Source organism: Lactuca virosa, chromosome 7 (genome assembly GCF_052849685.1).
Source record: "Lactuca virosa cultivar CGN04683 chromosome 7, Lactuca_virosa_CGN04683_v6, whole genome shotgun sequence".
NCBI classification, from domain to species: Eukaryota; Viridiplantae; Streptophyta; class Magnoliopsida; order Asterales; family Asteraceae; genus Lactuca; species Lactuca virosa.
In genome coordinates, this window is record NC_136432.1 from 219,018,466 (window position 1) to 219,090,554 (window position 72,089).

Consider the following 72,089-nt stretch of genomic DNA (forward strand, 5'->3'; position numbering starts at 1 on the left):
ACACACCTAGGACAAAGGTGGCTCTTGAGAGAGAATTCAATGCACCAAAACACCTCCATATTTCTCTAAGAAAAGAAGTGGTGATTTTGGCTATGGAGTAACCTATTTATATGTAGGATTCCAAGGGTCATGGGTATAACCCATAATCCATACCCATGGGTTTTATGATCCATGGTTCATGTGGCCCAACTCTTTATGTATCCATACATAAACTTGGTCCAACATGGATCATAAGCCCAACACATATAAATATAACTAATTATCATAATTAGTTCCCATAGATTTAATTAGTCTCTTTTGATCACTAAATTAATTCCAAATTAATTCTTGATCGATACTAATTAAAACATATGATTTCATATTAATATATTATAACTTATAATATATTAATAAACCATAAATAACATTCTCTCAAAAGTCCATCCTAACAAATTGTCCTTATGATATGCAACCCAAATGGACCATGCTACTCTCGGGTCAAGTACATACCAATAATAGTTATGGGCTTAGACATCTAATCCAACAATATGTTAGCTGTTATGACTTGGTTTATGAATCTAAGAATCGCATGCTAGTTAGAGCTAGGAGAGATGCCTTTATATGTTGTATGAGCTGGTAGCCTTGCATGCTAGTGTTGAGTAGTCAGCGATAGATTGGCCTGATATATGATGCTTGTAGCCTTGGAATATTGGATGCCATGCTAGAATGAGAATGATTATTGGTAATAGTAACTGCTAAGTGTATGCTTTTAAATTGTATACGGTTAGGATCTTATAGCCTTAGAATAATTGATTTGGCCTTATTTCCTGTTCCTTGTCTGTTTGTGGTCCTAGGGTAGAGTCTATTATTCGACAGTCTATTAGATCCTGTTCTGTGTATAATTTGCATGCATAAGGCAACCGACAATCAGGATGGATGGATGTGGATAGCATGAGTTATTGTATGTGGGGTAAATTCTCTATGATAGTCCTTTGGATCGGAGTGCTATTGCACGAATGCTGCTTGCTTTATGCTTGGTGGAACTCTTGAGTGATGGGAGTGAGCTACTAAGTGGATATGATGATATCTAGGAGGTGGATGGCTGGCATCATGTGGAGTTCTTCAGCAGCTGATGGCAGGGTGAGGTTGGGAACCTAGGAGTTGCTTTGGTGGGGTGGTTCGGTGAGGTTGGGAACCTAGGGGGAGCCTAGGAGTTGCTTTGGTGGGTATTGTGTTGTTGTTTAGCGGATATTGATGGTTTATGAGCATAACATCATTCATATGGTGTACATGCAACCGTAATTGCTTTGATCTAGGTTTTCTAATTTTGAACATACAACATTGAATACCAATACAATAAACCCTAATCTAGCATTCTTATTTCGAAATTGACATAATAAACAAGTTAGAATGATTACCTCAACTTGTTATGTAGTAATAACAAGAACTCCTTGACCTTTGAAAGCTTAGTGCTCCAAGTGTTGCACCTCTAATGGAGTCACAAACACCACTAGCAACAAGGAAGAACAAAGGAGAGAGGAGAGGCTTCAAAAACGTCCAAGGGTTCTCTTAGAAGGTTAGGGACGTTTTTTTGGGAGCCTTTAGGGTTCCTTTTATAGTCAGTCTTCTAGAGTTATCAACTTGGAAACCCTAATTTCCTTGCTTAGGCCCTAAGCAACATATGGACTCCTTATTGGACAGTATGGATTTCGTCATAGAGATTTCGTCCACCCTATACCAATAAGGTCTATGAGCCCAAACTATAAATATTACTGATTTACATAATCAGTCCCCGTCAACTTAATCAGTCTCTTTTAATCACCAAATTAATTCCAAATTAATTTCTGATCAATACTAATTAAATAATATGATTTCTCTTTTAATATATTATTCTCATAATATATTAATAAACGATAATAAATCCTCTTTCTCCATAATTCATCCTACAAGTTGTTATGGTGAAGGCAACCCAAAAGGACCATGATCATAATCAGGTCAAGTACATACCAAAATAGTTATGGGCTTAGACACCTAATCCAACAGTCTCCCACTTGGATGAGTCTAATAACTATTTTGCAAGTACGACTTCAGAACCTGATTAGCAATCATAGCTTTCAAAATCCGTTGTCGAACTCTAATCCTATCAGTAACGCGTCCTTTAGATAAGGGATCATATATTCCTCCATTTTCAAGATATTCTATAGACATGAGACATGGATTATAATCATTCTCTCTGTCTATGTGTTGTTTCCCGATTTCCGATTTATGACGACTGACTAATTGAACATATCAAATCAGTCCAGGCTTGGCCAAGCGCTTTGGGGTGTCATCAATAAATCATCGAGGGGCCCATATATATCGCTTTTATCCCACTTTGGGTAAAAGGAATGGATAAACTTCGACTCATATGCTTGCTCTATTTACTCATCAAATCACATACAACAATACGTTTTATAACACCAAGTTACTGGTGCGTTTACGCATTATCAATGTGCAACCGACTTGTAGACTGCAACTCATATCTCTTGGTTTCAAGAATATAAGATATTATCGTCTCACTAATCACTCATGATAAAATCCATGAAGTGATTCAAGTGAGTGTGGGTTTAATCCAATACTCAAATCTTATCTCAGGAGCACTCATGAACACTACAGTAGACTTTTGCTATGTCTAAACATTTTAGACAATCTACAATCGGATTCATGATAGTCTTACCTCATTACCTACTTCCAAAGTATGATTGACTGTGGAGGTTTAAATAACCTAGTTATTCGGGAAGTCAAAACATGCGAAGTGAAACACAAGAATAATCGAATCCAATATGGCCTCAAAACTTTTGAGTATAAATAAAATACCTTTTATTTAATCACCATATCGATTACAAATTATTCATTGTATAATGTTCCGAATAATCAACTTAATACTCGAATTAAAACAATAGTCATCCCATGCTCTAAGCATGCACACTATGTTTACCTATGGTCCTTACTTTGTGAAATAGATCAATCGAACATATTTCCAATGATGCTCATTTCATAATTCCTAATCCTTATCTATAAGTGTAAGAATACCAATTTCTTGCCACTTTTAGAATATGTTAGATTCTAACATTTCATGCAATGACTCTTTTGTAATGTCACAGCACAAAAGTCACAAAGACTTTGCCAATGATATTACAAAGCGCTCTATTGGAGATTGTTACAAAACAACTCCACAGACATGAAGTCTCAAATTCAAAGTACATTCCTTTGAACATCCTTCTTGCATAAAAGTTTCTAATTTACATAGATTCTTAATATCCAACTCCCATTATGGAAACATTTCCTTATTTTCCATATGAAAACTCATTCTAAATAGAATCCTATCTATTCATAATAATTTCGATATGTTCCATCCATTATTATACTTCCAACTGCCCATAAGTGACAAATCCTTGGCGAACCTTAGACCGTCCTTGACAGTTGTTTAACTAATTTTAGTCATATTCGGTTCTGGTCCCTTTTCCCTCTTAACGCCCTAGGCATTTGGAAAATCAGAACGGTCGAATATTACAACATATGCAATCAATCCTATACCTGAAGCGTATGGGATACAATACATAATGTCTTACATAAAGACATGATACTTTACCAGTCTCCTGCTATAATATTGCCATATATAGAATTCCTTTATGTTTGACCTTTTCAACATAACATTCATATATGTCCTTTGACTAAATTTGATTAAAATTTCTCGATCTAAGCTTTTAGATTTGAAATGAAATATAATATTCTCTCCCTTAATGATAGCAAAACAACTTTTCAACCTTTGCAACTTTGCAAATTGAAATTTTTGTTTTGTATAATTAATATTTCTAACTTGCAACACTTAACATAATAATCATGCTCCCACTAACATGATAATTATTTCCTTACCAGCATAACACTTATGCTCCCACTAGCTTCGACATGTACTAGAAAACAGCTGGACTTCTAGAAATCAATACTTATTGACTTTCCTACCAAAGTTCATATTTTTGATACGTGATGCTTCGATAAGACTCTATCTAAGCTCATACACCATTAATTAAAAAGTTCATATGTGTGTCTAAACAATTTCAGAACTTATAGCAATAAGTCTTAATTGTTCAAACTAATTGCCAAATGTCACAATTTGAACTATGAAGAGGGATGTCGTAATCATAATCGAATTTGAGAATGCAATTTACACAATCGCTATCTCCTTAAAATCTTCTTAATGAAAGCGTTTCCTCACAATCATTTTCATGAAATGGAGAGAAACCTTACCACTTAGATTTTATGGTGTATGCGTTCCTATCCATGCGGATTTGTCATTATCATAAGACAAGGTCTAAGACAAATTCAAACTCATATGGACTGAACTTGTTCAATCTTTATTTCTTGCCATCTGGCAGCACAAGGGCCTACCATGTCTTCCAAGTTGTTTAGCAGATCACCCACATAGATCAATGTACTTTCCATTGATCAATGTGATTTGCCTTATGCAATCAAATGAGAACTCATAGAACTCACACACATATTCAACTTAACTGGAATGGCACAGAAACAAGAATATGTCAACACGATAGATTTTAAACCTCAACTCGTGTGCTAGTGATTAACAATAGGTTTACTCTTTATTAGTTCTTGAAACTTTTCAAGATCATTTAGACTCCCACTGACCTCTTGACATATAAGATTCTCTTGTCAAGAAACATTCCTTGACAAACAAATATTCAAGATTTAGTGTAGATTCTTATCAAGACAAACACTTCACACATTTGGTCTTAGTTGGTCTTTGTCTTATCCAAGACATCACAACTTACCAATTTCGAATGTGCGGGAATAAGAAGAAATTTTCTACTCCATATTTGATGAGTGTGTTATGAACCTTCTCAAGATGTGTCACTCAAGTTACAATCTTGGAGTTCAACTCTAAGACTCAATTTTGGAACGAAGTATGATTCACCTTTTGATTTAACCATTTCAACAATTCACGATTCATCTTCTTAGCCATACTAGTGCACTAAGGTGTCCTTAGCGGATCAATTGTGACGCGGTTTCATAATCACTAAGTTAATCATAAAACACAACACTTAAGTACTCTCCCTTCTTTTTAGATTGGAGAAACTATTATCTTTCTGCCTAGTTGATTCTACCTATTCGTTCTGCTTCACATTGAAACCCTTTTCAACGATTCAAAATTACACTTAATCATGTAAGCATAACCATATTTACTAAACTTTTAGCAAATTATGACGAGTATTCTTATCGTTCTTTGTGGTGGACTTGACCTAATGCACAACAATGCGTACTAGATCCTTTAGTCCTTTACTTGACTCACATACTTATGTGAACAAGGAATTAGTCTTAATTTCCCAAATACTAAGGTTCCCATTCATCACACAGTTGCAGTTGCATGATTCCAAGTTTCTGTCTAATTGAAACTTAGATGATGAGAATCATTCCTTATTTGGTAAATTTTCAACACTACAACAAATAACATAATAAAGAATCACATCCATTTCAATATTGCTAACAATAGAAACATACAAACATCAATTTTCACAAAAGTCGTTGCAAGGATATATATATATATATATATATATATATATATATATATATATATATAAATAAGACAAAAACAAAATTTTATTTTATTTATAAAAACGCGGAAAAACATGTCCTTACAACGCAATTACAAATGAAAACTATGTTACTAAATATTTCTAAGCAATCTATTCTAACTCTTAAACAGCAGCTCAAAAATCCGATCTTGGAGTCATGCGATCGAAATCCATTTCTTCGTGATCAGACTCAACTCACTATTCCTTTAAGCTTCCTTTCTTTTCTTCAATCCTACAAAACATCAAAATGCAATCTTATCACATCATGTATTAAGAATCTACAAAAAGGAACTTAATAGAGTTAGATAGTGGATTTTACCTGAAGCAGAGTCATACATCTTGACTCTCCCATCCTCGCGATCCTTCAGGTAGATATGGAAGCTTCGTAACCAATGCCCCTTCTCTTGGGAATAGAAATAAATTGACTCTTTGGGAATAGCACATGGAACAATTTCAGATTCAGCCTTTCTCTTTGTCATCCGGTCAAGCAGTTTGACCATGGCCGATCCCTTTCCATTGGGAAGAGAAGAATTTGCTGGACTTCCAATGTTGTCATTGTCAATGTCCATGGAAGCTTGGGAGGTTGATCTACCAAAAAAATTTGCTTGACTAGTGCGCCAAATCATTGTTGATTCAGTAGCAATAAGCAAATAGGTAAGATCAATGAGGGTCACGTCATGGTCCATCATATAGTAATCTTTTATGAACACACTATATGAGTCGGATAGTGATTGAAGAACCAAGTCAACAACCAACTTCCTTGAGACAAAGACACCCAACATTCCCAACTTGTCAATATGCAACTTCATGTCCAAGATGTGAGTACATACGGACTTTCCATCTTCGTGTTTGCTAGCAAATAGGGCTTTAGTGACCTTGAAGTTTTCAAGTCTTCGAACACGTGGGTCAGGGCGAATTACTGGAGGAGGTGGAGGAAGTGAAGCATGATTTTCATTTCCACAATCCAATCGTGGAACATCACCTTCACTTGGAAAGCTTTTTCCATAAGGTTTGGGAAGACCATAATTGTTAGAATTTGACATCTACAAAACGGGAGAAATTCAAGTTAGTTGATTCAATCCTTAATATAACACCCAAATGAAATATTAAGGCTAGGATCCAACACAATATTCTACAATTCGGAAGAGGGATGTCGTAATCCAATTGCAGAATATTTGAAGGTAGGTAAATGACGATTTACCAATTTACACCATGAAAAACGAAAATGAACATTAGGTTTTAAATGAATTGAAACTCCTAGATCTTTTGATATTCATTGAACTTTTCAATGGCATGTTTAATCTCGATTATGCCCTTCATGTTTGCGACTGGGATGTCGAGGATCACAAACAAGGTGTGGATAACCATGCAAATTAGCCTGGTACTCTCGAAGATGTATATCACCTAATCAATGTGCCGCTTAACCACACACGCTCCATTGATCTATGATAATCTACGAGCTACCTATTGCCATCCTTTATTGGTCCCATATTAGTGTGTCGGTTAACCACACACGCTCCACTAACGACCAACAAGGTGCAATGTGCAATTTCATGGATTAGCACCAACTCCACATTTTTTCCTAAAGTAACTAAGATTTGGGAATTTATAAAAGTGTTTAGTTACTTTGTATTTCATTATACTTATAATGGAAGGCTGTGTCCTATCCTACCCGTTCATCTAACGACCCTCCACTAGTCAAGAGTGCGGTGGGTAAGAGTGGATACCCAATGGCGGTCATTTTGCAGGCCGCTTCCTTAAACACCCCTTATCGACCAGCTTCGTGAATGAGGCCTACTAACGGTAAGACTGACATTTTACTTATATATATATATATATATATATATATATATATATATATATATATATATATATATATATATATATATATTAAACTTTTAATTCTATATAGTATTAAGAGTGTATTTTATACTTTTAAAATACTAGGTGGTTTAATCTATAAATAAATTAGACTTTTAATTTGAATAATCACAAACCATATTATTATGGATTTATTAATTCTCTCTTTTAATTAAACTATTAATTAACTTAATAAAATCCATAAGGGGTAATTTGAACTTTTCAAAATACTAGGGTTTTAGAATTTAATATTTCAAAATTAATATTTTTTAATTAAATTATAAATTCCAAAACTTGAGGACAAATTTTGAAACTTTTCAAAATACTAGGGTTTAACTATTTTAATTTCAAAAACTAAAACTTTTAAGTTCAAATTTAAACTTTAAAACCTAAAGGGTGTAAATTGAAACTTTTGAAACTTACTAGGTCAAATATTTGAATCATAAAAATCCTATATTATCCATATTTAACCAACTCCATTAATTTTGATAAGGATAACCATACCAAACATGAAAAATCGATTTTAGGCAAGAAAAACGAGTTTTGGTAATTATCCTCATCAAAAACTACTCAAAAAATCGAAAATCCCGACAACAGCACCCTGGACTCGTCGAGTCCACTGATGGACTCGCCGAGTTCATGAAACCTAGGCTCTGATACCACTGATGGGTTATGAGCATAACATCATTCCTATGGTGTACATGCAACCCTAATTGCTTTGATCTAAGTTTTCTAATTTTGAACATACAACATTGAATACCAAAACAATAAACCCTAATCTAGCATGCTTATTTCGAAATTGACATAATAAACAAGTTAGAATGATTATCTCAACTTGTTATGTAGTAATAACAAGAACTCCTTGACCTTTGAAAGCTTAGTGCTCCAAGTGTTGCACCTCTAATGGAGTCACAAACACCACTAGCAACAAGGAAGAACAAAGGAGAGATGAGAGGCTTCAAAAACGTCCAAGGGTTCTCTTAGAAGGTTAGGGGCGTTTTTTTGGGAGCCTTTAGGGTTCCTTTTATAGTCAGGCTTCTAGGGTTATCAACTTGGAAACCATAATTTCCTTACTTAGGCCCTAAGCAACATATTGACTCCTTATTGGACAGGCCTTGGACGAAATCCTTATGGACTCTCATTGTGATTTCGTCCACCCTATACCAATAAGGTCTATGAGCCCAAACTATAAATATTATTGATTTACATAATCGGTCCCCGTCAATTTAATCAGTCTCTTTTAATCACCAAATTAATTCCAAATTAATTTCTGATCAATACTAATTAAATAATATGATTTATCTTTTAATATGTTATTCTCATAATATATTAATAAACCATAATAAATCCTCTTTCTCCATAATTCATCCTACAAGTTGCTATGGTAAAGCAACTCAAAAGGACCATGCTGATAATCGGGTCAGGTACATACCAAAATAGTTATGGGCATAGACACCTAATCCAACAGATATTTGGTGCACCAGTGGAGTAGGTGACTTAGAGGATTCGAGAGGATTGCTGAGGAAAGTATGGAGATGCGTGGAAGGTAGTATGGGCCCGTATTACTGAAAGCACAGGATCCATACTCGAATCAGTGAGAGTCTTGGAGAATTTAAGAAGCTTATGGGAAGGAGAATTCTTGGTTATACTCTGATAGTGAGGATAGTTTCTTTTCCAGATGAGGATGGGAACACATGAGGAAGGACCAGGGTTTGGTTCCGGCTCCGGTGGTGAGCCAGTTAGTGGAAGGACTTCCAGGGTTTTGAGTTCACCGTGGAACTCTTGTATTGGACGACATGGATTGATTTTGCATTCTATTACGCTTTCGGGATTGGAGACTATGATGTGGGAGTAGTTGTAGCCCAGGTAGGGCAGAGGTTGCTCCAGCTATTGCAGATCAGCCGTTGACGATTGAGTTGGTGGGTGTGTTAGGGTGCGAGACCCTGAATGATATGATTTCTGGAGCCAAGAGCAAGGGATCAACTTGGAACACCTTGGGAAGAGGGGACCAGATCAGGTGCATATATTAGAGGGTCCCGGATAGAGACCCAAGAGTTCGGGTCAACTTTTGAGAGGCCAGCAGGGCCAGATTCCGTGTAGTACTTGCGGGAGACCGCACGAGAGAGTTTTCGTTTCAAGGGTTTTAGTAAGTGTATCTCAGGGGTTGTTTCCTTGCTTGTGTTTGGGTTATACCTTCAAACATTGTCATGTGTCATTTGCATATCGTGAGTTGCGGGGTGGTTAGTGAAAGGTCGTCTCCTTTTTTGTTGGTTTGAAGCGTTCAATGTTATCTAGGTCTATGGTCGAGATCAGATCAGGGACGTGATGCGGAGGTTATCCGGTCAGGATTGGTGACTCAGCCATTATGCTTGGGTCGGCTTTTGGAAGCGCCAGGGGGAGTCGTCTACTGTAGAGGCTTTGGTCTGGGCATCAGTTATTTGGATTTCGAGATATAAGTGTGGCGTCATTTCAAGGCGTCTGAGATTATTAGTTTCGCTAGGATTCAGGAATTGTTCGTCTGATCTCTAGGAGTTGTGTGGTCTTTGGGGTTTGGGCCAGTAATAGAACACTAGCACGGGTAAGCAGCAGGTTGTCAACAGTATGGGTATTAAAGAGTAAAAAGGATTGGGCATCCTTCAAATCTCATGTATTGCGAAGACTTAGTTGAGTCTAAGTAGGGGAGAATCATGCAAGTATTCAGGACAGGGGCAGGTATGAGACCGGGATGAGTTTCTCATCCCCATCGAGGAAAATGGCGGCCTAGGTGGCTATTTGGTTTGAGGGTTGTGTGAGTTTGGAGTTCGGTAAAACTCCCCAGCGTGTGAATCGCGTCTACTTGGGGATTGATAGCAGAATTTGAGAAAGCAGGTTGGGGTTCCAATCATGAATTGAGTTCAGTTCGGGTGTTCGGTCAAGTGCGTGCTCGACTCTGTATGCGTTTCGAATTTATAGATTTGGGGTAAGGCATTGGGCTACGGTTGTGTTAGGGAAAAAGTGATGTAAGACTACGGGGGAGCCGTATCATTCACTAATGGTCAGTTAGGATGAAAGGGTTGTAAGACTACGGGGGAGCCATAGCATTCACTAATGGTCAGTTAGGATGAAAGTGTTATAAGACTACGGGGGAGCCGTAGCATTCACTCATGGTCAGTAGGGTGAAAGCGTTGTAAGACTATGGGGGATCCGTAGCATTCACTAGTAGTCAGTGGGGTGAAAGTGTTGTAAGACTACGGGGGAGCCGTAGCATTCACTAGTAGTCAGATAGTGTAGAGAGTGTTGTAAGACTGCGGGGGAGCCATAGCATTCACAAGCGGTCAGATAATGCGGAAAGTGCAGAAAGACTGCAGGGTAACTGTGGCATTCACGGATTCATTCAAATGACTTAGGCTAGGGTGGGCCAGTTCGCAAGGTTGTGAGTAGGTCACAACATTATTGGAATCAGGAAACGGTAGGTCGAAGGAGGTCGGGTATGATGTGAGACTATAGTTGTTCTGGTAGCATTCACCTTTTTGCATCAGATTCAGTGGCGATAGGTTGTCAGCCTATCATGATCGGATGGATCAAAGGATTGAAGGAGCCATGAGTGGCGGTATAGATAGGGCAGTTATTGTCAGACGAGGTATCCTTCGGAGGTCATGTGGGAATTTTGTGCATGTGTTCTGGCCTAGCAATCGGTTAGGTGTCCGATGTTTCGAGCAATTGACAGATAAGGTGAGATCAGGGAGGTATTGGCTGCCTCTAGAAAGCAGCAAGTGGTAGCAAGAAGAGTCGAGGTGGGTTCAGTGACTTGGGATTCGTGTGTGGAATTTCTTGTATTTGTGGTATACACTAAGTTGTTTGCCTTTGGATTAAATAATCTCAGAGTGGTTGATATGACCCTGTTGCGCAGCTCTCGTCTGAGCCTAACTATTGCAGGGATGGGTCTCCTACTCGAAGGATTATCTGAGCCTACTGTCAAGTGTAGTGATCTACATGGATAGTTGGCCAGTGAATCTGTTTCTAACAGGAAATCCCTAATATCAGAAGTCGAGTAGTCAGTTGGGAAATTTATGGGATGGATTCAGCTTCGGTTCAGTATGGGCGCCTGTCAGGGAGTCAGGCCATCTCGAGATTTCAGATTTCAAACTGAGTAAATGGGATCATGTTGCAAGGAATTCATTTCATCTTCAGGTTTTAGAACCCTGCGAGGTTGGTTTTGGTTGCCATGGAGAAGCTACGGTATGCCCGGGACTGTGGTCGTGTTGCTCAAGTTATTTAGCGTGTCAGGAGTGGTAAGGAATGATTTCGAGGACGAAATCTAATTTAAGCGGGGGAGAGTTGTAACATCCTATTTGAAATAGAGTAATTCAATAATAAACCCGGAACGCCAATATGTAAATTTATAAATTATATTATTTTATAATGGCCCTAAAATCAATAATATTTACCGGGGTGTTGGTTTCGGGGAGCCCAATAATATAATTTCGACTTCGAGGGTTAAAGTATAATTTCAGGATTTATTTCGTAAAGATTTTTAGAAGTCAGGGTGTGTTTGGTATCATTTGGACTTAAAATGAAAGAATTTATGGAAGCAGGGGCTAGAGGTTAAATTCTGGACTTCAGTTGAAAATAATTGTAGATGGAGGGGCTGATTGGTAAAATTTAGGACTTGATTTGTAAATGATTTCAGAAGGCAGGGTTTAAATGGTAAGTTATGGATTCGTTTTGAAAGAAAAGGGATAAGGAGGGGCTAACTCTGTCGTTATGGATATACTGCTTATGGGGCTCGAGAGTATATAACTGTTGCCACCCGTCTAACCCTAACCCTAGATGCACTATTCCCAGCTGCCAACTTCACCACCTTATACCACCCCCCCCCTTCGTCTCCGACACACTTGCCACCATTCTCCGTTTGTTTCCGATCAAACCAGTCCGCCGAGCAGCTGCTCCACCGGACTTCCGCCATTCATCTCCTTCTCATCCTCTTCAGCCGCCACAGCCTAGTCGAGGTCGGCCGCCACAACCTAGTTGAGGTTGGCCGCCATATCCCTACTGCCGGTGAAGTTGTGAACAGCCGAGGAAGGACCGTCGCACACCGAGGATGGAGCTGTAAACCACCGATGCGAGGTCTTGAACGACCGGAGGCTGTCACCGCTGCCCGTCCCTATGAAGAAGATGAAGACCGAGCGGACGCCCTCCTCTGTCGTTGCTGCTACTGTTGCTTGCTTCATTCTTTCTTCTCGGATCCTCGGTGCTTCACGCAGCCACGTCCGCCGCCGCCCAAGCGGTTCTTCTCCCACTGCTCCGGTCATCATCCGCCACCCCGAGGAGGTTGTTTTGGTGTGTTTCAGCTCGTGTGTTGCAAGTATGTATGAGTATTTGGGTGTTGCATGGCCGGATTTCACGAGGAAGCCACCACCACCACCGTGAGGTGGTGGCTGCCACCATCTACCACAGTCAGCCACCACAAGGGTGGCTGTGTGTGTATTTATCTTAGTGTGTGTGTATTATTTGGGATTTTGGCATTGTAAATTGTAATTAGTGACTAGTGTAATCAAGAAACTCATAACCACCACCGTAGGGTGGTGGCTGCCGCCATCAGTCGCCGTGTTGGGTGACAGTGTGCTTTTCATGTGTTTGGATTGCTATTGGGATGTTTGGGCATATTTGGAGTAGAACCATAACCACCACCGTGAGGTGGTGGCCGTCGCCGTGAGCCGCCATTGACCACCACTACCCGAGGTGGTAGTGGGTGGTGCCTAACTTAGGAAAACCCTAATTGACCTAATGAAACCCTAATGGGCCTAAGGACTTAGCTTTTGGGCCTAATTGGTGTGTTTTGGGTTAGAAACCCTAATTAGGGTTTATAAAACCCTAATCTTGGAGATTTTTACTTTGGACTTATCGGGACCCACATTTTGGACCATTGAGATTGAATTGTGAATTACACCCGATCATACCATATGATTTATCTAGTAGAGTGATGGACTTAATGGATTAAGTCCTTAACGGGTTAAGTAAGAAACACTTAACCCTAATCGTCATTTTATGTGAAAAATCCTAATTGGGTTTGGGTTCTTATTGGGCCATTTATTGGACTAAGCTGATGTGGGCCTTTGTGGGCCAATGGGGAACACATTTATGGACTAAGGAAATTATTGGGCTTTAGGATAAGACCCATTGGAAAGGCTTGGGCCCAACTTGGAAAATTGGGCCATAAGTGGGCCATAATTGGGCCTTGAGGATTATTAGTTATTGGGCCATCAGAATGCCAAGTGTTTGGACTGGACTAAATGGTTGGGCCTTAAGATAAGCCCATGTAGAGGTTTGGGGCCAATTTGGAAAATTGGGCCATATGTTGGGCTTTGGCCCATTACTTGACTATTGGGCCTTTGGAGTGTGAGTTGAACCTTGGGCTTGGAACCCAATTATTAATTGGGTATTGTTTGATGTTGACAGTTTGGGAATCTGTCATCCAGCAGCTGAAATTTTATCCGCGGGACTTCAGCAGTGCGAGGTGAGTCTCATCACCATACCAATGGGTCTAAGGCACCAAGGCCGGCCCATTCAGTTAGTTGTAGTGTTTATTGTAGATTCACTACTAATATGTATGGTATGCATGTATATGTGGTATGCTAGTGATTATGTGGTATGCTATTGACTAGGTGGTATGTGGTATGCTAGTTGTCTTTGTGATACTTGCATGGAAGACCATGGGGGGAGCCCATAGCACCCGAATGTAAGACCATGTGAAGAGCCCATGACTTTCCTATTAAAGACCATGGGGGGAGCTCATGACACTTGGATGTAAGACCATGTGGAGAGCCCATGGCTTTCTTATTGAAGACCATGGGGGAACCCATGACACTTAGGTGTAAGACCATCTGGGGAGCCCATGGCAACCTGGAGTAAGACCCTTGGGGGAGCCCACGACATTCGTATATGTTTATATGCATGACTATGTGATTGATATGGATATTTGATTGATATGGTTTATGTAACTGTTATAGCTAATATGTATTATGTGGTTATGTGGATTATGTGGGGTATGTTCTGGGGAACTCACTAAGCTTTGTGCTTACGGTTTACAGTTTTGGTTTCAGGTATCATCGATTTGGAAAACAAGGACTCGGATTGATCGCAGTGCACACACCTATGATTTTCGCAATGAATGATTTTGGGATGAACTCTGATAAATGTTTTACTTAATGATGATTTGAAATGTTCGAAATAATGGTATCAATGTTTTAGCTATATTAAAAATGAAATTTTTACCCTTGATTTTTGGGTCGTTACACTGCATACCTCAAAACCTCGAAAATTGCCTTATTGTCTTCAAAAAATGGTTCCAACTTCATTTCTTGTTACATTTTTGTAAAATTAAATTATTTTTAACAACTAATCTCTTATTTACAAAAATAAATCAAGAAAACTAACCTATTTAAATTATTACATACCATATGAATAAATAAATTATTAAAACCATTTTTATAATAAAAACCACCAACACAACAAACACAATGGTCATTGGCTAGTTTATGCACATCATACATATCAACATACACACAAAAAAAACTTTTGTTTTTCTAAGACAACTTTATAATGACAAAAAATTCATGAAAACTTTTGTCACATAAAATATCAATTATAAAGTTGTCATAGAAAATATGTATGAACTTGTTTTTATACAAAACCAAGTTATCCATATTCTCCAAAAATTAAGATTTCCAAAAATCAAATAATCTAACCAAACTTGCAAGGTGGCTCTTGATACCAATTGTTGGGTTTTATTCAAAAATTAGTTTCAGAAACATAAAACTTAGCAATAGAAGACTTGATGATTTGAATAACATAAAACAAGTTTATAACCCACAAAGGATCTTATTGCAAAGTTTGGAACAACCTTTGTAGTTTTTTGGATCATTTTGGGAGGCTTGGGAGTTGATAAAGAATGATGAACTTTAGAGACACCAACAAGTTTTCAAATTGATTTAAGATGCTTGTCTTGTAATAAAACTCTTAATCTCTTAAGCTTGAAGTTCATAACCAATATGAACTTCAAGAGAGTATGAATGTAAGTAATATCTTCATGATATGAACCAAAAATGAGAGAGAATGCATATTACCATGCAAATTTCGTTTTTCACTCATAAATGGCAAGAGAAATGCAAGCCTCAAGTCTTAAAGCATAAAGCAAGGTTCTTAACCACAAGGTCTTAAGACTTTTCACCAAACCATGTCCCGATGTCATAAGCATGTCCCAACATGCTTTAGTAGGTTGATTTCTTTCAATTAAAGAATTAAAAAACCCATGCTCTTCCTTTTGACTCTTATTTTCATAAATAATAAAAGGAAGAAGACAAAACTTTTATATATAAACTTTAACTTTTTGGTAAAACACAAAAGAATTTATCTAGTTCAAAATGTTGTACATGATTTATTAATTCATACCATATGAATTATATATCGTTAGTTGTGTAGTGATCCTAATTATGATGAAAAATGCGGAATATGAAATGATTTAGTGAATCATACCAGAATCATGAACACGAAGAACACAAGGATGTAAATAATTTTCTTTTAAGCTCTCATTAGTCTAGAAAGTATTACAAAGTGGGTCATGTAATATTTCTCTCACTAGACTAATCTCTCACAAGTTCTTACATAAATGAGTGTCACCCACTTCCTATTTATAGGAAAGACAACTCATTACACACAAACAAAAAGGTAAGCTACTAGAAGCATCCAAGCATGACTTTGCACCCTAACAACTTGCTAATGAAAACTATTATTTCCTAGAAATAAATAATTTCCAATTAATTATAAGAGTTTATTGAATATTTATTAAAACCAATTTCTAACAAATAATTAATTATATCAAGTTGTTGTTAGTGTGAACCATCAGTATCATATGTTAATTAGCAATATCACTTTAATATGATTATTGAGCATACAAGATCCATCACCTAATTCACGTTTAAGAGAGTAGAGATGTGAAGGAGATGATGCAGTGTTGATGAACACACATAGGCGAGGTTGTGATGAATTAGCATATGTGGAGGTGGGAAGCAGGTCACGTCGCTAGAGTGTGCATCTAGGTCTAAAGCCACTAGTACCAGAGTTTGCGAGGGGTGGCCGGCGATAAACAAACATAGGCAGCAGTAGGAGGTGAGTTTCTCATCGAAGCTAGGGCGTTGATTCGGCGGTGATGTTATTATTAAACATCTACAAAAGGAGAGGGTGGACCAGTAATATAGAGAGAAGGAGATGATGCATCGTTAATGAACAAGCATGGGCGAGGCTGTGATGAATAATTTGGCGATGATAAACAAGCATGGGCGACAATAAGGGGTGGGTTTCTCGTCGAAGCTAGGTGTAACGTGTAACACACGCAGATTCGAACTAGTCAATTAAGATATAACAAGCCTTAAAAATGATTTTTTTTTTACTGAAAATTATCTACGATAAATAATTTTAACCAAAGTAATAGTTAAGGTCAACAATTTTAACCTATTTGACGTAATAAAGAAGAATTATATGAATGTTATGTGTTTCATGATTATTATAATATAAAAAACAGGAAAAATTAGTCGAATTGTCCGAAAATCGTAAAAATAAGTGCGCCAAAACATATATATTATTATATATTTAGAAAGTACACGTCTTCCCGATCCCGAAAATATAAATTTCGTAGAAATCCGACTGCGTATGAATTAGATATGATTTTTATAAGATATAAAAGTCAGTCGCGCACAATGAATGTATGGCGTAAAAAAGCTACGAAGAGAATGATTGACTTTTAGCTAAAGCCACCAAAAAGAAAATTGTAGTACTCTTTAAAATAAAACTTTTGAGAAAAAGAATGCCAAAAACGGAATCTGTACGAGAGAGTTATGATTTTAGCAAAATCATTTAATTTTATAAAAATATGGACAAAAAAATAAAGTCAAAATTAGCCGACCGAGTCTAAACGAAAGTTGTAGATCTCATCGATAACTACACGTGGATATAAACGGAGTTTGTATGAACGAGTTATAATTTATAATAACATATTTACGTATTAAAATAAAGTATAAATCATATATACGTATACATATATATACATATGTATATATCATTAGAAATGTATCGACGATGCGGTCGTTATAAGACTAGTGTTGAGTACTTTCGACATTAGTTTAGTACAAATATCGTTAAATCTATTTAAAATAGTATTATAAAGGGGTGTTTAGTCGTTTAAATAACTATAAAGTCACTAAGTAACTAAAACCCTATTGTAAGTAAGTTATGCTTACCCTACTTTAATTATAAGTATTATACAAAGTGTTGTTATAATACATTTTAACTGCTTACGGTACGGGGGATCTGGTTTTAAGGGTCGCATAGGGTTGTTGGATTTCAGAACAGCTTAAATGCCAAAATGGTCCTGCCCTCCGGTGTTTCATGTCTGGCCCCTATCTGTACATAGTAGTTGAAAAGTATTGTTTAAAACTTATAAAACAATATCGCTCGTAGACCTTGAGTTAATAATTAGTCGCAATAAATATTAGACTAAAATCTAGTAATAATGATACTAGGTTTCGTCGAAGGAAAAGAGGATTGTTAGAAGCGAAGCGCTGCCCGAATTTCGAGTCATCACTTTAACAAGTTAGTGCATAGTCCCTTTAATGAACATGATTTTATTACAAGTATTGATTAAAGTATTAAATATATGTTTGTGTCTGAAATATTTGTTATTGCCTGAAATACGTGTTAAGAGCATATCTGATAATATATGATAATTTAGGGTACAAAATAAACCTAAATTAATTGAGATGAATATCGGGTAGTATCTTCTTATAAGTACAGGTGAGATATACACGGAGGGTCGAACTTTAAAATTGTCATTGATCCGAGAGCATGGATTAGACATAGTCATTCATCCCTAGTCCGAGAGTATGGAGTGGGCATAGTCATTTGTCATTAGTCTGAGAGCATGGATTAGACAAACCTAATATAGGAGTATGGATTTGGCAAAGCTGTTAATTTTAGATCCGGGAGTATGGATCGTGTTGTTGTGAGGATCGACGGGGTGGGGTAAAATTGCTTATATGAGGTGAAATTATATATACTGTAAGTTCTAAAGTATATATATATATATATATATATATATATATATATATATATATGTGTGTGTGTGTGTGTGTGTGTGTGTGGTATAACATTGTGGGATTGAAATCCCTATGTACTCACCAGGTTTCTCAACCCGACCCACTCAGTTTATTTGAATCATAGGTATCGATGCGAAGATACATTACACTGAGAGATTAAATGAGATGTAAATCATTAGTGTAAATGAATGTAATGTCTATTTAAGCTTATGTTTTTGTATTGACGATGACATCCCGATGTTTTAAATAAAAATACATTTCTTCGGAAATGCTTTGATAACATCATTATCATGTTTTCTGGCAACAAATTCCGCAATACTACTTTTCAAAAAGGTTACTCTGATTTTTAAATAAGCATAAATAGACTTTTTAAAATGGCCTTGAATTTGGGGATGTCTCATAACGTCCCAAAAATTATAAGGTACAAATTTCATTTTTAATTCAACCAAAAACACCAATTATCTTTTTTTCAAACATTCAAAATTATATCATAATAAAACAGTTATCTGAGTACAATCCCAAAATCATCAAGTTGCAGAAACATGGGTGGATGCGTTGCGATCAAGCCGTACCCTTCCCTTTCGAACCGGAAGTACTTGAAACCATAACCATAAAAACCGTAAGCACAAAGCTTAGTGAGTTCCCCAAAATACCACATACCATACAAACAATTGGGCATAGCCCTCACATTGGGCCCAACCCACCATAATGGGCCTAACCCTCATACAATTGGCCCAACTCGACATACCATGTAAGAGTCACAGAGACAACTACCATCCACATAACATACATTGGGCCTAGCCCCTCCTGATCCATGGGCCTAGCCTAACATATAAATGGGCCTAACTCGTCATACAATGGGCATAACCCAACATACCATGCAAGAGTCATAAAGACAACTAGCATAACAGATCCTAGTGGGTCGACATTGGTGCCTTCAACCCACGGGTACAGTGAGGAGACTCACCTCACAGTCAGACGAAAAAGTTGCAATCACGCGCTGCTCCAAATACCAACTCTACCGATCACCTTTACAATAAATAATGACCAAAACTCAGACAATAGCTCAACATACCCAAAATACCCTTAGTTCAACTTAGTCAAAATCCTGGTCAAGTCGAAAGTCAAAAAGTCAAAAGGTCAAAAGTCATATGAGTTGACTCAGCTGAGTACACCCAACATACTCAGCTTGTACACTTGGCGTACTCAAGATCCACAATCGGGCCTTTCATCACGTACGCGCAGAGTACACCAATGTACGCCCAACGTACGCTGGCTAACTTCACTTCTTCTTTTTAAGAGCTTATTCCATTAAGTATTTTCGACCAAAGGCAGATCTAGTCCCGAAATAACATCTTAAGTTATAAAGTTTCCAACTTTATGATTTTGCATGGGTAGGAAGTGCTCAATACCAAAAACCCTAACTTCTTAACTCATTAAGACATCCTAGAACATGCATGAAGGAAAAGTAAGGACCAAGATTATATTTTTATGGCTCCTAATAGCTTCATAATGGATAAAGTTTCCAACTTTATCCATTAGAATGGTATAAACAACCAAGATCTAGTATTTAAGTTTCATAGTGACCAAAAGAGCATCTTTTTCAACTTAATCCATTAAGTCCGAGTCTCAAACCTTTAGATTTGAATCAATATGATGTTTAGATGGATAAAGTTTCCAAGTTTATCCATAATAAGGTCACAAACTCTCAAGATCTAAACCTTATGCACTAAAGTGACCAAAAGCTTATAACACTCAAAACTAGCTAGATCTAACAAACGCATCATCAAGATTCAAGCTTTATACCTCTAGAAGAAAGATCAAGGTGAAAAAAGTCTAGATCTAAAAGCTCCAATGCAACCAACACTTCTACAATGAGCTCCTTATTCTCCAAGATGCACCAAGAACACTCCAAACCACTTAAAAACACATTCTTTTTGCTCACAAGGCTGAGAATGGACTGGTTTTAGGGAAGTTAATGAGCTAAGATAGGGCTCAACCCATGAAAATATGCTTTGAGTACTGATCGCGTACGCCCGGCGTACTCAGGGATTCCCTAGTACGCCCAACGTACGCAGCTTAACCCAAAACTGCCATAACTTCAAACGATCATAACTTCTTCGTTTCAACTCCGATTTCGACGATCCTTATATCCACATAAAGGTAATGAAAAAGCTCTACAACTCTATCAACTCTCCTTTTCCTTAAATGTGACATCAGTCAAATTTTGGTCAAAAATAAATTGATCAATAATCGTAATTGGGATGAACCAAGTGGTAGAGTTTGTAACAAGGTTTCCAAAAACATAAAGAACACCGAAATCCGAGTTATAACGAATAAGTTATGACCAATCGAAAATCCGCGATAAAACCGGCAAAACACTGTTCAGTGTAAAAAGTGAATTTTCGATAAAAGACTTTTTAGCCTTAACAATATAAATGAAAGTTGTAGAATATGTTAAACCGAGAACGTTCATAAAAAGAACGTAAAAATCTGACTTCGTATGAGGAAGTTATGATTTTTCGAAGTTTCGGTTTAGCAGTAGACAGCTAAAAATTTGAAATATAAATTGATCGATAATTAAGATTTCTAGACTTAGAGTGAGTAATCCCGCCTCATTTCATGTTCCTTGTTTGGTTGTGGATTTAGGGCAGGGTTGCTCAGTCAAAGGTCTTACCAATCTTAATTATACATGACTTGTATACACCAAGCGATTATAGAGAGACCTAGTAAGGATCGTTTCATGAAAGTTCATAATTTCAAAGTATCAGAACCCTCGTATTGATAGTACCCGCCAATTTTGAATTAAAAAGGGTTTCGTAGTGATAATAACAGAAACGTTGAAAACTTAGGTTCATAAGATATCATTCTAGTAATCATTCATTCCAGAACGACTTAATATCTATTTCATCGAGAAAATTCTGACATCCTCATTCGACATGGTTTGGCCTGGCCCTTACCATGTGAAAATTCTTATGTTGTATAAGAGAACTTTTTCCTTAATCAGCCGTAAGATGAAATTACTTCAATCCATAACACAAAACCCTTAGGTTGTCTCTTGTTTCAAAACTTTAGAAGTACCCATGCGAAGAGTACCACGCCATTCTAGCCTACTCAGTAGACAGGAAACTTCAAACGAAAAGCACCGAAGTAGTCTTAGAAGTCAGTAACTACCGAAGTACCTCAATAGATCTCATAGGAAAATCATTGTACCGCAGGTCAAGTTCAAGAATAGAGACTAAGAACTCATTAAGTTAATCTATCGCTGCTAAGTGTATACACGAGGGTGGTATATAAGTTAGACTTAACAAGATTAAGGATGTGTGCTTCCGCCCTATCTCCTGTTCCTTGTTTGGTTGTAGACCTGGGGCAGAGTCACCCATCCGAACGTTTTGTGAAATCTAAATTATATACGACTTGTATACACGAGGTGATGGTGGATGAGCCAAGTATGAGTCTGATCATGAACTTCGGAGCAAAAGCCTGCATCATGTATTCTACCAGGTGGAATTCAACATGAGACCACGACAGTGGGTCGAGCTACTAAATGACTACGAATTTGAAATTCATTATCATCTCGATAAATCCAAATTAGTAGCTAACACCCTAAGTCGGAAAGAGTACCCAGGTCATAGTTCCAATCATGGACTATGATAACCCATTCAAATCTCTCAACATAGAGTAAGGAGGCTCAACAGGAAGCCTTGAAACCTGAAAATGTGGCAAGTAGAGAAGATAACTAGAACGTATGAGTGCACGGTATGCCAATATCTGTTATCTCCACTAAGATAATAGAATCATCTCCCAGTTCAGGCCGTCACTCAAAAACCTCTAGGAACCAGAGTAGTCATGATTCTATGGGATCGGCTATGGTAAAGAATGGGATATCCATTTACCAATTAGTCGAGTCCTTTAACACGCTAGCATTTAAGTTGCTCCATTCGAAACCTTCTGTGGTCACAAGTACAGATTCTATATGCACTGGACTAAAGTAGGTAATACGCAACTAGCTAGAGATCCAATTTCCACACAGCACCCTCGCTGATCTGGAATTCATCCGAGAAACTACCAAAAACAAAATACGAATCGGGAAAGGCCATAAAGCTTCCAGAGTTAACCAGAGAAGCTACGGCTTCGATAAAAGAAAACCCTTGGAATTCCAGGATTGATGACCTTGTCATATGAAGGTTTCACTCAGGAAGGACAAGATACGCTTGAGAAAGCGTGAAATACAGAACTCAAAGTACATAAGACCATTTAAGGTTATTACCAGAATCGGTCTTGTAATTTTAAACTTAGACGACCACAAAAACTTAATAACATTCATCCCATCTTTCACATATCTAATCTAAAGAGGTGTCTATCCGATAAAACACTTGTTATTTCACTCGATGAAATCAAGTTAAATAAAAGTCTACACTCTGTAGTAGAACCAATGAAAACCATGGATAGGGAAATCTAAGGAACCATGCTAAGTTTCATCCCGTTAGTGAAGATTCGCTGGAATGCAAACCAGGGACCTGAATTCACTTGGGGAAGGAAATATTAGACCTAGTCCATGAGTATCACTTTAAACTTAATTTCGGGACGAAATTCCCTCAAACGGGGGGATAATGTGACACCAGTCAAATTTTGGTCAAAAATAAATTGATCAATAATCGTAATTGGGATGAACCAAGTGGTAGAGTTTGTAACAAGGTTTCCAAAAACATAATGAACACTGAAATCCGAGTTATAACGAATAAGTTATGACCAATCGAAAATCCGCGATAAACCCGGCAAAACACTGTTCAGTGTAAAAAGTGAATTTTCGATAAAAGGCTTTTTAGCCTTAACAATATAAATTAAAGTTGTAGAATATGTTAAACCGAGAACGTTCATAAAAAGAACGTAGAAATCTGACTTCGTATGAGGAAGTTATGATTTTTCGAAGTTTCGGTTTAGCAGTAGACAGCTAAAAATTCGAAATATAAATTGATCGATATTTAGCCAATGCAACTTAAACGATAATCGAAGGTCTCATCAAAAGTAGCACAATGGTAAAAAGACAGACGAAAACGGACGTCGGATGAAGAAGTTATGAATTTTTAACGGATTTCCGTCCCGGTCTGTTTAAAATAATAATATTAAAAATAAAGTCAAAACCAGCCGACGAAGTCTAAACAAAAGTCGTAGTGTATGATTTTACCTACGCGTGCATATAAAGAACGTCAAAAACGGAGCTCGTATGCGAAAGTTATGAATTTTGCAAGTTTTTGGCACGAAAATCGAGAATTTGTGGATAACCGAGAAATTTCGCATGTCACCCTTCGGACACGTCATCCCTCGCATGCGAGGCTTCCACGTGTCACCTTCGGGTTGGACCGCAAATCACCGTGTCACCATCGGATTGGACCGCAGCCGCGGTCCAGTAACAAGCCTACACCTTCACATCGGACACCCCTCAGATGACCCCCTCGCAACGTGACCTTCTCCTATTGGACCGAAGTCCGGTCCACTCAGAAGCTGCCCTGTCCGAAGCCTCGCCTCGTGTACCACCCTCCTGTCCGATGCGTGTGCTGATGACTAAGCTGCTTCGGACCAAGGCCTCGGCCTATAAAAGCCATGCGAGCCTTCTCGGATGGAAGCCATTTTTCACCCCAAAACTTCCCAAAATTCATATTTTAGCCCTGTAAACTTTCTCACGACCCCCGAAGGCCCCGGTATCACGTCTAAAGCCCGAAGCAAGCCCCGGAGCCCCGAAATTCTCCAGAATTCATCCTCTCTCCTGTCGAAACTCTGCCCGGTTTGAGCAGGTTTTTCGACAAACAAACTCTTTTCCGGGAAACGAAACGCTGCCCGAATCACCGCTTATCAAAGTGAGTTCATACCCCTATAATATACCTTTTTAAATGGTTTTATATGATTTTTAGGGGGGAATACAAGTTTAACACAATATTAAATTGTGTTAATAACTGTATGTGATAATAATCACACAAAGAATTTCCGTATGCTTTTAAGAATTACCAAATACTTCCAAAATAACGTGAAGCCATGTTAAATCTTTAAAGTCATGTAAAAACTCCGTTAAATTCTTTGAAAAATGTTTTATAAGCTATTTCAAAGTATAAATGCCAAAATCATGTTTATATATGTATAAATATATAAATAAGATTTGAAGGGCTTAGGACTAATGAATTATCCTATATCCTTTTTCTTGTTTGGATGCGAAATTAGGGTTGTATTATTTGTCCGAAGGCCGTTTCCTTCTTAATTATATATATTATACATATATAAGTACAAAAGGTTACTCCTTTTGGTATCATCACCTTTGTATCAGGCTGAGTAAAGGTGTTCATCCATGAGAAACCATGCTAATCAAATAGAACATATAAATTATAATAGGTATAATTTATGATTCAAAACTAAATATACAAGTATGATTCACAACTGTATCATTTACAAGGAAATTACCAAAATTCATTCAACTATACCAGGATATGTATAATACCTCTAATATACGAACAACATATTAAAGAAGTAAAGATACATCATACCGGGTTTGCATTAACAAAGGTACTATACAGAGTACTTGAGTTAGCAAACATGAGGTAATGTCGGGTTTGCATTAGCAATGGTACTATACAGAGTACCAGAGTTAGCAAACACGAGGTAATAATACATACAACCGGGTTTGCATTAGCAATGGTACTATGCAGAGTACCAGAGTTAGCAAACACGAGGTAATAATACATAAAACCGGATTTGCATTAGCAATGGTACTATACAGAGTACCAGAGTTAGCAAACACGAGGTAATAATACATTCTGTCGGGTTTGCATTAGCAAAGGTACTATACAGAGTACCCGAGTTAGCAAACTCGAGGTAATAATACATCTTACCGGGTTTGCATTAACCAAGGGTACGATTCAAAGTACCAGAGTTAGCATTCATCGGGTAATAATAATAATACATCGGAAATCTCGTTGAAACAATAAATTTGGGAGATCCTTCACGGTGTACTTATCTAAGTTCGACCTTTTAAGTCCTGAACTATTAGCCAAAATCTCTTGTAGGGAGAGCGTGAATTTGTGTATAGATCTATATGGGACTGACAATCCCGCACCTCTACTGTTCACTACAGTTTGGCCGGCAGGCCTAGGGTGTCAAATATCATTCCATTCTGACGCCTGAAGAACGTCGCCGCAGGCATATCAGTCATATTAGTATGGTTAATAGGACTCACATGGATAAAACAACGAGTGAATTACAAAGTAATATACTTCTCTTATAACAGTAAGAGAAGTTAATTACATCCCGACCAGATATACCTTCAGTAGCTTTTACTTACAGTAAGAGCTATGTTTCATGAAATCAAGTATTATACTTCTGGTTTTGAACATTTAAAACCACAAGGCAGTATTATGGATAATAGAATACTCTCCATGATTAATACTAAGGTTTTTACTGTAGAATAGATATAACTAAGAACACTTTTACAAACGAAACGGTTTATGGGATTAAACCACTTTTACAAATGAAACAGTTTATGGGATTAAACCACTTATACAAAGGAAACGGTTTATGGAATTAAACCACTTATCAAAAGAAACTTAGTCATTCAATCTTTGTAAACTAGTATAACATAAAAGACCTTTAGTGGTTAATTCTATAATTCCTTAGTTATTACATCAGAGTTGTACATAAGTAATATCCGATTGACAGTGAAATGTGTGACTTCCGCCTTACTTCTTGTTCCTTGTTTGGTTGTGGGCTTAGGGCAGATGCACCCATTTGACTGTCCATTCGATATTGGGTTATATATAATCAGTATAAACTAAGTAATTACAAAGGGAAACTATTGAGGTTATCAGTTAATCACCTCAGGAGATATAGGATTTCCTGGAGAAACCAGTGAACTTATTCAAAGAACTTAGGGTATACTTAACAGAACTAAATTACTTATGAACTCACCAGCTTAAATGTTGATCTACTCTTTTCAAATAACTTGTATTCTCAGGAATCCAGTAGACATGCACACTCTAGAAGCTTTTGAGAAGACTACCTAGTACCGTACTGCGACTCTCGTCTTCTACTGTACCTACTTTAGTGTTTGAATATGTAATGTTTAAACACTTATGTAAAACTTATACTTATTAGTGTAATGGTTGTTTGTACTTTGATTACTATGTTAGATGTCTTGTGATACTTACCTTAAGTCCTCCGCCCCCGAACGTTTCCGCCGTTCTGGTTTGGGGGTGCGACAGATTGGTATCAGAGCAGTGTTTATAGTGAACTCAGTATATCAGTCATAAAAGATATACAACTATAAACCCATTGGGATAAAAACACTCTGACCAAGAGTTATACTTTAAAAATATAACAATATTTTATAAAAGTATAAGTACATTCAGAGTATATATACTAGAATAAGTATCACAAGAAGAACAAAACAAAAGTATTTGGATGTTGGACATTGCAGTTAAACCTAAACAGTGACGTAATCATATCTGGGATCAATATAGCCTGATCAACTATATTCATCCGAAATATGACCAACATGTGTTTGGGGAGTGATTGTAGTGTTGCAACTGGTCTAAAACTTACCTAAGTACCAGAAGAATTCTAGAACCAAACATAAAGACTAAAATACTATGGGAGTATTTTAGGATGCTATAACAAGAAAACTGAAAACTTGTTAAGTTCTTGTATCTAGAAGTCCAAGAATCAAACTCATAACTAAAATAACATGGAGGTATGTTACATACCTTTGGGGAAATGTTAAAAAGATCTTTTCTGATAAGTCTATAATTACTAAGTGGATACGTTAAGGTTATATATAGCCGAGATTTTATAGACTTAGAATAGGTGATTTTCACTCTACTTCCTTTTCCTTGTTTGGATGTGGTTTTAGAGTAGGATTACTTATTCAAAGTTCTATTTGATCTGGATTATATATAATCAGTACACACCATGTGATTATAGAAGAACCAGAAAGAAGCACCTTCGTAAAAATTTAAATTTTCTCATAGATTCTTTAGACATTCCCATTCTCTTATAAACCCGTTAGATAAACATAGCTACTCCAGCAATCAATAGAAGAGTCAAGGAGGATCCAACAGAATTTCATTAGGAGAATCCCAAGAAAGAAACATAGAACAAAGGAAAACCACGCATGATTCATATGAAGTGTTCGAGCACCTTTTCATCTAAGTAATAACTAGTAAATCGGTTCAACCTAGTGAGTTAGTGATTTCATTACTCACATTAGGTTTGGAGCTTATCCTCTTTTCCTGTCACAGCTAATAACAATAAATCAGATCACGGAATCTTAATTGATAGTGATTACTTCTCAAATTCATAAGTCTATTTTATGTAGACACTGTTATGAATTATTTTCGAATATTTTCGAAAATTGGGAAACGATATCCACCAAACGAAGGTAACTTAGTTTGGATAATACTCGGTTCCTAACCATTCTAGAAACTTATTCATGTTCCTTACCAGGACTGCATCATAGGGATGCAGGTCGAATCATTAAGAATAATATAACAAAACGAAAGATTAATACATATATACAAATGGTTAGAATACATCTAGGGACACGATAGTCGCTCACGAACTCATTTTCTTATCATGTAACAGAATCATGCCTCCAAAGAAGTGTAACCAACCCACCAGCGAAACACCAATCCTTCAGATAGACGCGGCTACATTTCAAGCTGCGGTCACATCAGCTGTAGCAGCTGTCATGGCACACCTTAATGCTAACAATACAAATGTTAGTAGTAATGCTATCGGTAACCCCGATCGTGGTGATGGTCAAGTACAGCAACGAGCACCTACTTGTAAGGACATCTCGAACCTTAAGCCTAATATCCTTAAACGAAAGTTCGAGAACACAAAACGGAGTTGTTCAACTCAAGAACCTAACAGAGGGCAACGAGCTGGGGCAGTCAATACCCCCATCAGCTCTGTTATTCTAGCACCAACCAAGCCATACTTAGGAAACCTCCCACACTGTAGCAAGTGAAACTACCATCATCATGGAGTTTGTCGAGATCTGCATTGCACTAGATGCAACATGAAGGGGCATACCGCCCGCATCTGTAGAACTCCGGTTGAGTTCATCACTTCAACTGCCAATGTTGGAACCATTCCCATATGTCACCTTTGTGGTGAAATAGGACATTACAAGAGGGACTGTCCAACATAGAAGAACGACGGGGGAGCAGGAGGATTTTGATCCCAATACATAGGAAAGCATCAAAGAACCCTGCTATATTTTGGTACGCTTCCAAACCCCGATAATTATCTATAATTATGATTACTTTTCCGTTCAAATTAAATCATAACACTTATATAAAATTTGAAACCCTAACAGGTAAGCTATGATGACTTAGTGTATACATAAGGGTCATTTATAATTAAGATTTCTAGACTTAGAGTGAGTAATCCGGCCTCATTTCATGTTCCTTGTTTGGTTGTGGATTTAGGGCAGGGTTGCTCAGTCAAAGGTCTTACCAATCTTAATTATACACGACTTGTATACACCAAGCGATTATAGAGAGACCTAGTAAGGATCGTTTCATGAAAGTTCATAATTTCAAAGTATCAGAACCCTCGTATTGATAGTACCCGCCAATTTCGAATCAAAAAGGGTTCCGTAGTGATAATAACAGAAACGTTGAAAACTTAGGTTCATAAGATATCATTCTAGTAATCATTCATTCTATAACGACTTAATATCTATTTCATCGAGAAAATTCTGACATCCTCATTCGACATGGTTTGGCCTGGCCCTTACCATGTGAAAATTCTTATGTTGTATAAGAGAACTTTTTCCTTAATCAGCCGTAAGATGAAATTACTTCAATCCATAACACAAAACCCTTAGGTTGTCTCTTGTTTCAAAACTTTAGAAGTACCCATGCGAAGAGTACCACGCCATTCTAGCCTACTCAGTAGACAGGAAACTTCAAACGAAAAGCACCGAAGTAGTCTTAGAAGTCAGTAACTACCGAAGTACCTCAATAGATCTCATAGGAAAATCATTGTACCGCAGGTCAAGTTCAAGAATAGAGACTAAGAACTCGTTAAGTTAATCTATCGTTGCTAAGTGTATACACGAGGGTGGTATATAAGTTAGACTTAACAAGATTAAGGATGTGTGCTTCCGCCCTATCTCCTGTTCCTTGTTTGGTTGTAGACCTGGGGCAGAGTCACCCATCCGAACGTTTTGTGAAATCTAAATTATATACGACTTGAATACACGAGGTGATGGTAGATGAGTCAAGTATGAGTCTGATCATGAACTTCGGAGCAAAAGCCTGCATCATGTATTCTACCAGGTGGAATTTAACATGAGACCACGACAGTGGGTCGAGCTACTAAATGACTACGAATTTGAAATTCATTATCATCTCGATAAAGCCAAATTAGTAGCTAACACCCTAAGTCGGGAAGAGTACCCAGGTCATAGTTCCAATCATGAACTATGATAACCCATTCAAATCTCTCAACATAGAGTAAGGAGGCTCAACAGGAAGCCTTGAAACCTGAAAATGTGGCAAGTAGAGAAGATAACTAGAACGTATGAGTGCACGATATGCCAATATCTGTTATCTCCACTAAGATAATAGAATCATCTCCCAGTTCAGGCCGTCAATCAAAAACCTCTAGGAACCAGAGTAGTCATGATTCTATGGGATCGGCTATGGTAAAGAATGGGATATCCATTTACCAATTAGTCGAGTCCTTTAACACGCTAGCATTTAAGTTGCTCCATTCGAAACCTTCTGTGGTCACAAGTACAGATTCTATCTGCACTGGACTAAAGTAGGTAATACGCAACTAGCTAGAGATCCAATTTCCACACAGCACCCTCGCTGATTTGGAATTCATCCGAGAAACTACCAAAAACAAAATACGAATCGGGAAAGGCCATAAAGCTTCCAGAGTTAACCAGAGAAGCTACGGCTTCGATAAAAGAAAACCCTTGGAATTCCATGATTGATGACCTTGTCATATGAAGGTTTCACTCAGGAAGGACAAGATACGCTTGAGAAAGCGTGAAATACAAAACTCAAAGTACATAAGACCATTTAAGGTTATTACCAGAATCGGTCTTGTACTTTTAAACTTAGACGACCACAAAAACTTAATAACATTCATCCCATCTTTCACATATCTAATATAAAGAGGTGTCTATCCGATAAAACACTTGTTATTTCACTCGATGAAATCAAGTTAAATAAAAGTCTACACTCTGTAGTAGAACCAATGAAAACCATGGATAGGGAAATCTAAGGAACCATGCTAAGTTTCATCCCGTTAGTGAAGATTCGCTGGAATGCAAACCAGGGACCTGAATTCACTTGGGGAAGGAAATATTAGACCTAGTCCATGAGTATCACTTTAGACTTAATTTCGGGACGAAATTCCCTCTAACGGGGGGATAATGTGACACCAGTCAAATTTTGGTCAAAAATAAATTGATCAATAATCGTAATTGGGATGAACCAAGTGGTAGAGTTTGTAACAAGGTTTCCAAAAACATAATGAACACTGAAATCCGAGTTATAACGAATAAGTTATGACCAATCGAAAATCCGCGATAAAACCGGCAAAACACTGTTCAGTGTAAAAAGTGAATTTTCGATAAAAGGCTTTTTAGCCTTAACAATATAAATGAAAGTTGTAGAATATGTTAAACCGAGAACGTTCATAAAAAGAACGTAGAAATCTGACTTCGTATGAGGAAGTTATGATTTTTCGAAGTTTCGGTTTAGCAGTAGACAGCTAAAAATTCGAAATATAAATTGATCGATATTTAGCCAATGCAACTTAAACGGTAATCGAAGGTCTCATCAAAAGTAGCACAATGGTAAAAAGACAGACGAAAACGGACGTCGGATGAAGAAGTTATGAATTTTTAACGGATTTCCGTCCCGGTCTGTTTAAAATAATAATATTAAAAATAAAGTCAAAACCAGCCGACGAAGTCTAAACAAAAGTCGTAGTGTATGATTTTACCTACGCGTGCATATAAAGAACGTCAATAACGGAGCTTGTATGCGAAAGTTATGAATTTCGCAAGTTTTTGGCACGAAAATCGAGAATTTGTGGATAACCGAGAAATTTCGCATGTCACCCTTCGGACACGTCATCCCTCGCATGCGAGGCTTCCACGTGTCACCTTCGGGTTGGACCGCAAATCACCGTGTCACCATCGGATTGGACCGCAGCCACGGTCCAGTAACAAGCCTACACCTTCGCCTCGGACACCCCTCGGATGACCCCCTCGCAACGTGGCCTTCTCCTATTGGACCGAAGTCCGGTCCACTCAGAAGCTGCCCTGTCCGAACCCTCGCCTCGTGTACCACCCTCCTGTAAGACGCGTGTGCTGATGACTAAGCTGCTTCGGACCAAGGCCTCGGCCTATAAAAGCCATGCGAGCCTTCTCGGATGGAAGCCATTTTTCACCCCAAAACTTCCCAAAATTCATATTTTAGCCCTGTAAACTTTCTCACGACCCCCGAAGGCCCCGGTATCACGTCTAAAGCCCGAAGCAAGCCCCGGAGCCCCGAAATTCTCCAGAATTCATCCTCTCTCCTGTCGAAACTCTGCCCGGTTTGAGCCGGTTTTTCGACAAACAAACTCTTTTTCGGGAAACGAAACGCTGCCCGAATCACCGCTTATCAAAGTGAGTTCATACCCCTATAATATACCTTTTTAAATGGTTTTATATGCTTTTTAGGGGGGAATACAAGTTTAACACAATATTAAATTGTGTTAATAACTGTATGTGATAATAATCACACAAAGAATTTCCGTATGCTTTTAAGAATTACCAAATACTTCCAAAATAACGTGAAGCCATGTTAAATCTTTAAAGTCATGTAAAAACTCCGTTAAATTCTTTGAAAAATGTTTTATAAGCTATTTCAAAGTATAAATGCCAAAATCATGTTTATATATGTATAAATATATAAATAAGATTTGAAGGGCTTAGGACTAATGAATTATCCTATATCCTTTTCCTTGTTTGGATGCGGAATTAGGGTTGTATTATTTGTCCGAATGTCGTTTCCTTCTTAATTATATATATTATACATATATAAGTACAAAAGGTTACTCCTTTTGGTATCATCACCTTTGTATCAGGCTGAGTAAAGGTGTTCATCCATGAGAAACCATGCTAATCAAATAGAACATATAAATTATAATAGGTATAATTTATGATTCAAAACTAAATATACAAATATGATTCACAACTGTATACTTTCCAAGGAAATTACCAAAATTCATTCAACTATACCAAGATATGTATAATACCTCTAATATACGAACAACATATTAAAGAAGTAAAGATACATCATACCGGATTTGCATTAACAAAGGTACTATACAGAGTACTTGAGTTAGCAAACATGAGGTAATGCCGGGTTTGCATTAGCAATGGTACTATACAGAGTACCAGAGTTAGCAAACACGAGGTAATAATACATACAACCGGGTTTGCATTAGCAATGGTACTATACAGAGTACCAGAGTTAGCAAACACGAGGTAATAATACATAAAATCGGGTTTGCATTAGCAATGGTACTATACAGAGTACCAGAGTTAGCAAACACGAGGTAATAATACATTCTGCCGGGTTTGCATTAGCAAAGGTACTATACAGAGTACCCGAGTTAGCAAACTCGAGGTAATAATACATCTTACCGGGTTTGCATTAACCAAGGGTACGATTCAAAGTACCAGAGTTAGCATTCATCGGGTAATAATAATAATACATCGGAAATCTCGTTGAAACAATAAATTTGTGAGATCCTTCACGGTGTACTTATCTAAGTACGACCTTTTAAGTCCTGAACTATTAGCCAGAATCTCTTGTAGGGAGATCGTGAATTTGTGTATAGATCTATATAGGACTGACAATCCCGCACCTCTACTGTTCGCTACAGTTTGGTCGGCAGGCCTAGGGTGTCAAATATCATTCCATTCCGACGCCTGAAGAACGTCGCCGCAGGCATATCAGTCATATTAGTATGGTTAATAGGACTCACATGGATAAAACAACGAGTGAATTACAAAGTAATATACTTCTCTTATAACAGTAAGAGAAGTTAATTACATCCCGACCAGATATACCTTCAGTAGCTTTTACTTACAGTAAGAGCTATGTATCATGAAATCAAGTATTATACTTCTGGTTTTGAACATTTAAAACCACAAGGCAGTATTATGGATAATAGAATACTCTCCATGATTAATACTAAGGTTTTTACTGTAGAATATATATAACTAAGAACACTTTTACAAATGAAACGGTTTATGGGATTAAACCACTTTTACAAATGAAACAGTTTATGGGATTAAACCACTTATACAAAGGAAACGGTTTATGGAATTAAACCACTTATCAAATGAAACTTAGTCATTCAATCTTTGTAAACTAGTATAACATAAAAGACCTTTAGTGGTTAATTCTATAATTCCTTAGTTATTACATCAGAGTTGTACATAAGTAATATCCGATTGACAGTGAAATGTGTGACTTCCGCCTTACTTCCTGTTCCTTGTTTGGTTGTGGGATTAAGGCAGATGCACCCATTTGACTGTCCATTCGATATTGGGTTATATATAATCAGTATAAACTAAGTAATTACAGAGGGAAACTATTGAGGTTATCAGTTAATCACCTCAGGAGATATAGAATTTCCTGGAGAAACCAGTGAACTTATTCAAAGAACTTAGGGTATACTTAACAGAACTAAAATACTTATGAACTCACGAGCTTAACTGCTGATCTACTCTTTTCAAATAACTTGTATTCTCAGGAATCCAGTAGACAGGCACACTCCAGAAGCTTTTGAGAAGACTACCTAGTACCGTACTGCGACTCTTGTCTTCTACTGTACCTACTTTAGTGTTTGAATATGTAATGTTTAAACACTTATGTAAAACTTATACTTATTAATGCAATGGTTGTTTGTACTTTGATTACTATGTTACATGTGTTGTGATACTTACCTTAAGTCCTCCGCCCCCGAACGTTTCTGCCGTTCTTGTTTGGGGGTGCGACATTAAAACGTACCAAACTTAATTCCAAAATTCATAAAAGGCTTGAACTATCACTTTATGGTTATAGCCTTGGGTTCCAAAGCACCAATCGAACTCTCGGATCACCTAATCTACATTACCCACATCCAAAAGGGGTCTAAATCTCTCTTTCCCCCAAGGCTGGAAGCCTTATGATAACTGATCTTCGGGTCACGACCCCAAATTATGAAAGATTCGGAACAGGGTGTTACACTAGGGCGTTGATTCAGTGGTGATGTTCTTATCAAACATTTACATAGGGAGCGGGTGGACCGATGATGGAGAGAGATAGATAGAGAGAGATAGAGAGAGAGAGAGAGAGAGAAAAGATGATGATGCATCGTTGATGAACAAGCGTGGGCGAGGCTGTGATGAATAAGTAGAGGCGTAGCTGAGAGGTGGGTCATGTCGCTAGAGTGTGCATTTGGGTCTAAAGGCAGTGGTACCAGAGTTTGCTTGGGGTGAGCAGTGATAAACAAGCACGTGTGGTAGTGGGATGTGGGTTCCTCGTTGAGGATAGAGCGTTGATTTGGTGGTGATGTTCTTATTAAACATTTATAGAGTTAGAGGGTGAAGTGGTGGAGAGAGAGAGAGAGAGAGAGAGAGAGAGAGAGAGGGAGGGAGGGAGGGAGGGGAGAGAGAGAGAGATTTTTTTTTTCTTTTTTTAATTAAATTAATAACAAATTAAATAAAAGAAATTAAAAGTGATTTTTTAAGGCTATATTCGTCATTTAAGGCTGAATGTGGGTCAAAACTATACAAAAATGTTAACCATATAGACCAAAACCACACAAGATATTCAAAATTAGACTAGTGATGTACCACAAACTTTTTAAATCAAAACCATATAATTTTGACAAAGTATTTTTACAATTTTATCTTTTAAGAGTATTTTTACAGTTTTATAATTTAAGCATTTCGTTTTCACCTTCTTATTCCTATTGTGTAGTCGACAGTGCAAATTTGATGGTTATAGATATAATTTTCTTAATTTTAGGTTAATTTTTGGAAAAATAACTTACCAATTTTGTTTATTTTTATATTTCTTGAAAAAGAATCGGTAGCAATTCCATTGACGGGCTAACGGATCATAGCACAACTGAGTCAATTGACATGGTGGCAAAGTAAAGCAGCCAAATTATTAAAAAACGTCAGATTTGTGGCCAAATTATGAATTCAGTAAAACTAAACTGACCGAAACAGTGGCTCCTGAAGGTGGACCGTGGACGCCCACTATGACTAAAAGCAGTTGTAGATATAAACACGCCAAAAAAGAACGGAAGTCAAGGAGATTGATATTATTTTTGTAATAACCCCTTTACTCTCGTACATAGTCACTTTTAGTCCTCTAATTGTCATGTGTCTCGTGTCCCCCGTTGTAGTCCTTATTTTGGTCATAATATTCATGTACTTGAAACAATAATCACGTGCATGGCATTTGTTTATTTAGTTATGACATACCAAATATCTTTCATTTAATTCATAACTTCATCCTCATGGCACATATGTGATTACTTTATTTTTACATAGATGTAGTTCCAAGAAGAATCTATAATGATATCTATATTTCATATAAATATAAGAGTTCGTTAATTTTAAATAACAAATACTAACAAACATCAAGAAAATCTCAGGGGCTGTTTGTTTCTCCTCTTAATGATCTCATTAAGAGACTAGCTCTGGATCGTTCAGATTCAGAGTGTTTGGTTGAAGTTTTTTTACCCTCTTAACCGGGCAGATATGACAAAAAATGATCTGGATCGTGAAGAGGTGAGAATGAATCTGAATGAAAAAAAATACTTCTAATACCCTTGCCCTAACATAACACACGCATGTGTGTTTTCTTTCTCCCCCACTACACATCGAACCCTCCTCCATCATTCTCCCTTTTTCTCAGCGTCGACCACTTTTCCCCTGCCAGCCGCGCCGCTCCGTCTTCACCTTCTTCACCTCCACTCTCGATTCCTCCCCCTTTGCCGCTAAGTTTATGCTCCTTTCTTTTTGGTCGATTTTTTTCAGGCCAATCTTTATGGTCGTTTTTTTCAGGCCCTAAAACATGTTTTGCTTGATTATATGAAATTGGTGCTTGATTTATGTTCTTCTGCTGGAAATTGGTGCTTGATTTATCTCCAACAATGTTTCAGAAGTAGGATCGCAAGAAACCCAATGATCCAAAACCATAAACAAAACGGGGTGCATGTAATGTGTAAAATCAACGTGGAATAGGAAAATGAACCCATAAAATCGGGAAGCAATGATTATGAGGTCCAATTTTTTCTTGACCTTCCAAATCCCCTTTTCTTTTCGCTATTTCCCATTCCCATCATCTCCCCAATTTCTTGTAAAAATCTATAATTTCTTTAATGAAGGTACATGTTTCTGATATGTTTGATATGTTTTTCTTTTATATCTTGCCTGTACAACCTTGACCTTAATTCTTCAACACATTTGAGTTATATCATCATTTTATGATCCGGTTGATAATTGAACGAATTTATTGTGAGATATTGTTATAAAATTTGTTATATTGTGATCTAAGGATCCGTATATGTCAAATTTGGATGTTGTATGATGTCTAATTGAATGCTGTATGGTGTAAAATTTGTATGCACAAAAATAGTTTAAAGGGTTAAAATGGTCATTTTCACCATTAAGAGGTACACATTGAGATGCCTAACAAACATTAATTTATCATTCATATACAAATTCATACAGAGTATCTATATCATCCAGGCCTCTACACCATTCATATATGAATCATCCAGACGCAACCAAACAGCCCCTGAGTGTCATAAGGATGGAATAAGGGAGAGATAAGATATAAACAATCTGGTCTTTTCATAGACAACCTTCAAAATAAGAAAAAAAAATGTGCGTCAAACGAAGCACATGAAATGTTAAATGGTACCTAAAAACAAAATTAAATGTCATTGACATCTATTTGATTAGAAAACTTTTTTATTAACATTCTTATTCAAACGATCGAGGAAAAAGGAAATTCACAATTGTTAGTAGGGGTGTTCGTTTGGATGGATCGGTTTGATCCGATCCAATCAAGTAAATCCAAATTGATTTCGGTTTTTAAAACATGGATCCGAATAGTCCAAACTAAATTCAAATCTGATCCGATCCGATCCAATTACAATTCGGTTGAATCGGTTTTTATAATTCGGTTTTCAAAAACCTAAACATTTTAAACGACATATAATTATAATATTACCCAATTTTACACAAGAAGTGAAAACAAATTATTTAGTTGTGATTTGAAATTTATAAACAACTACTAAAAATGTATATTATAGTTAAATATTTTATAGATAGAAAACTTTTGAAAGAAAATGTATATTAATGTTTTTTTATCGAGTGAAATGTTTTGAACCTATTTGAAAGAATAAATTACAAAATTAATAAATAATTATAGATATATATTAAAAATAAATAAATAATAAATGTTTATTCGGTTTTTTTGGACTATTCGGTTCTTATTTTATAAACCAAAACCAATCCGAAATCCAAAATAATAATTCGGTTTTGTTGAAAACCAATCCAAAAATCCGAATATCCGAACCAAATAGTCCAATCCAAATTGTCCAATTGGATAATTCGGTTTTATCCAAATAGTGAACAATCATAATTGTTAGTACGATTCATACAAACACCAAATCAATATTATAAGATTTTTTATAATCTTGTGTTTTGTCTTTTTTGAAAATGGTTAACCTATTTGGCTTACTTTATAATTAACAAATCATTAGTGGTATAGTGCGTTATATTAGCGAACACCATTTGATAAGAATCCATTACAACCTAATGTTCATTATTGTCCTAGTTTAAATAATTAATTAAACTTTTATAGGTTTATAAAATTAATAAAGTATCAAATATCAATACTAGAACAAAAAAAACATGTAACTATGGTAATTTAAAAAAAAAAAAAAAAAAAAAAAACTTTGAGGTACCATTTATGTCATTTTCTCAATCTTAGTGCGTTATAAAACTCTCAACAATAATCATGAGTCATTACAAGTTCACAACCAAAACGTGAGACTTTTCCATGTCCTTTCCCTTCCTTTCCCTCGAGTTTACTTTGACCATATACACCTCTTCCCTACCCATCTTCTTCATAACCCCACTCCAAAAATCCTTTAATTCTCATAAAAATGGCGTCTTTTAGCTTCTCATTGTTCCTTCTATCAGTCTCCCTCTCTCTCATTCCCATACTATGCACCAATTCCGAAGGTAAACTCACTGGTTCTGATTCTGTTTCTCTCTCTCTTTTAGGGTTTAAAATTTTCCATTTAAATGCGTTAAATCTATGTTGTTTTGGGAAATCGTTCATAGGTTTTGAGCCCTAAATCGAATTCTTCAAAACCCATCTCATATCCAGGTTTAATTTATGATTCTCGATGTTGATATTTCAGGAAATGCTTTGCATGCTCTTAGAAGCAAGCTTTCTGACCCTAAAAACGTCTTACAGAGCTGGGATCCTACCCTTGTAAATCCTTGTACCTGGTTCCATGTTACCTGCGATGCTAACAGCCATGTTATTCGTTTGTAAGATCGAAAAATTCTTTGATAAAACTTCCAATTTCTAAAGTTTCTTTTTTCAATTTCAATTTGGATAAAGTATTTTCTTCGATTTCAGGGATTTGGGGAATTCTAACATTTCTGGATCATTGGGTTCTGAGCTTGGTGAACTCAAGCATCTTCAATACTTGTATTATTCTCTCTCACAACTCTTTAATCTCTTTATTTTATATGTTTCGAGGATTAAAAATTTAAATTATTAACAAATTACAGGGAGCTTTACTGGAACAATATCGGAGGCAAAATCCCTAAAGAATTAGGGAATTTGAAAAACCTTGTTAGCATGGATTTATATGGCAACAATTTCGAAGGGGAAATCCCAAAATCATTGTCTAAATTGAAGTCTCTTAGATTTCTGTAAGCATATAATTTTGATTTTTTTTTTCAGAAAAAGTTGATCTTTTTAGAAAAGAACATGAGATTATAAATCGTTTTTTGCAGGCGATTAAACAATAACAAGCTGTCAGGCCCCATTCCAAGGGAGCTCACAACTCTTTCTAACCTTAAAATTTTGTAAGTTTAAGGATTTATAAAAAAACATATTTGTAAGTTCATTTTTGATGATTATGATTGTTAATGATCTTGCAGTGATGTTTCTAATAATAATCTTTGTGGAACAATACCTGTTGATGGTCCTTTCACAAGTTTCCCCATGGAAAGGTGATTCTTTTGCAATACTCTTATTAAAATTTGTACCTTTTTAATCTTTACTTTCATGGGTTTCGATCATATTTAATGAAAATTGCTAAATGAAAGAAGTAGCAATATACAATTTTCATTCTTTATTTTCGTATTATATGGAATTAATAGTTTTTTTTTTTATTTGTCAGTTTTGAAAACAACAAATTAAATGGACCAGAGCTGCAAGGACTCGTTTCTTATGATTTTGGATGCTAAATTACGGAAATGGTTGATGCTTGGATTTATTGATGATGTTCATTGTAGTCGCAACAAGTCATTACCAAGATATAATCTTTTCATCAGCCCGAGATCTGTTTTCTATATTTATCTTTTGTATTTATAATTAATCTTAAAAGACAGAAAAGGTTGCTATAAATTATAACTTTAGGGTATTTTCTTGTGTCATATTAATGGAATTATAGTTGATTTGATGCTGGTATATTTTTTTATTTAGACTTGGCTTCGAGACTTGATGTGTCTTGGAAGTTTGATTTGTAATTTAGGCTAGAAACAAAGCATGTATGTTAGATTGGGTTGTGAATTTGTGATAGTAGTTATTGTGTTTGGTTTTAGGTTACATTGTTAAAATCAAGACCACAAGTGCAACATAGTGGTTAAATCGTTAGTAGTTTAGTGCAGAATGATTCCAACCTCTTGGTTAAGAGAATGTAGGGTTTCTTAACCATTCAGAGGTTCCTAGGCTTTTGAACGTTTGTTTAGAGACAGCATCAAACGTGCTTCCATTTAGAGATTATCAAAAAGTCCCTGAGCGATTTTGGTTTGCAAAAGCAGGTATATTGTGTTTGGTTTCTATGTTAGATCATTGGAATCGACACTAAAAGTAGTTGCTTGTGTTTGTTTGGAAACCCTATACAACTCGAACACTTTGCTACGGCTTTCATTTTTTTTTTCCCAAATGAGCAACAAATTTGAGAGCAATGTAGATAGGCCTGGCAATGAAACGGGTTTTAACCCTGATTCGATCCAAACCCTTAACAATTATATGAGTTTGGAGCATAGTTTTTGATCCGTTTACCTGTTAACGACTCGTACCCGCTAACCCTTTTATTAAAAGGGTCGGGTATGGATCATCATCGATCTGATCCGTTTATAACCTGCCCCATATAAATTTTAGAATTAAACATTTATATTTTATATTTCCTAAAGTTTACATTAAATTCCAATCGGAAGTCCAAAGAAAAAAGGCCAAAGACTAAACTGTTTTTACATATGATTCGAGGACTCAACTTTTAGACTTCCAGTCTTCTCCTAAGAGTCATGATTTCATTTCATTTATATTTCATCATGTAATCACCAATTTCATTTATAAATAAATAAGGTCATTTATCAACCGGAAGAAAGTTTGTAATTGCTATTCTCTATCAATGCATTCGACGGTCAAAAACCAATCGGAAGTAACTAAAATAATGATTTTAATTCCAATAGAAAGTCCTTGAGTACATAATGTGTTTTCTAAATCAACACTTAGTTTTATTTAATAAATGTGATTTTATGATTTAAGTAAACGGTGTTTGATTATTCAAAAAACCTACGGGTTACGGGGGGGGGGGGGGGGGGGGGGTTTGGATATCTGCTGATTCGGTGGATAAGGGTATGAGTTTGATTATTCAAAACCTTACGGGTTACGGAGCGGATTTGGATCGGATTTTGAAATTTGTTAAAATGGTTTGGATCAAGGTCGATTCATTCCAAACTCGCCCCATTGCCAGGTCTAAATGTAGATTTTCGGTACGATTTTTATCCGAATGTATTATTTCCTTAAAACAATACTTTTGCTTTTTTATTAATTAGGGGGTTCGAGAAATACAATGTAATCATCTTGGGCTCTTATTTGGGTATTTGGATGAAATATAGAAGCACGTGTGAACGATAGTTTAGTGACTGATTTTAGTGGTCTTACATCATGGAAACACATTGCTATTTAGTTTGATATTTTATAATTACTTAGTTTGGATTCTTGTTGGAATAAAAATAGACCAAGTATCGTATCTGTAGTGAAACCGTGAAAATCTCTATTTTTGCATGGATTGTATTTTATTTGGTTGATTTTTTACATTATTATTTGGTGGTATCTTGGGTGGCCATTATTTTTTTCAAATGAGTATGTTTTTGTAATCGGTTGTTCATTTGGTTCACGTTCTTCGTTTAGGGATTGTGAACTGTTTTGATATAACATCTCAACAAGTCGTATCACAACCTGGATTTTCAGCGTTCTTTATATATATAAAATTCTTACTACATATAACTTTGGTTAAGATTATTTATCCTAAATAATCTTCTATCAAAATGTCATTTTTAACGTTTATTATATTTTAATTGAATAGCCTGAATCTACAGATGTTACAATTATCTTCCATTTAGGATGATTACGTCCCAGAATCATCAACAAAACATGGCTTGTATAATGACTCCGCATATTACCCTTCCATCCTAGGTAATAACTAATAACCGCAACTCTTATGTATTTTCTATTGAGTTTCTAACTCTTAGATTTCGTGACTGTTGAGGGTGTTCAATCATGCACCTGCTCTTCCTTCTAAATTTGGTAGCCATTGGAGGCTCCTACTCCTTCTAGAATTGACTTAACCTAAAATAAGGTCTTTACCTTGACTATCGTAACATATAGATGGATCATGCTCTAATAACCTTTCATCGTATGATGCAACGGCTAGACTCATGTATCTTTGAGTTAGAATCTGGCATGGAAGATACCTCCCTTCATGTTCTAATGTGATATAATCACACTCTAGCATGTAGCACTTCTATCTACAAGCTTCCTAGTCTCAACGACGACTGCAATACTTCTATTCATCATTTTGATTCTCTTTTCCTTCGATCTTTTTAACTAAAGTCGAACGCTACGTCGAACTTACTTTGTAGATTAGTTAGACTTGATTTGATATGACTACTAAGTTCGAAATAATATTTATCTTTTTAGTCATTACCAAAACAAATGTAATGATGGAAATGAACAATATAGCTCAACTACTTAGAGACGTAGTTACCTTGTGACCTTCTTTGATCCAAGTGCAAGTAATGTGTTTCCGGTAGTATAGGCCTTTAGTACATTTCACATCTACTCATATTTGTCCTAAGTATTTTCTTGCAGTTACCATTAAAGAAAGCCACACAAAAACTTAACATATTGAATAACGTAATTTAGGAAGTTTTATTGCTTCTTAGATGATTACATTGTTATTCCAATTTATCATATATTCGGCTACATAAGATATTACTAGCATGACTCATTTATTCAAGTACTCCCAACAAGCAGCTTTGAATTCCCACCCTCTTTCTTCTTCATCAAGTGTTGTGTGGTATGCTTTGGCCTTTGGCTTTATCGGCATATTTGGTTTTCCTGGCAGGATCCTTGGGGTTGGCTTTTCAGCATTTGGGCACTCTACCTTCATGTGACCTTCCTCCCCACAAGCGAAGCAAACTTTTCCTTTTACTAGGCAGTTTGTAGAGATATTCCCTGACTTTTTGCACTTGTAACAGACGAAACAGTCATCGAAATACGTCTTCTTGCACTGGTCGCACCACTCCCCTTCTTGGTTGCTCCCAGATTTGTTGCTTGACTTCGAGAACTTCTTCTTCTTGTTGATGTAGTTGTTATTTCCTGAAACACCTTCAACTTTTATCTTTTCACCGGCCTCAACTTTGTCGACAACTCTCCCTTTGATCATCTTCTCCACAGACTTTGCAGCCCAGATGGCAGCTTCAAGAGTGGGTGCCTGATGTACTGGCACTGAATACTCCCATGACAGACCCTTATCATACCTATTAATATTTGATATTTCATCGGGAACAATGTGCATGGCGAATTCCATTTTGTCAATAAAGGCGTTGGTGTACTCATCGATGGACATATTGCCCTTTTTTAGTGTCAGAAACTGGTTTTCCAATTCCAGTATGTTCGGTGCCGAACAGTACTTTCGCTTAAAATGCACCAGAAATTCTGCCCATGATAATTGCAATGGCTCGTTATGGCTTACAAAATTTCCAAATGTGTTCCACCAACGCACAACTGAGCCTCTAAATTGCCTCACGACATAGGTGGTCTGCAACTTTCCCGTGCAACCGCAGGTGATGAAGGCTAGCTCCATTTCAAAATTCCAATCCATAACTCCAGTTAGATCTTATTTTCCATTAAAAGATGATGGCTTGCAAGTCATAAAATCTTTATAATTGCAATGTCCTCTAGGTTCATTGTCCCTTCGGACCTCTGGTCCTTGATAACTCTTAGAGTCATTGTTTCCTTCATGGACCGTTGTTGCGTGAGAATGAATCAGGCTATTGTTGACTCGCTCGACGACTATTGGTTCATTGACCACTGGTGCTCCACCCCTAACGTTAGCTAGCTCTTGGGTTAAGAGATCCCTAAACTCACGTTGTTGTTGATCGAGCAGATCTTTCATCATCTCTCGATCTCCTTCTACGGTGAGCTGAGAAGCTCCTGCTTCGAAGTTCTGAGGTGTTGGACCTCAATTGTTATTAATGACTCTACTGCTCCTCGTGATGGCTATTTCGTTCTATACACCAAAGTAGCCGTTCCGTGTATCGAGACGAGAATATAGATATGGAAGATTTTAGTTATGTTTTGACGTATACGTCTTCCTTATCACTCCGAAAAGTTGTATTCTAGTTCTAATACATAATTAAACGTTTAGAAACCTGAACACATAAATTTTCCTAATTCTAGGTCAGAAACAGACCTCAAACCTAACAACAGTATTTTAGATAGGCAGCCTAAGACATTCTATAGTACAAACCAGTTAGCAAATAGAAGAAAATTAGACACCTTATCCTAAAGTAAGCTAGTGCTTGTGTCAATTCAGGTGTATTACCTAAAATATAATAGATGCACATCTCACGATCACTGCTTAGCATTCTAAGTTTAAGTCATGAAATCCTCTAAATTCCTAGTTCACTTAAACTAATGCTCTGGTACCAACTGTGACATCCCCAAATTTACGTCCATTAAAAAACTTTTTCCTTATGCTTATTTTAAATCAGACTGATCTTTATAAATACGGAATTTGTCCCATAAAAGTATTTCCGAAGAAAATAATTTTCATTGATTATTAAAAGTGTGGGATGTTATAGTGTAACATCCCAAAATCATGACTAAAAATTTTCATTTTTAAATATAATAATTATAAAACCATTTGTCTGAAAACAACTATAGCATCAATTCATATCAAAACCAGAGTATCAATAGTCAGATCGTAACATGATAAAACATTGTCATAGTACAAATCCCAGAAATATTATATGCGGAAATCGTGTGTGTGATGCACTGCAGTGACGCTGGCTCCTTTCCCTTCGAAGAAGAGGTACCTGAAACCAAAACTGTAAACTGTAAGCACGAAGATTATTGATTTCCCCCATCATACCACATAACATACTATAAGCATAATGTCAGGCATATCTGGGTGCCCGACCTACCCTTCTGAGCATACCGGGGTGCTCAACCTACCCCTGCTAGGCATACCGGGGTGCCTAACCTACCCCTGTCAGACATACCGGGGTGTCCGACCTACCCCTCCGGTTTATATCAACCGGTTACAAGGACTATTTCACCCCTACTACTACCACATAACAACATAACATAATCATACTGTCAGGCATACCGGGGTGCCCGACCTGATACGGGGACTATTCCCCCTACTACCACTATCACATGACATCATACCATACTAGCACATAAAACATAACAGATAGTGGCATACCAGATAATTATCACAAATACAATCATCTAACAAACAACTCCTACTAGTGGGCCGACATTGTGGCCTTAGACCCACTTCTACTAGAAGGTAACTCACCTCGATGTCGTGAGCTAGTTGAACTGTCCTCGGTGCTGGGATCAACCCTCCTCAAACTCTTACACATAACATCTCTTTTAATTACTCTTTCAAACTTATAACCCCTTTAAGGGTCAACTCTGGTCAATAGTCAAGTCAAAGGTCAACACTCTGGTCAAAGTCAACCTTCTGGTCCAAGTCAACATTCTGGTTGACTCAACTCGCCGAGTTGGTCCGTCAACTCGTCGAGTTCCATGATTCAGAGAATCTCGAACTCACAATCTAACTCGTCGAGTTACCCTCTAACTCGTCGAGTTTCTCCTTATGACATAATCGGGACTTTTCGTTTGAACTCGTCGAGTCCTTCCATGAACTCGTCGAGTTCCTCTTCATACAAGTCCGGGAATTTCACTCGCAACTCGTCGAGTTCATCCTTGAACCCGTCAAGTTCCTCTTCATATATGTTGTGACATTTGTTATCAACTCGCCGAGTTCATCCTTGGACTCGTCGAGTTCTTTGATCTTCAAGTCCATAAACACGTCCAACTCGCTGAGTCATCTTGTAGACTCAACAAGTTTGCTCAGTAACAGAAAAGGTTAGGGAACCACGACCCAACTCGCCGAGTCCTAAGAATGACTCGTCGAGTTCCCCAAAGTCTAAATACATACATTCGATTTTAGTCGGGCTTAATGCATCCAAAACGTAGATCTGGCCTCCTAGGTTCGATATAACACGTAAAGTTACAAACTTTACGTTCATGCATGGGTTATCTATCTCAAAAGGCCTTAAAATGAGATTCACAAGTTGCATGGGACTCCCATGGCCATAAAGTTGGCACCTTTATGCCATGGAGTCCCTCAAAGGTTCCAGATCTGAAGTCAATACCCCAAAACATGCTTGCATCCATGAATCGTTCCAAAGTATGCTCCTTAAAGCCCTAAACTACTCCATGAAGAGATCTAGTAAAAGAATAGTCAAGGTATAGACTTTATACCTCAGATGAATTGGAAATGAAGCACAAACTCTGGATCTACTTGTTTCCTCTTGATCACACAAGCTTCCTTTTCCTTTTCAACAATGGCTCACGAACACTCACAATGGGATAGGGTTTCGAATTAGGGTTTTCTGGACTAAGGGAGGCGATGAGGGAGGGCAAAATGGGGTGTTAAGGTCTTTAAATAGGGTGCAAACCCTAAAAATTAGGGTTTCACTCTGGCAGTCCTACTCGTCGTGTCGAGGCTCCTCGACTCGTTGAGTAGACTTCAAGTCCCGCGTCCAACAATATTTTGTTCCTACTCGACGAGTTTGGGGCCTCCAACTCGTCGAGTCACCTTGCAAAAATGAATAATTCTTATTTAAAATACATACCAGGATTAACTCGACGAGTAGACTTCAAGAAAGGATTATCTCTCCTGGTGAATCATTTATAGTGATCAAGCATTTGTCATCTGGAAGATGAACATGCATACTTTTATAGTTGCATGATCTGGACCCACTATTCCTGGTCATCCAAAAGATTATGTAGACATGGAAATATAGTTGTTTGATTAGGACCCATCATTTTATGTAATCCAAAAGATTATGCAGACATACCATTATAGTTGTCTGATTTGGACCCACCATTCTTGGTCATCCAAAAAGAAATACGATTTGTACTATGGTACGTATTTCGTACCATCAACACTTGTAAGTGTCAAGGAACAGAACTCTACTCTTCATTCCTAACTTACACACACATATCATGAATGAGACTACCTGATATTAAAACTAATTGAACTAGGTATTTATAATAAGTCCTACCTTATTAACAAGTAAAACAACGAGACTCCAAATAACAACTTTGTTTAGACAACACTATCCTAATTTACTGTTTAACACATAGTATTTAGACATTAATATATTTTTATTTATCTTATTATTGTTATCATGTAATAATATTTATATATCTTTTAAGATAAATAAAACCATATATGATTCGCATATTGTATATCGTCAAATACATTTCTAACCAGAGGGGGATAGATGATGAGATATGAAAATAGTAATAAAAGGCCTTAACTTACTAGCACTATTGTACTAGGTGATGACTTCATATAGCATAGTATAGATGACAACCACAGACGATTCTAGACAGTCCAGTGGAACGCTAGTAGGCTCGCAACCTATAAGTGTTTTTGAACTATGTGTTCACCAGATGTACTCTAAAACCTATTGACATATATAGTGGGTGGAATCCCTAAAATAGTATTGTCAATAAAGAAGATGATCCCTATAAATCCTTAGGAATAAATATAGAAGAAAACCTACTGATAAGTATCACAGAGGAATCTCTTAATTAGTACCGTCATCATAGACAATCCTTATGGTAGATCCTTAAGTATAAAGAAGATAACGGGGATGAGAAATTAGGTTAATTGTTTCATAATTAAACATATTAACTATATTATTATGGGTTGAATACCCTATGTACTCACCAGGTTTCCCAACATGACCCACTCAGTTTATTCTATCACAGGTAGCGATATAAAAGATGCATTCTGCTGTTATTAGGCCACTACTTTAATTACTATAAGACCTGTAATATTTCGTTATGCTTATGTTTCTGTATTGACGAGGTTTTTAATAAAACACATTTCTTTGTAAATAATTTGTTACCACGTTTTGGGATAAATTCCGCATAAATAATATTTTCAAAAGAATACTATGAATTATATAAGCATAATTAAATTGGTCTTTTCTGACCGTGAAAAATGGGGATGTCACACATTGCTATTTCAAATTGGCCTATGCGAGGATTGTTACATTTAGGAGCTTCATGTCATATGTCACCTCTTTGAGAACAATTCTATTTTCATGTATTATATAATTGGCATTGTAAATATTTGTATGTTTGATGTGTTAGAATATTTGAGTATAACATAACAAGCTGACTAAACCCACAACCTATTAGGTCGCACAACCAGGAAAAGGAGTTTATGTTAATAGTATAATGATCCTAATAACACAACGACACCTTATAAATGTAAAGGAACAAATGCATAAGTATTACATGCTCGTATACAAACCAAATTGGACCGATGATGGACTAACATGAACACCACCATCTTAAGCCTTGGCCCATAACAAACCGCATTTTAGGGACTGGCCTATTGAAACTTGAAATATCCTTTAGTATAAAAGCAAACGTTTTACTGATTTGTATATGGAAAAATTTCAAAATATCTTGGAACTATTCAAGAGGGCTTATGGTTTCAAAAGTCATACTTTTAAAGGTGATCATACCATTGGAATAGTGTTGGATGATTGGGATCTAATCTTGCATGTGGATATTAGAAGAGGAAAGATGTTTTGATTCATATAACATATTTGGATTTGCACCCATACACCAACCATAGTATACCTCAATATATGAAGCATTTTAAACATCATATGGTTGTTTTTAATTGTTTTTACATCACATGGATGATCCCAATGGACGATATTTTTCAGTTTCGTTTTTATACTTATACTGCCTGTTTTTAAGTGTTATAGCTAGTGTGAAACCCAACATGATGGTCCTATACACATAATCAACATTAGACACGTTCTATAGTTGTGTAAATTTTTAATTTGGCAGGTCAGGCGGCTAACAACAATTTCAAGGTTGTTTTAAAAGCAACCATATAATAATTTTTGAACAGGAAATTTTTTAAGAGAAAAGGTTCTAAAGCACTAAATAGTTTATACCTTTTTAGACAATCACATTATACTTCAGGGACATGATTGAGAATACATAAAATACATTGATTGTTGCTCGACTTAAACATTGACATGAAGACATGTTAGTACTATATCTTTTGGACTTTGTCTTGTTTCATTTGATTTTTTAAATATTTTTTTGACTTTTTTTTATCGTTGATGAGCATGTCAAAGCTCAATCTCATAAATGATAGTAGGATATTAAGGTAGTTATTTTGGAGTTAAACAAAACTTTATTGTAGATCTAAATATAAAGGAACACGATCAATATGGAGTATTGGTTTTGTGTTTTTTTTTTCAAGAGAAAAAATATGTTGAATATCTGCTCAAATAGACACGCAAGGAAAGCGAAAAATAATATCGAGAATTATATGTCGATTAGTTGCAAATAATAAATCCAATTATTAATAGTTACCAAATTCATCTAGAAACCAGATCGGTCCTTCATGATTAGATATGATTATAATAAAGGGGTAGAAGCAGGCTGTCCCGTCATCAAATGAAATTAAAATACATAACAGTTAAATTAAAAGCAACATCGTAGTTATAGATCTTCTGCTGTAACATCTGAATTCTCGATATGTATTTTATTCTATCTTAAACTGTTTCTTTGCTGAAAATCTAAATACTGGGAATTTTTATCTAAAGGCGTTGGGGTGCCTCTATATGGGTACGCCGCGCCCGACCTTTGGGTTGTAGGCCTTTTATGGGGTTTTAGGACAATTTAAAGGGTATAAACCCTATGAGACATCATTCTCAGCCCCTGCAATATCCTCAACACCCTTGAGTGAAACACTAACCTCCTCTTTCTTCTTCTTTAGCACTTTGGTGATTTCCATTATGGGTGAAGCTTGAAGGTCAAGAAGGTTTCCTTTGTTGCAAGGAAAGTGGTTCCAAGTGTAGATCCAACAAACTTACTCCATTTCTAGACCTTTGTAAGTATAAATATTCATATATTACTCTTTAGTTCATTAGATCTTGTTATATATTGTTTTTGTCACTTTTTGGTCCATTTTGATTGTGTTCTTGGAGTTAAGAGAACTCCAACACATTTTGAACACCTTGGATCACTCTTTGGAATTTTTGTATTTGGAAGAATGGGATCTTCTGCATTCCCATTAACTCATGCAAAACTTAGGGTTTTTTTTTGTCATTTTTAGAGACTTGAGGTTTAGATTTTGCTTGTTTGGAGTGTCTTAACGGATAAAGTTGGAAACTTTATCCATTAATGCACTATTGAGAATTTGATCTGAGTATTGAAGCCTTGACTTAATGGAATAAGGTAAAAACCCTTTTGAAATGGACATGAACGCAATACGTCTTTTAAGGGGTTCGGGGCGCCTCTAGTTAATCTGGAACACTTCGGGTTTTTAGCCTAGAATCCGACTATTTTGTCCTGTAGTGGGTGCTGGGCACCCAGAAGAAGGCATGGTAAGCCTTTTGACCAGAAGTATGACTTTTTTTCTTTTTGACTAAGTTTGACCTTTGGTAAAACTTTAGGATTTTGGGTCATAAACTGAGGTTTGACCTTTATTTGGCATTTAGGTGGTTCATGAGACCAAGTTTGTAGGTTTACGTGTGTAGTTGTGATTTTCGGTTTTTCAGTTTAGATGAGTCTTCTCACTATACTATGCAGGACACTAGGTGTCATGTTATGTTTGACTGTCTTTGTAACTTTACATGAAAGAATATGGTTGGATCATAGAACTTGAATGAAAGATTATGGTTGGATCATAACATTTATATGAAATACTTTGGTTGGATCATAACACATGTATGAAAGACTATGATTGGATCATAGCATTGGCATAAAAGAATATGGTTGGATCATAGCAGGAAAGGCCGTAGTTGGAATGTAAAAAAGTATGACAGGTGTGGAAGGTAGTAGGGATGAGATTTAGAACCGGAAAACCGGATCGGAACCGGAATCGAACCGGAACCAGAACCGTTAGAACCGGAATATATAGAACCGGTTTCGGTTCCGGGTTTAGAAATTGGATTTATCTGGATTCCGGGTAATCCGGGTTTGGGTCCATGGGGTCTGGGTAAACCGGGTCTAAAAACCGGAACCGATGTTAGGAACCGGAACCACTTTTTGGGCCGGAACCGGTTTTTGTGAAACGTTTAAAAGATGCATATCTCATTCGTTTCAACTCTGATTGACATGCGGTTTTTTCCAACATGTAGTTTAGAGTTTGTACATGATTTTAGACTATAAATGTGCCATTTTTAGTTTTATATTCATTGACTTACAGTCCCCCAAAGTCGAGATATCAAAGCTGGAAGTTTTTAGTTTTTCAGTTTTTTTGTATTCGGTGAAAGTTTTAAAACATGCATATTTAATTCGTTTGAATTCGGATTGACATGTGGTTTTTTTCAACTTGTAGTTTACAGTTTGTACATGAGTTTAGACTATAATTTTGTCATTGTTGGTTTAATATTCAATGATTTACAGTCCCCCGAAGTCGGGATATCAAAACTGAAAATTTTCAACTTTTCAGCTATTTGTTTTTGTACTTTGTATTCTGTGAAAATATTAACACATGCATATCTCATTTGTTTAAAATTGGATTGACATGCGGTTTTTTCCATAGTGTAGTTTAGAGTTTGTACATAATTTTAGACTATAATTTTGTTAATTTTGGTTTCATATTCAATGAGTTATAGTCCCCCAAAGTCGGGATATCAATATGAAAATTTTCAAAGTTCAACCCACTAAGTAGTAAGTAATTACCAAAAAATTCCGGGTTTTCCGGTTCTAAACCCAGTTTATCCGGTTCTAACCTACCTACTTTGATGTTTTCGGGTTTTTCGGTTCTACACCCACTTTACCCAGTACCGTACCCGGAACTGAACCGAAACCGGTTCCTATATGTCACACCCCCAAACCGAAACGGCGGAAACGTTCGGGGGTGGAGGACGTCATGTGTAGTATCATAACAATTGCATCACAGTAATCAAAGTAAACACAACCATTACATTAATTAAGTAAAATATTTACATCTGTTTACTATGATTCAATTGTTGTGATACTACACATGACATCCTCCACCCCAGAACGTTTTTGCCGTTTCTGTTTGGGGGTGTGACAGATTGGTATCAAAGCCATTGTTTATAGTGAACTAAGTATACCGAACCTTACATGGTATACAACTATAAACACTAAAAGGGGCCGAAGCACTCTGAAACTAAAAGTATACTTTTAAAATTTAAGTATTTTACAATAAGTATACAAGTATACATACATACTAGAAACCGTATCAAAGTAAGAACTACATAAAAGTATTTAGGACGAGTTGAACACTACGGTTAACCTGAATAGTTATGTAATCATATCTAGGGCCAATATAACCTGATCAACTATATTTGTCCGAGATATGACCAACATGTGTTTGGGAGTGACTGCGGTGTTGCGACAAGTCTAAAACTCACCAAATCTGATACAAATGAAGCACCTAGTTAAAATACTATAGGAGTATTTTATAGTTCAATAACACTGCACAGAGTCGTTACAAATAGTACTAATCCTCACAAATAAAAGACCTGCAATTCCTTGGCTATATTAGTAAACCTTTATTGTAGATCTCTGTTATCGATGTAGGATTAAGATATATCTTGTTCGAAAGTATCCGACTCATGTTCAATATAGAAGGCTTATCGTCATTTCCCCCTTGTATCTTTTAGAGAAAGATGCCTCTCAGAAAGAGATCCAACAAGAAGAACAACGATCCTCCACCGCCGCCACCTCCTCAGTTCGATCCTGTCATGTTCCAAGCAGCAGTTACAGCCGATGTGGCTGCCGCTATGTCGCAGATGAATCCTGTCGGCTCTGGCGGGTCGGGAAGTGGATCCAACCCCCGAAATCTTGATGGTGGTCAGGGACACCCGAGGGAGTGTTCCTATAAAGATTTCATGAACGCGAAACCCAAGTCATTTGACGGCAATGGAGGTGTCATTTCCCTGACTCGTTGGTTCGAGAAGATCGAATCAATTTTTGAGATCTGTGCGTGCACCGAGGCAAGCAAGGTGAAGTTCGCCGCCTGCACCTTCACCGATAGAGCACTGACTTGGTGGAATAGCCGAGTCAAATCCCTAACTCTGTCAGTAGCCAATGCTATGAGTTGGGAAAGTCTGAAGGAACTGATGCTCGCCGAGTACTGCCCAAGGGGCGAGATGCAAAAGCTAGAGCACGAGCTCTGGAACCTAAAGATGAAAGGTTCCGAAATTGCTGCATACACTGCTAGGTTCAGCGACATGGCTCTTCTTTGTCCCGGGATGGTTACCCCGGAAAGTAAGAAAATTGAGAGGTACATTTGGGGATTGACACCCCCAACTCAAGGGAACGTCTTGGCTGCTAAACCTTCCAATTTTGATAGCGCCAAGTGTCTAGCGCAGACTCTTATAGATCATGGGGTTGATCATGAAACAGTAGCAGCCGTTCCTGAACCACCAAAGGCGAGTGGTGGTAAGAAAAAGTTTTGGAAAAAACGTAAGGGCCAGTCTTCGCAGGAGCCCTCCAAAAAGCAACAAACAGTGGCAGTCCACGCTGCTACTACTCCTGCTGTTGTTCCAACCGCCTAAGCACCTGCCAGTAGATATGCTGGTACTCTTCGAAAGTGTGACAAGTGCAATTTTCATCATCACGGACCCTGCCGTGATTTGCAATGCAACAGCTGTGGCAAGAAGGGACACAAAGCTCGTTTTTGCAAGACTCCGGCACAACCAACCAATCAGGCTTCTGGAGCGGGTGTTGGTCAAGCCTGCTATGGCTGTGGGGAGACTGGGCACTTCAAGAGAAATTTCCCAAAAGCAACAGCTGGCAACACAGGTAGGGTTCTAGCTATGGGCCAGGAGGAAGTCGTCGCTGATCCCACCGTAGTTTCGGGTACGTTCCTCCTCGACAACTCTTTTGCATGCATTCTTTTCGATAGTGGTGCGGAGAGGAGTTTTGTTAGTCATGCATTTAAACATCTACTCAAGCATAAATCCCAACCTTTAACCGAAACGTTTACCGTCAAGACTCAAGATGGGTAACGGAAAGAAAGAGAGCACTAACAACGTATTCATAGGCTGTACCTTTACCCTAAACGACCATTCTTTTCCGATCGACCTCATGCCAGTTTCCATAAAAAGTTTCGATGTCATCATCGGCATGGATTGGTTGAGCCCCAATCGTGCTGATATCCTTTGTTATGAAAAAGCCATTCGCCTCAATCTGCCATCAGGCGAAACCCTCATTATCTATGGTGATAAACTCAGCTCAAGCCTTCGTATCATTTCGTGCATCAAAGCCAAAAAATATATGCGAAAGGAGTGTCATGCATTCCTAGCCCATGTCGTTAATGAGAAACAGGAAGTTAAAGACCTCGAGAGCATCCCCGAAGTCTGCAACTTTCCTGATGTCTTCCCAGAAGATCTTCCCGGAATTCCTCCCGAGCGCCAAGTCGAGTTCCGAATCAACTTAATCCCCGGAGCTACCGCTGTAGCTAAATCCCCTTACCGTCTAGCACCGACAGAAATGCAAGAGTTATCCATCCAGCTCAATGAACTACTTAACAAGGGATTCATCATACCAAGTTCCTCACCTTGGGGAGCCCCAATTCTATTCGTGAAAAAGAAGGATGGGTCTTTTCGGATGTGCATAGATTATCGCGAACTGAACAAGCTCACTATCAAGAACCGTTACCCTCTTCCCCGAATCGACGACCTCTTCGATCAAATCCAAGGAGCCAGCTACTTTTCAAAGATAGACCTAAGGTTAGGTTACCATCAGCTACGAGTCCTGGAGAGTGATGTTCCGAAAACAGCTTTCCAAACTTGGTATGGTCACTACGAGTTTGTAGTAATGCCCTTTGGTCTAACCAACGCACCCGCGGTATTCATGGATCTAATGAATCGGGTGTGCCATCCATTCCTAGACAAGTTTGTAATAGTATTCATAAATGATATACTTGTCTAATCTAAGAGTGAAGAAGATCACATACAGCATTTGAGGCAAGTGTTGGAAACTCTTAGAGCAGAGAAACTATATGCAAAATTCTCAAAGTGCGAACTCTGGATCAGAAAAGTAACTTTCCTCGGTCACGTGGTTAGTGAAGAATGCATACACGTGGAGCCTTCCAAAATTAAGGCGATTGAGAATTGGTCAGCTCCGAAGACACCCACATAAATTCGTCAATTCTTGGGTCTTGCTGGCTACTATCGCAGATTTATCCAGAATTTCTCCAAAATTGCTAAGCCTCTTACCTCCCTGACCCAGAAAGGTGTAACCTTTAGTTGGGGAGAAAATCAAGACACTGCGTTCCAAACATTGAAGCAGGCCCTATGCAGCACATCTATCTTGTCTCTTCCAAAAGGGACAGAGGACTTCGTGGTCTACTGCGATGCATCCAATCAAGGGCTAGGTTGTGTGCTCATGCAGCGAGGAAAAGTCATTGCTTATGCCTCGAGACAGCTGAAAGCACACGAAGTCAATTATACAAATCACGACCTGGAGTTAGGAGCAGTGGTCTTAGCATTAAAGATTTGGAGGCATTATCTCTACGGAACCAATTGCACTGTCTTCACCGACCATAAAAGCCTACAACACATTTTTGATCAGAAAGAGTTGAATATGAGACAATGGAGGTGGGTTGAACTACTCAATGATTATGAGTGTCAAATACGCTATCATCCAGGCAAGGCCAATGTGGTAGCAGATGCCCTCAGCTGGAAAGAGTATTCAGGTCGCAGAGTGAAGGCACTTACAATGACCATCCATTCCCATCTTTCCACACAAATCAGAGAGGCTCAACTGGAAGCCTTAAAACCAGAGAACATGTTGCATGAAGCCTTGAGAGGAATGGAAAAGAACTTAGAGGTCAAGGGAGATAGAGTTTACTATTTCATGAAACAAATCTGGACCCCAAAGTTCGGTGGTTATAGAGAAGTTGTCATGAATGAAGCTCACAAGACTAGATAATCCGTTCACCCAGGTTCGGATAAGATGTGTCTGGATCTAAAAAAGCTATATTGGTGGCCAAACATGAAAGCAGAAATTGCTACCTTCGTGGGCAAGTGTTTGACTTGTGCCAAGGTGAAGGTGGAATATCAAAAGCCCTCAGGTCTACTTCAACAACCAAAAATACATGAGTGGAAGTGGGAACGAATCACAATGGACTTCATTATCAAGTTGCCAAAGACCCAGAGTGGCCTTGACACTATCTGGGTAATCATCGACAGATTGACTAAGTCTGCCCACTTCCTGCCAATCAAAGAAACATACAAGATGGAGAGACTGACCCGAATTTACATCCAAGAGATAGTTCGATTGCATGGGGTGCCTGTTTCTGTTATCTCTGATCGAGATAGCAGATTTACCTCGAAATTTTGGCAGTCTTTGCAAAAGGCTCTTGGAACTAAGCTGGATATGAGCACAGCTTACCATCCTCAGACCGATTGGCAGAGTGAGAGGACCATCCAAACCTTAGAAGACATGTTGAGAGCGTGCATTATCGACTTTGGCAAGTCGTGGGACACCCATCTGCCCTTGGTCGAGTTCTCCTACAACAACAGCTATGATACCAATATCAAGACTGCACCGTTTGAAGTCCTCTATTTCCATAAGTGCAGATCCCCTCTGTGCTGAGCTGAGGTGGGTGACACGCATCTAGCTAAAGGACAAGTCCCCGATAGCACTCTCACAGGCCCAAAAATCATCCATGAAACCACAGAAAAGATCGTACAAATTCGAGAACGATTAAAAGCTTCAAGAGATAGACAAAAGAGCTACGCCGATAAGAGAGGAAAACCTTTGGAGTTCCAGGTTGGTGACCGCGTTCTATTGAAGGTGTCACCCTGGAAAGGCATGATACGCTTTGGAAAGCGTGGAAAGCTGAATCCGAGATACATAGGACCATTCGAGATCCTCGCTAGGATCGGTCCCGTAGCTTACAAACTTCGTTTACCCCAAGAGCTTAGCAACATTCATCCCGTCTTCCACGTGTCAAACCTCAAAAAGTGTCTATCCGACGATACTCTTGTAATTCCACTCGATGAAATCGAGGTCAATGAGAGTCTTAACTTCGTGGAAGAGCCCGTCGAAATCATGGATAGTGAAGTCAAACGAACGAAACAAAGTCGCATCCTGATAATGAAGGTTCGCTGGAATGCCAAACGGGGACCTGAATTCACTTGGGAGCGCAAAGATCAGATGAAACAAAAGTATCCACATCTCTTTCCTTAGTCCATAATTGTTTTCATTTTAGAATTTCGGGACGAAATTCCCTCTATCGGGGGGATGATGTGACAACCTGAACCTTTTTCCGTTAACGTTAGCCCGATTCCGTTAAATAAATTTTGAATTTCTATTTAATTACGTCAAATTATTATGGATTGGAAAATCATTTAAGTTATATAATTTAATTGATATAAGATTCGGAACCAAAATCATGCGAAAACACGAGTTTGTTCGAAAAACAGTAAAAATCGACCTGACTGGTGTTCACGGCCGTGAACCCGATCACGGCCGTAAACCCGTTCACGGTTGGTGGACCCCACCACCGACCATACACTCAGCCTATATATATGTGCTCCTACCCCTCATTTACTCTTGGCTGGCCGAAAACACATTTTCTCTCTCTAAAATCATCACCCGAAAAACCCAAGATTTCTCTTCATCTATCACTCAATCCCCCTTAGAACTCTTTTTGGAGCATCAAACATCCGTCTTTTCATCAAATCAAGCATTGTTGTTCTTGATTTCACGGCCGTACACCCTTCAAATCTTCAAATCTTCAAGGGCCGAAATCAGTTCACGACCGTGAACCCTTCAAACCTTCATATTTTCACCAAGAACACCAATAACAGGCTGTGAACCCTTCAAAGGCAGTAAACTGTTCACGGCCGAGAACAGTTCACGGCGGTAATCCCCTTCACGGCCGCAATCAGCCTTCATCAAGAATCTTGGTTGCAAACCCACTTTTTCCACTTCGATCGAGTCTCGGTAACATTCCTTAACCAAAAACAAGTGTTTTCCAACACTATAATTAATGGTTTCACTAATAATTCGCATATATGTATTTAATTATTATTAGGATCCCGTTAAGTGCCGCGTACAATACATACTGGTGGTAGCCAGGGTTTTTCATACATAACATTCTATACAGAAGTTTTCATACAAAATTCACCATACAATACATCTGGTAGTAACCAAGCATTCAAACTAACATTTTTCATATACTACAATAGGATACAGTAACAAACATTCATAGTAAATTCTATAATTCCTTAGTTTATGCACCTGGGTTATGTATTAAGAATATCCGATAGATTGTGGAATGTGTGGTTTCCGCCTCATTTCCTGTTCCTTGTTTGGTTATGGGCTTAGGGCAGATCCACATAATCAACTGTCTATTCGATATTGGTTTATACATAATTAATATGAACTAAGTGGTCATAGAAGGAACTGGTATCATCATGCTTTTATAAAAGAAAATATTGGATTTTCATGGAAACATACAAACAATTTCACAGATTCATTAACAGGTTTTCATTACAAAAACATTACTTATGAACTCACAAGCTTTAATGCTGATACTCTTTTCAAAAGCGCTTGTATTCTCAGGAAATCAGTAGACACGTACTCCCATAGGCTTTTGAGAAGACGGAGCGTATAGAGTCGCATCTTTTAAATTTTTCTATACTTTTGATGTATACAAATTATGTATCAAACAGATGTAAATATTTTACTTATTCAATGTAATGGTTGTGTTTACTTTGATTACTATGATGCAATTGTTATCATACTACACATGACGTCCTCCACCCCCGAACATTTCTGTCGTTTCGGTTTGGGGGTGTGACACTATATACCGGTTCGGTTTCCGATTCTACAAAATCCCGTTAACCGGTTCCGGGTTTTCCGGGTCCGGGTCCGGGTCCATCCGGTCCGGGTTTAGACCCACTTTCATCCCTAGAAGGTAGTATGGGTCGTACTACCAGAGCACATGGTATGTACTTGAATCAGGGAATCATAAGGATTTTGAGGGGATGGTAGTAAGGAATAGTATGGGATAACACTAAGAGCTTGTTTTAACCTTTCTGTTGCATTTTTAGAATGGTGATTTCTTGTCAAGGAGGTAATTCTGGTTCTGGTTCAGACTATGGTTTTGGATCAGGAGATGCTGAGTTGCATGACATGATCACTACAAAGGTTTTAAGGGTCAGATTGGAGGATCTGCCTGATATGTTCGACATGATCAAGGATGAGTTGGTAGAAATGATGGATGAGTGGTTTTGGACCATTCAGAATGACTTGGAGGCCAGTCGGCCCAAGACTCGCGATGTCACATTCCATGAGTTTTGTGCTTGTGGGGCTCCTGAATTTACAGTGAAGAAGGAGCCCATCATTAGTATGCAATGGATCGATGATGTGTAGAGCGCTTTTCTGCCAAGCTTTTTCCCAGATTGGGTGAAGGCCTGATTCGAAGCATGTCTTTTATGTAAGGCTATTGAGGCTATGACCTGAGAGGATTTCATCACCAGGTTTGTAACACCCCGTTTTCACCTTATAGTATAGACGACTAATTATGAAATCCAAAGTAGTAAAACATTTCTTGTAATCCAATGTATTTTGAAAGAAAGATGTATTAGTCGAAATTATGAAAGTGTGCATATAAAGCCCGCTTAAATCTAACTTCGTATGAGGAAGTTATGATTTTTCGAAGTTTCAGTGCGATACAGAAATCAAAATTAAAATTCGGTTTATTGTTACCCAAAACAATGTAAATGAGAGTTGAATATCTCGTAAATATGAATCCATAGCTATAGAGACAGCCGGAAACGAAGTTTATATGAAGAAATTATGATTTTTACACGAACTTTAACATCGTAAACTCTATAAAAATATGAATTTAAAATAGAGTGAGAATTAGTTGTTGAGACCTAAAGGAAAGTTGGAGTACTCATAATTACCTACGCATGGACATAAAGGAAATCAAAATGGAGCTCATATGAGAGAGATATGATTTTTCGAAAATCTGAGAAAAAGCCTGTGACTCCTGATGTGGCAGCCGTATAACGCCCCATGTGGCGAAGCCGAGACCGGATCTACCAACCGACACGATGATGTGTCGACGACGCAGACCAATGCCATATAGACACTTGGGACGTCAAAAGGATATAGACATCACAAAAGCACGACGCCCTTTCGAAGCCAGGCGTGACGGGCCCACTCGAGCTGCCTATAAATAGCAGTCGAACCTCTCCGCATTTCTTTCCCACTTCCTTTAGATTTTTTGCTCAAAACTCTATGGTTTGACTTCTCAATCTCGAGCATTTTAGTGGGGTGCTTGTAACATCCCGTTATTTTCATTATTATAAAAGTCAATACAAGTCAACCCCGTCAAATAAAAGCCCAACTTAGTGATTTATTATTTTAATAAAGTTAAAATATTTATATATGATACACTTAAACACTTAATAAAAGTGTTGTAAAAATTAAAAAGTAAAGACATCAGAAACCGAAGACCATAGTAGCTGTAAACCCTCGCTACTTCTTCCTTCTTTTCTTTGCTTCGGACCGCAAACCTCGACCGTGCACTCTCCTCGGCCGTGAACTCTCCTCAGTCGTGAACACTCCTCGGTCGTGAACTCACTTCGGCCGTGAACTCGCTTTAGCCGTGAACTTGCCTCAGACCGTGAACCCGAGGATCTTATCTCCTCGGGATGTGTTTACGGTCGTACACTCTTATGTATATATACAAGTATGACTGATTTTTCCTCCATTTTACACACTCCAACCAAAAACTCTCTCATTCTCTCTCAAGTGTCAAAGCTGAAAACCTCCTCTCTCCTCAAGAACATCAAATATTCTTCATCTTTATCAAGAAATTACCTTCCAACCTTCATATCATTAGGCCGAAAATACTTGAATCTTCAAGTGTTCTTCATTTCATCAAGAGTATCAACCGAAAACCCAAGAACATCATTACTTTCTGGCCGTAAACTCAAGAACATCAAGCTGTTCTTGGGCCATGAACACCGAAGGTGGGCCGTGAACCCCGAAGCCAACCGTGAACTCCAAGCAGTTGCTTGATTTCGGTTCTAACACGTATTTAGTAAGTGTTCCTTACATCTTAGGTTGTTTCCTTTACACCTTGGAGGTTATATTCACTAATTTCATGTCTATATATCGCGTGAAATGCATTTTAGGACTTGTTTTGTCTCGGGATCTAACTTATGGAATCAATCATCCTAAATCGAACCTCCAATCAAATCAATCACAAAAGGTGAATTCATACCCCTACATTTTTATGATTTTTAACTGCTTTAGGGGGGGAATACAAGTGAAACACAATTTTTTGTTAATATCGAAAATGTTTTTAATGTTTTTAGTGTTTCTAAAATTGTTATAATTATCAAAATTACATATTTATATCTGTGTAAATTATATAATTAGGATTTAGAAGATTTAGAATATGTAATTTGACCCCGTTTCCTGTTCCTTCTTTGATTGTTGGCTTGGGGTAAAATTATTTAATCGAAGGTCTAATTAATCACAATTATATAAATATTACATTTATATAAATATAAAATGGTTTTCAAACTGTTTAATACTATTTAAGTACACATAGTAGATTTCGTAGAACAACAGTATTACAGATTTTTACAAAAAGTTAACAAAGGTTTTCATTAAATTAGAACAAATAGTAAACTATAATAGGTATAGTTTAGAGAACTTATTCATTGGTTTCAAGGTTCAGAATACATAACAGAAAATCAACAGAGTACATAACGGAAAACAAGTAGAGAATATTTTTCAGAAAATAAACAGAATACTTTACTGAAAACATAGTTTATGAAACTTATTTACAGTGTATTTATTTCTACGTAACTTTTCATTATTTCACACGTAATCATCAATATAGCATTTGTGAGACAATCTTCACGTACTTTTTCCAAGTACCAACAAAAGTCCTGAAATTATAACTAGAATCTCCTTGAGGGGGAGCGTGACACTTGTATATAGATCTATAAGGGACTGACAATCCCGCACCAAAGCTGCTTGCAACAGCTTGGTCGGAAGACCTGTGGTGACAAATGTTGTAGCTTTTGCGACGCCTTAAGAACGTCGTGTTCAGGCCATCTTAGGTCATCTAGTATGGTTATAATAACTCACAATTTGGTATTGAATTAAATGATTAGTGTATGAATAAGGAAACAACTTCACATAGTTTTATAATAATAAAACTATAACACAATATTTTACAAATGGTAAACCTAGGCTTCTACAGAGAATTCATAATAGTATAAGATACAAAATACTATTTTACTACAGGGAAAAGATTCATCTTATAGTTTTATGTGAATTAAAACTATATAATACTAGTTCAGAACACAAATACATATACAACAGAAAATATAGGATTTTCTGGGAAAACATGATTACTTTATCAAAGATCAAGAAAATAGATTTCAGTTATAAACATACTTATGAACTCACCAACTTAATTGTTGACACCTTTTCAAAACTACTTGTATTCTCAGGGAAACAGTAAACAGGTACATACACAACTTTTGAGAAGACGGAGCTATATAAACTCATGTCTTTAAAACTTGTACTTTTGGTGTCATGTACATTATGTTTTGAATACATATGTAAAACTTATAACTTTGTAAATACTATGGTTGTTGTTGTACTTTGATTACTATTATGGATTGTTGTGATACTGAACATGACGTCTTCCGCCCCCAAACGTTTCCGTCGTTCCGGTTTGGGGGTGTGACAGTGCTGCAACATTAGAAATTCCGACGTAAAGGAGTATTCAGAGCCGAAATTTTGTATGTAACTTTCGAGACTTTTGATAGAAATTTTTGTACATTAAGTTTCACTTACCACGCTTTAAGTGTAGCTTATGTTTAAGTTCATTATCGTTATTATGAACCTATAAATAAGATTTATCAGTAGTTCCAGTCATAATACTGATTGATCTGCTTACGGGAGTGATGTTTAGGCAAGATCTCATGATGTGTTTAAAGTGGATTTTCCAAACAATATACTTTATATACCAAACGGATCCTACCTCCAATATAGTCTTACCTGGTTATTCCTTATTTGATAGAGCTTAAGGTATTCATTGGGATTAGTGAAATATCTTGCTTTTATTACCAGATTGTCGTAGATATTAACAAATAATAGTATTATAGGTTAATACTTATTAGGCGCGTTGCCTTCCAGTTAGGACTATAATATGTATACTTTATATGTTAGGACGTAGTTGCTATATGGTATGATATTAGGCAGATAAACTAGGTTTAGTTAGTTACTTGTCGTGTTAGACTGTTTGTTTGTTATTTACTTATATAATGTCGGTTGACATAGACCTGTTGGGTTGAAACATACCCTTTCGGTTGAAATAGTCATGTATGTTGAAATAGACATGTTGGGTTGAAGCATACCCTTCCGTTTAAGTTGGCCTATCGGTTGAAATAGACATGTTGGCTTGAAACATACCCTCTAGGCTGAAATAGGCTTTCGTTTGAATATACCAGTTGGGTTGAAATATACACGTTACTGTTATGTATGCATTGTATATGTATTATGTTATATGGTATTTGGAAAGCTCACTAAGCTTCGTGCTTACCCAGTTGATTACAAATGTTTTTAGGTACTTCTGCGGATCATGAGAAGGGAAAGGCTTGATTGTACACACACATCAACATTGTGTTTTTCACATAATTTAATTACACTATGATTTAATTGAATAAATAAAAATGAAAATTTTGCTATGCAAAATCGAGACATTACAAGTTGGTATTAGATCCCATGTTTGAGAGAACTGAATGAACATCCGTGTGATTCCAGACTCAGACTAATGATCTGAGTAATTCACAAATCTTTTTGGAAAAATAATTTTTTTCAAAAGGAAAGAATGCAATGTGTACAGTCAGTCAAAGCTCAGAAAGGAAAGTGATTCCCAAAATATCCATATTGTTATGGTTTTTGATATATGAACTGCTAGAAATGCATGTTAGTATGTAGGTTAGAGATCTTTTCAGGAATTATAGGTTAAAATAGCATGATACTTATGATGCCTTATAACTTAGAAATTTGCTTGTTATTTGTTGCTTAGAACCTATATTTATATTAATTGGTTATTTGACAAATACGTTAGGTTGCATGCTCCCAAAATTAAATAGTTTTAGATTGCTTGATTTGGCGCTATTACATTAGCTCTCGTTTGAGTTCAATTATTCTATTGTGGGGTCTTTCGGTCGATAAACTGTTTGATTTTAGTGGCATGTAATCATATTCATCAGATAATTAGTTAATATTTGTAGAAGTTTTTCCTCGGCTAATAGCAGGGTGAAGTGGAAGGAATCCTAGAAAGGGAGTCTAGGAAGTATGATATGTGCTTGATATGGCACATATTTATAAGGTAGGGTGTCGGTAGAGATACAAAATCCTAGTGGAGTCTTGGAAGATCTATTATATGTGCTCAGTTGGACACACACACACACACACACACATATATATATATATATATATATATATATATATATATATATATGTTTATTGGTTGTCATGAATAGTTTTGAAAAGTGACTTGGAAACTTCGGGACAATTCTTGGGACGAGTACGCATAAGTGTGAAAGGTAGTAAAGGCCTGTACTACCGGAATCACATGATTCGTACTTGGATCATGAGGAATCACAAAGTTACTAAGGAAATAGTAGTCGAGTAGATAGTGTGGATAGCACTATAAATTCATTTTCCATTATTTCCGTCATTACCTGATGTATGGTGATGTCTAGAAGAGTGGCTCTACGTTCGGGCCCAAGTGCCCATAAAGGATCGAGTCCAAATAAAATAGATTTATGTAAGAGATTTGGTTATGAGAACCTTGTCCGATATAGTGCCAACTTTAGTCATTTATGAAGGAGATGATCAAGGAGATAGATATAAAGGTTACAGCCTTCGTTGGGGTTGAGCAACTAGCATCTAGAGTTGTTACCCGCTATGACATGGTTGTGTGCCAACCACCCATTATAAAAGGATGAAGGATCAGATTGTTAGTACGAGAATGATAAGATAGATGGAAGATGTCTTATGTGTTAGTCTCATGGAGGCAATGATTTAGTTCTTTAGGGACCTTTTTGCAACAAAAGATTATTCGAATATGTGATAACGAGTAATGTTTATATTAACAGAGTGTCGACTACACTTCATGAAGCAGAGAGCTTTGGGATTGGCCCTGATGAAGCATCACTACATGATTGGATGGCTGCTGAAATCTCACAGACTCTACTAGAAGAATTTCCTGTTATAATTGAACGAATCGCTGACAAGTTGATCGTCAGGTTCAAGAAGCATATTACGACCATTAAAACTACTGATGAAATTTTTAGGACCACTCAAGAAAGAGAGCATGGTTTCAAAACACAACTGAGAAAGAGAAAGCAGGTGCAAGACCCAACTATGTTAACAACCGCCAGTAAGCTTGATGTTGTTATGCCAAGCAATGAAGGTATCTGAAGGTCAGTGCATCGTAGGATCAAATGCGGTATGTGTAGACAAAAGGGGCATAAATTCCAAAACTGCATGCTAGAGGTAGAGTTATTCCATCGGATTCATCAGCCTCATCACATTAAGGACAATTGTACATAGTTAACTGTAGGAATGATTCAGAACCCAACACTTGTAGATCGCAACAAGCGAAAGGAACAGTTTTGGCCCCAACACTTGAAGTTCTGGATTCGTTGGCAAGGGTCCTTATGGCCGAGATGAAAGTTGTTTTGCTTCCTGTCAAATAAGAATAAAAAAACGCTCGTAGAGGCTTTTGATATGTTTTCCAATATGTTGTTGTGTCTATTTTTTGTTCGTATGTATTAGTTTTAATCCAACAACCATCGTTGTTGCTTGTAATACATTAATAAAATCCTCTTATACCACTGGTCATATGTATGCATTAGTGCATCTATAAACAACTTATTACTTGTCAAGATCTTGTTCGATTATGGTTTGTGATGTGAGAAGATCACTTAATATGGGCACAGGCAGTAATACTCCACTAGGAACATCAAAGTCATTAGGTATAACAATCATGAGTTTCTTCAAGGTTAAAAGGAGCTACAAATAACATAGACAAAGCTAGATTGGACTTTGATCGGTTATGAGTAACAATAGATGATGGTTCAAACCCAAGTGGTGGAGAACCGACCCATAAGGCGAAAGTGCGAAGAGCAGTTCAACTTTCGATTTCAACGTCAAGGTCCAGGAGAGTTGTGGCACAAGTGGGTGGAGGTTGTAAATTCAGTTTCATTATAAGGGGTGAAAGAAGAAGGAAGTCTTCTGCTAGAATACCCATAGGCTATAAGTTTCTTGGAGTACTTCTCAAGGCAAGGTTGGTCTTTCCTCCCTAGCATCTGGTAGGATTTAGGAATCAGCCAAATTCTTGAGTGAAGCTCAGGTAGCCAAGAGAACTATATAGGTCCATGCCTTCACGAATGAAGGATTTATCCTTGAGGCGTAGGAACTGCTAGACAAGCAATTCAGTAGGTCGTGTAGTTCACCATAGGGAGCGTTGTAACAACCCGAAAATCATTTCTTTAACGATGTTAACGTTCCGTTTCAAGATTGTTAAGAAATGTCAATTTATTTGGATTCTAAGTTATAAAACATAATAACTTAAATAAAAAGATCGTTACTTAATTCTCAATTGAATTAGTTAATAACTAACAGGTATATATTAAGTCTAGGGATTAAAGTGACATTTTTTTTAAGTACAAAATGTAGTGTTTTGGATTGTGGGGTTAAAGGGTTTCTATGGCGAAACATTAGGGACCTAAGTTGTAATATTGTTTAGAAAAAATCATCTCTAAAATAGGAATGGCTGCTTTATTCAGGTCCTTGTTTTCGTTTCTTGATTAATTAATTTGCAGCATAAATACGTTACATCAATTTATATTTATGTATACGTACGTTAGGGATATTGAGGGTTCATTATGTCTTTATGGGGATCGTTCTTCAACATCAAAGAGATAGAGGGAGAGATATAATTACGAGAAAGAAAGATAGAAATAGGATATAATGGGGAGGTGAATGGAATGCGTTCTTCGTATTTTCTGGTGTGAAGTTGAGTCGACAGACGACAGTGAGCATGAGAAATCGTGAGAAAAAAAAGAAAAGAAAAGAAGAATGGTGGCCTGTCTCACATGTGTAGAACTCTTGCGGGTCACAGGTGTGAGGGTAAGCTAAACATGGATTGTTATGTGTTGTCTTTTGTCGGGCATGTTCTAGCGAGTTATATATACGACTGGTACAAAACAAGTAGCAACGACTCTAATGGTGAGCACTTGATCGATAAGCGTGAGATGCCGATGCAACCCGACGATGGAAGAAGGACGAGTCTGATATAATGACCCAGCAATGTTATAAAACTAAAAGAGGGAGGAGAATGGTGTCGTTCATATGGTGTTCCAAGAAAGGAGTTTCAAGGAACCATGGAACATGAAGACATCTACTCCATGTGGTTTGTCATGGCTTTGTGATACCATTTTCTAGTACAAGAGTTAACCTTGCTGGTGCTGCAGTTTTAATGAAAACTGCAATGGCCAGTTACCTCCGGTGTGAGTTTTCCGGCATGGGCTGTTGTCGGTTGTTTGCATACCTGTGATTCGAGGAGGAGTTGTTCCAGCAAGGAACAGAAATGTATCATATACATTTTGTTTCTAAAGTTCATGAATCATGCAATAATGATCAGAGGATTGGAATTTATTTCTCATGGTGGCCCCTACTGGTAAAGCGCCCATCGAAATGTTTATTTATTTTACATATATGTGTATGGGTCATACGTACAAGTATATATAGTAGAAAAATTAGTATACGATAATTAAGTCCTAAAGTAAGGAAGGATGATGAGTTGTTTTCATATAAAAAATATATAAGGACAAGTTAATATGGCTGATGTCTGAAAGCAGGTGTAGACGCTTCTTTAGCCAAGCTACAACCCTTGCTAGCCAATGTTATTAGAAGCAGTATACATGAGTATAATTTACATGAATATGGAAAATCCATTAGCAGTGCATATGCCTATGAATAATATTAGTTATAAACTAATAACAAGTACATCATGTACGGGTGGAATACTAAGGCTCATCAGAGTGGACTCGGCAACCTCGGCAAACACGGGACTGAGACCTCGGCATGCCGAGCTCGGCTCGGCAACTCGGTGAGCTTTTACCAATGAGAGAGAAAGTGATTTTTTACCCATTAACTCAAATTCCTTTTTTTCAAAAAATACATTCTATTAAAAAACACCCAATTTCAAAAATATAACTTTTTTTTTTCAAAATTTCAAATTTTAAACCCTCAAACTTCAACTATAAATACAATCATTCTTATTCATTCTTCACCCCATTCAAATCTTCTAAATTTACTTTTCACAACTTTCTTATTTTCCATCTTCTTCAAAATCTCATCGATAATGGCTCGTGTGACTCGTTTTTTGTCCCATGAAGAAGAGATGTTGCTGGCTTGTTCATGGCTTGATGTTATAGAAGACCCAATCAACGTTAACCTCCACACGAAAACCTTTTGGAGGAAAGTCACTGAAAAATACAATCGCGAAGCCTCGGTCCCTCGAGGTATAGAATAAATTTTCTCCAAATGGAGGCACGCAAACGCACTTACAATTCAGTTTAACAGCGTGTTTCGTAGGGTGATGCATGAAGCTGTAAAGGGTGAAAATGAAAATACTTTGCCAGAGAATGCTCTTGAGGCTTACCGTGTTGAAACTAACAAAGATTTTCGGCTTCTTGAGTGTTGGCAAATTGTGAGGCAGTCCCCAAAATTTGCTCAAATTTAAACTCGTTGTTTTTTAATTTAATTTTTTTTCTAGTATGTTATGTTTTTTAAATTTAAGTGTGTATTAGTTTAATTTCAAGTGTGTTATGTTTTTTTAAGTTTAAGTGTATTATTTTAATTTCAAATGTGTTTCGTTTTTTAAGTGTACGTTTTTTATTTTGTTTGAAGTTAATGAAATTTTAGTTTTAAAAAAATAATATGTTTGAATTTTTTTTAATTAATTAATTTAAAAAAATACCATGGCAAGTGTGACAACCCATGCCATGAAAATGATAAAAATTTGAAGAAGCGTGACAAAACTGACGTGACGCTTAAGTGGATCGTGACAAGTGTGACACCACTCCCACTAACCTAATGAACCACTTACCAAATATGGGATTATGGCAGCATGTATTATAATAAAAAATAGTTTACAATTAGTTTATTTGTCTTTTACATGCTAGTTTAGATATTAATATCCCAAAAGGTTAAAGTGGTGTTTAAACTTAATCGTTTCTATTTTAAGAAGTATAATTATCATAATAAAGTTAGGTTACTAAGTTCTAACCTAAAGTGTTTAAGCTCGAACTAAATGCAATGATAATTATAAATAGGTCATTGCAAGAATTTGCAGAGCTTGCGGGTTGAAGTGAAAGTGAAAACAAAATGCCTAAGTCTAAGGTGAGTTAATTTTGTGGTTTTTAAAGTACATTGTTAGGAGAATCTCATATCTTAGATGGAATGGGATGAACCTAGTTACCTTGGATGTATGTGCCCCATTTGGTATGGAGTAATTTTCCATGGATGTTGTATTGCTTTATGTGTAAGAGAATGTATGATGTTTGCATGCTAGTTTCTTATTTGTTTGATGTGAGATATGTGTAAGACCATGTTAGATTGAGTGTTATACATGGATATTATGTGATGTGAGCATGTCAATATTTGTGTGAAAATATGTGCCTAAGTTATTTTAGGACAAGCATGCTAGTGATGTAAACCATTATTGAAGTATCGTGGATGAAAGTGATGTGTGATGTAAAATGTAATAATTAAATAAATAAAAAATTACATGTTTACATGAAAATGAACTCTTAAAGAAGTAATATGTTAATATAAGAAAAATCATAATATTTGCATGATTACTTGAAAATGGTAAAAGTGTAACTCCTTAATTGATAAATTATTATTAAATTAAGGGGGGGGGGGGTTACACTAGCGTGGCAAAGGTTAGTAACTTAGATATGTGTATATACCATATCCGGATTATTGCGGGGACTCAATAGGTTGAATGACACCTTCGGAAAAGAGCTTAAGCCAAAGCGGCATTGAATGATTTTTCCATGAGATCATTCAAGACATGTTTCGAACGGTGAGTGAACTGGAGTGATGTTGGTCTAGGGGTAGGGCCAGCGCGAACATCACGTGAGATTAGGAGGTGTAACGCGGTGGAATTGGCACCATTTATACCAATCCTTAACGAAAACGCATGTATACGTATGCAAAATGTCGGAGTATCGAACGTTGCGCACTGGGAGCAATGATTACGGGTGAGAGTCGCGCCTCACCTAGTGCATTGGGTTGTGTTGTTCACATTAGTAGCTAACATGATACTTTCATTGGGATTTGCAGTGAATGAATAGACCTTAACTAGGAAGTATTACTATAATCATTATAGTGCTAGTAAGCGGTGACTAATTATTAAAATAAAGCGAAGATACATATTACTTTATAATATTTTAGCGGTGAAAAGATAGAAATTAGTTATAACGTTGTTGAGGAGAGTAACAAAAAAAAGCTCTAAAAGAAGAATAAATTTTACTTGAGCTAAACAGTGTTGGATATGCGGTGTGATGTTTTTATGTCTTGCTTGTGATACTTTGATTATGTAGGAATGTGTTGTGTGATCCATTTATGATATGTGTGTTTATTTAGCACTATATTGTAATTGACTTACTTAGGGTATGCTAACACTTGTTCTTTGCTTGTTGATTGTTGTGCATTGGAACAGGTAGCTTGACATGATGTCTTGGTGAAGATGGAAACTTTTTGGGTAGTCTTATTTAGTATCTTTAGATATGATACCATTTGGACATGTTGTTTTTCATCATATTGTTTTTGTGAAAAAAAAATGTTGATGAGTTTGTTTTGACATAAAAGTAAAATTGGTGATGTTTTTGAAATATTCCTCATAAGTCTTCCGCAAATGTAAACTGTTAAAAAGTGTTTAAAATAAATAAAAAAATATTGGGTGAATAATCACGGTGTTACAAGCGTCGAATGCTCTCGTGTAGAAAAGGGGATGGACCACTCAAGGTATACCTCAGAATTAGAGAGCTTGGCTAAGCATGCAGTAAGGATTTAATTATCATGTGCCAAGGATTTACAGAAGTAGGATTGATGTCAAAGGAGAGAATGTTTCCTTCGTTTGACTATTTCAAGTCATCATATGATGTGTGAATAATAAGAGATGCCTAGAAGAGGATTGCTCATGATGGATTATGTTCATTAAAAGAGGCAGTAATACCTCTTGTTGTTTGCTAGCATCTGAGCAGTATACATAGGATTGGTTGATCGAGTCGTTGATCCATGTTCGACCAGTTGGTCCTAAGATTATCAATAGGAGTTGAAGTTAATTAAGAGTCCCTCACATGAACTACTAAAGGTTCAATATAGGAGTGACTCCTTCTTAAAATTTTCATAAGCAGTAGTAGTTGTTGGAGATTCAACTGTGGAGACGCCTCGTTAGT

General features: G+C 37.1%; 1 protein-coding gene across 1 annotated transcript; it reads left to right on the forward strand.

The window, feature by feature from the left end:
• Positions 1–38,715: 38,715 nt before the first annotated feature.
• On the forward strand, positions 38,716–40,500 carry LOC145125524 (leucine-rich repeat protein 2-like). The gene is made up of 7 exons (XM_079060973.1): positions 38,716–38,921; positions 39,104–39,236; positions 39,328–39,399; positions 39,483–39,626; positions 39,711–39,782; positions 39,858–39,929; positions 40,100–40,500. The coding sequence occupies exons 1-7, from the start codon at positions 38,843–38,845 to the stop codon at positions 40,164–40,166; spliced, it is 639 nt and encodes a 212-aa protein (XP_078917099.1). The 5' UTR covers positions 38,716–38,842; the 3' UTR covers positions 40,167–40,500.
• Positions 40,501–72,089: the final 31,589 nt, after the last annotated feature.

Coding starts and splice junctions, on each gene's coding strand:
- LOC145125524 (XM_079060973.1), top strand. CDS start 38,843: ATGGCGTCTTTTAGCTTCTCATTGTTCCTTCTATCAGTCTCCCTCTCT. Junction 39,237..39,327: donor AACAGCCATGTTATTCGTTT/GTAAGATCGAAA, acceptor CTTCGATTTCAG/GGATTTGGGGAATTCTAACA. Junction 39,783..39,857: donor CTTTCTAACCTTAAAATTTT/GTAAGTTTAAGG, acceptor ATGATCTTGCAG/TGATGTTTCTAATAATAATC.